The sequence below is a fragment of the Phodopus roborovskii genome, unplaced genomic scaffold, assembly GCF_943737965.1.
Source record: "Phodopus roborovskii unplaced genomic scaffold, PHOROB, whole genome shotgun sequence".
Taxonomy (NCBI): domain Eukaryota; kingdom Metazoa; phylum Chordata; class Mammalia; order Rodentia; family Cricetidae; genus Phodopus; species Phodopus roborovskii.
Window position 1 is genome coordinate 13,241,365 of NW_026126636.1, and position 72,089 is coordinate 13,313,453.

The following is a 72,089-nucleotide window of genomic DNA, read 5'->3' on the forward strand; positions in this document are numbered from 1 at the left end:
AGAAGGAGGGAGGGAGGGCTGGAGGGAGGGAGGGAGGGAGGAAGAGGGAACTGGGATTGACATGTAAAATAATAAATTAAATTTTAAAAAAATGCTTTGACTCCAAAATTTAAGTTGAAGGACAAGTTACTGGGGAAAAGGATTTCTATTTTTGTTTCCACAGAAAATGAAAAGATGTGGATTCCTTCCAGACTAATGTGGTTTGATCATGCCAGACCACCTGAAACAGAGTACAAGCTGATCCTACATTCAAAACAGCTGGACAAAACAGCCCTACAGACTACAGCCAGGATATTTGAATCTTCTTCGAATCCCCCCAAGACAGCGCCCCTTACCAGCAGGAAGTAGTTTGGAAAGAACGACGCCCAAATTCCCAAATATTGTGTATAAATGTTTGTTTTCATTTAATTGGACTTTGTTATATAAATTAAATAAAATAAAAAAAGAAAGTTTTCATCTAGTCTCAGGCATATATATTATACCATTCAGTTTAATAGTTTTACAACCCTCTTGATTATATGAATGAGTGGGACCCTGATGCTTGTGCCTTTTCTTGGGATCTTTTCTTTTCTTTGGTTGGTTTGTTTTGTCTGATCTTGATGGATTTTTTATCTCTATATTTTATCTTATTTTATGTTGTTATGTCTTCAAAGCCAATTCTTTCCTAATGACATATAGGAAGTCAATCAGCATGGGAGGGGAGGTGGAGAGGAATTCTGAGGAATAGAAGGAAGAGAAGATGTAAGTAGACAATACTGTATAAGAAAAACAGTCTTTTCTCAGTAAAGGAGGAAAAGAAAGAACCTTTACTATCATCTAACAATACAATCAAGTGGTATCTCTCTATGTGTCCTGTCCATCAGGATGATGTACAATATTTGGTGCTGGTTATACTTGAGCCATACCTAAATATCTGATAAATTGTGATGCAATTTTACTATATGCTAAAATCAGTTTATTTTAATGAACTCAAAAATAAAAGCCTTTAAGAGATATAATGAAATAATCATTCAAAAGAACACTTGCCCAGGTCCAAAATGAGTTTATTTCAGTTTTGATCTATAAAATTAAGGAAGCCATACTGAAACCATGGAGCTTTGCTGATAGTTTACACTGTTACTACTTATTACATTTTTATACCCTTATCCACCACAGGATGAAAAAATGGCAGAGTTCAAAATTAAAAATAATAATAATAATAATAATCTTCATAACTTCTCCCATAACTCATTAATTCTCTTTTCTGCCATTGCCTAACATTATCATTCTTCATCTCCTTTCTAAATATTAAACTAAAGTTATGCTCACCTAGTTACACATGCAGATTCATACCTTATAGGATCTGCACATAGAAGAGAACATGTGAATTTTTTGAGATGGTAAGACCTGAATTAATATTATGCATTCTAATTCCATCCATTTTCCTACTCATTTTGTGATTTCATCTATCACTATAATTTAATAATATTCAATTTTATATATAAACACATATTTGACAATGTATTTATTTATGTATGGATATAAATGTGGGCTCCGTTTTCCTGCTACAGTAACTGGAGAAGCCATAAACATGGGTGGGAACAAATCCCTATGGATATAAATGGGGTTTTCTAGGTATATTCCCATGATATAAAAGTTGGGTGTCATAGTAGTTCTACTTTTAGTTCTTCAAGGAACCTCAAAACTCAATTTCTTAATGTATGAAATATCTTCCAAACTTTTCTGATGAAGTCCACATTACACTGTTATTACACTGTTGCCAAACCAGATAACAACACAACAATGAAAAGGAAATTTATAGACTAATCATCCCGATGAACATAGATGCAAAATTTCTCAAAACAATATTGGCAAACAAAAACCAAGATAACATTGAAACCATCATTCATCCCCAATCAATATCTGTATGAGGCAGAAGATGTTGATCATAGTTTTTCACAAAGTGTCCTGGGAAGATGCTCTCTTCTGTGATATTATTGAAGACTGTTATTACAAGCTTCAGAAAAAAACACCTCATTATCTCTATCACAGCTGCAAGTTGCATATATAGGAAGTTATAGCTGTAGAAGTTCCCTGGTACTGCTGAAGATTATAACAGTTGTAAAGAGACAAGGGCCTCCTGATAAACAACTTCATGGATAGCCACTGTATCGGATTTCTTTGAAGTTAGACTTTAGGATCCATAACATTTCTGTGAAATAACAATGCACTCGGGAGGCCCTAGCAGATTGAAAGCCAGAAGAAGGTTGGCTTAGTACCATTTTTCTATCTCTTTTGAACATCGGCCAGACAAAGGGAAGCCTAGAAAGTGTAAATTGAAGAGTGAAATCATCCTCATACAGTGAGCTAATGGGGGCAAAATAAAACCAGCTCACAAAATTCTGAGTAATGTCATTTGCATTAATAGTTTGAAGACAAGGTACTTTATCCTTATCTTTTTGTACTGAATTGTGAGGGAGATGGTTGAGCAAACAATTGATACTCAAAAAATTATATAATTTACTTAGGAATACATGAGTTTACATTCCTCATCCAGAGAAAATCAAGTCTTGGTACCATGGAGTAATGATTCATAAGGAGAAAGGGTGCAAAACAAGGAAAACACAGAGAAGTGAGGTTAGTGATGTTCACAAGCCACCAACTGTGATTATACAAAAGAGCCATGCAGCCTTGTAAGATGGAGGAGAGAGTATAAAAAGCCAGAAAGGTACACACCAGGACCAGGATGTGACGCGTAGCTTTGGACTCAGGGAAGTTTCTCCTGGAACCATGAGTGCTACGGATGTGTTGAACCCTCTTCTTGTGTCTGTACAGAAAGACAATCATGCAGCCACTGGACCAGGCCACAAGCAAAGAAAACAGTATTTCAGGGCACACCACCAGAGCTGCATAGAGTGAGGCACTGATTTCATTCCACCTTAGAGTGGAGCAGTGTCCAAAATCTTGTTTTCTTGTCACATTATTACTATACCTTCTGAGAATTGGGTACAGAAAGAAAATTAAGTTTATCAAGATGTACAAGACCCAGAGGAGGCCGATGGAGCAGCCAATGTACTTAGAAGCTTTGGCTTTTGGGTCCTTACAACAGAATTCCTTGTGACTGATGATGATGGTCTGCAACACACTCAAAAGGCAGGTGGCACCAATAGACATACTGCGGCCAACTCTTTCAATGTACAAAAGTAATCTGCATTCAAAATCATTTAAAAACTGCTTCAACCCAAAAGCTGCCATTGTGTGGGGCACTCCTCTAGAGAGTACAATCAAGGTGTTGGCTGATATTAGATGGATGTGAATCAAATATATAGTCTTTAATTTGCATTCTCCATAATAGACCAAATAGTAGTAAAACAGAGAAAAATTTCCCAGAAGTCCAGTTGTAGTTTGTGAGAGGAAAGTTATTTTGATGGTCAGATTCCAGGAATGCATTCTTTTATTGAGCATGGTTTTCTTTAGCTAAGGGAAAAAACATTTCTCTGGTCAAAATGAGTGAAAAGTATTAATCATTCAAAATCTACAGAGAGGCTAAATCAGAATGTTCCTTAGAAATCAGAACTGCCATCTCATATTTGACTACATAACAAGAATTTCTCAAAGTTAATGACATAATAAATTATTTCTTATAATGTGTTCAACTGTAAGATGTCTAAGGCCTCATCATGTATATGTGGGTGGGTATTATGCCTTCAAAAACATAGAATAACTATCATTGTGGGCAATTTTATTTGCTCTGTTAGAAGTGATTGCAATAAGAGGCACTACCAGTCTATAGTCTATAGTCTAAGTCTATAGTCTAAGACTGAGAATATACAGCTATTTTCTAGTAATGGTATAAAACAAGACAATTCTAATGATTTGTACAAAACCCCAAAATGCCAAGTTGTAATGCATATTTCATGTAAAATTAAAAGCTGATTAAAGAAAAGTATATGAGATATTTTTATAGTGTAAATAACAAAATTTTTAAGAACAAATAATTTATTCAAATGATGGTTCAAGTAACAACTTGTATCTTATGTTAAGAGCTAAATTCTTATGCAAAGTCAGGTTAGGATTGTTCGAGCACTGGGGACATTCAGAGGAATGATATCACACAGAATCCACAGCAGAACAATAATAGGATAAATAAGTCAGCAGCAATTATAAGGAAAATGTTAATACCTGAAGAATGATGGCTAATGCAGAAATGTTCAGTATCCATGCTTGGGATAATTAGGGACCACTTAGAATTCCAGAGTGGAAATGGTAGAAAAAAGACAGTGGGTCAGATAGCCCATCAGAGGAGAGGAAGGAGATTCTTGGGGCACAATATTCTATTCCTTCAGGAAAATGTGCTGAAGCCTTCTTAAGTAGGGGGAGATCCCATTGAAGAAATATGCAGACGCGATTGTGAATTAGTACCAGGATGAACCAAGAGCCTCAGGAAGGGTGCCATTGCTACACTCACTATTTCAGCAAGTAGAGACGGTCATCTGGCATAATTATATTAGATTATGAAAAATATAAGACAATCTGGTGACGTTAGGAATGACCAGATAATAGCAATTTTTTTCTTATTTGTGAACTGGCAAAACATACTGCAGAAAATTAAAAGTATACTATTATGTGAAATAATACAAACCAAGAAGAACTAAGAGTATACCTTGTGTGTCAATGTTGTTTCTTAGTTTATAATATTTAATAGGTAAGATTATGTGGAAGATACTGTGTGTCAATTCCACAAAACAAGAATGGGACCCATAAGACACAAAAGAGAATTATAAAGAACTTCTATGAGAACATATTTTTAGCAAATGCTAATTTGCAATGAGCCCCTGGTTTCTGGTCAACCATCATCACTGGATACTCACTGGAAATCCTCTGGGATATTCTGTGGCAGGGCCACATTGCTTGGGAGATCCTTGAAGTATTTTTCTACAGAACTAGTCCCTCTGCAAGCTCAAGCATGGTGTCCTAGGTGTGGTTGATGTTGGGGTGCATCAACCCAAGTACTAACTTTGTGTCTGGGTGGTAGCTAGTTATGCTGGGAGACTGAAAGAACCTACATCATTTGATGTGGAGTCAACACCCATATACCTCTGCCCTCAAGACTGGTTTACACTAGTGTGTTCTGAGGTACTGAGCCATTCTTTAGAAGTGCAGGCATCAATTGTGACACAGTTTAAGGTAGATACTCTTCAACATGGGAAAAATGAAAACCCAACATCCCTGGAAGATTTTAAAAGTTCTACCTACCTGGGATTGTTAGCTTGCTGAAAGACTAGGAAAAATTCTAGGAAATTCATGACAGTTCATGTACTCTGCAACATCCATGAGGCTACTTAAATACCCTTCCACAATAATGAGAGTGATGTTTACCTTACATCCCTCCTAGAGCCTTCATCTAGTAGCTTATAGAAGCAAAAGCAGACACCCACAGCTAAGCACTGAGCTGAACTACTGGAATCCAGTTGTGGAGAGGGAGGAGTGATGAACAAAGGAGTCAAGACCAGGCTGGATAAACCCACAGAAACAGCCTACCTGGACAAGATTGATAGCTGGGAAACCAGCCTAAGACTGACCTCTGGAATGTGTGTGTCAGGAGGCCTGGGAAATCTATGCAGCCTTTGGTAATGGACCAGTATTTGTCCCTAGTAAACAAATGGATTTGGGGAGTCCATTCCACATAGAGGCATACTCCCTTTGCCTAGAAACACGGTGGGAAGATGGGGGATAATAGTTCCTGCTCCAAATGATAGGACACACTTTGAAGATCCCACATGGAAGACCTCACTCTCCCTGGGGAACAGAGAGATAATGGGATAGAGATTTAGTGGAGGGCAGGGGAGGAGTGGAGGGAGAGGGACCTGGAATTGACATGTAAAAAATGCTTGATTCTAATTTAAAGCAAAAAGAAAAAATTTACATGCTGAATTTATGGCAATTGATAAAAAAAAACTATCAAATGTTATTACATGTATTTTGTTATTGGCTGATTCGTCTTCTTAGTATTTCCATTTTAATAAACTTCTACTAATTTTCTATCAGTGTATTCTATGAGAACTTGTACTCCCACCTGAGAAGGACATGCTGGACATGGGGGAGTGCTCAAGTATGATTTCTGATATGCAGAGCCATGGATTCTATTCAGGAAATGTGGATGCCTGTCTTTGTTTTTATTTCCTTTGATTACATTTTTTACTATTAGAATTGTGAACTGAACATGTATCTATCGGTTGTCAGGCAATTGCTGCAGATGTAAGTTAGATAAAGATCCCTCTCGTGGTTTTTATAATCACTAAGAATGTTATATTCTGGACTGCCCAAGAGAATACCTCATAGAGGGAGTGCAGATAAATTTTCTTAGACTTGAAACTGAGAGTGAAGAAAACATTCACAGAAACAAGAAATAGCTCTTTGTAGCCATGAAACTAGCAAAATTTATACTCTATAGCAAGAAGCTAATCTGATATGTTTATACTAATAAAATTGTCATTTATATTTAATCATAAAAAATCCACAGTGAATACAGCAAGGACTGGAACATCAAAAAAGTTACAGAAACACAGCCACCTCAGTCTGTGCTTACAAAAACATGATGGATGGTGTCCAACATACTACACCCTTTATGCACATTGTTTTCCTCGCTTGATTTTGTTCACATTTTGGGTATCCCATTGTATGCTTGTGCTTTAAAATGTTTTCATTTCATGGGAATAGAGAGATGTCTCCGTGCTAAGGAAAAATGAAATGTGCTGCTGCCTCTGCTGCTGCAGTGAATCCCAGATTGGTTCCCAGCATTCACAGGGTGCCTTACCTGTGCCTGTAATTTCAATACAGGGGTTTCTGTCATTTTCCACTGGCCTTCAGAGGTATTGTCTTCTCCCAGTGTTCATATTTACATGAAGTTAAAACATACACTAACACAAAGTAAAGAAAAATATGTAACAAGTAAGTTGTTACTTTTACATAAAGGATTATCTCCTAAATCAACGTCAAATAACAATATGTATGCAATACGTATGATGGCATTGATCTCACTATGGTCTGAGCTGACAGAAAACTGTTCCCTCTCCCAGTTTTGTTTCAGAAGCACAGGATAGACCTGATAATTATGATGTCACCAAAATATGAATTGTCATTTTGGTGATGAAGGTTACAGTAGGTATGCAGAGGAATTATAAACACTATTAATTTGTACAACATATAAAATGAAACATTAATCTGTGATTAACGACTAATAGCATGAGGTGAACATTAAGTTCCAAAAACATTTCTTTCAAAACTCAGCATTTATTGACTCTTATTCATTATTATTTTATAAAACTGGGCGTCACTATGTAGCGATAACTATGTCAAAACTCACGATGTAGATCATGATGACCTCAAATTTGCAGGCATCTGCCTTCTTTGCAGAAAAAAAATGCTGTGATTAAAGTAATTTTACTACACATCTGGCTTGTTTGCTAATTCTTATATTAATGAGTGTATTATAATGAAATGTATAATGCATTTACACAAAGAAGAGGTATGTAAGATGATAAAGTGCAATGAGAAGAATGTAAAAAAAAACCTTTTAACATTGTCCAGTGTGAGCATTAAATATTGCCCAGTGTTAGTATTATCCATGCTAAGAGTTAATAAATATTTAGCTAAGAGGTATAACCCTGGCAGACTATCACCAGGCTCTGTCTTCCAATATCAATAATGGTAAACAGTGAGTGAAGGCAGCTATCAGGGTCTGATTAATATTAGAGTATGACTAAATCATTAGATCCTGGCTGCCATTGCCTGATACTCATACCCTTCCCAAGTTCAAGATGGAGAGGCTTCAAAACAGTCATTCTACCAAATGCTATTCACTATAGATTCAGTTACTGCTTCTGTAAGCAAAACATAAATGTAATATCACATATGAATGCTTTTTATTCCACAACCATAGTCACAACCTGATGTGCACCTTATATTTTCATTCTACTGTTTATTACTAAGACATGAAACCATAGTACAAAAAAAAACACAAATAATAATCCTGAAAATATAGTCTAAACATCATGGAAGCTGAGGTGAACATTGACTTATTAACAACACTCTTCAACACATTCAAAATTGAACTGAATTATTACTCTCTTACCAACAGTTACAATCAGAGTGGTACATACATTACAATAAGAAACAAGAATGGATACAAGGTTACAAAATCTTTGATCTTTCTAGCTGATCTTTTAGCTACGCAATTTATTCTTGTGCATTTTATCTGAACCATAGATCTGTTTCTATCCCAGATCCCATTACCAGACAAGAACACTTACCCAGGGCCCTCTTCTTTCCTAACTCTACCATTCAGACTGAAATATGCAGTACTCACATAGCTTCATATCTCTGAAGGTTGGTGCCCTCAGTGTGCAGATCCAAACGCATTAATAAGCATCACTGTGGGAGAGTTAGAACAAGGGTGATGTAGAGGTCTGTGACTCTGTGACCTCACCTCCCTCCAGATCTGCAATTTTCATTTCACCTTCAGTGAGAAGGACATTTCTAGTTGTTAATTAGCAAAGACATTTTAGAGCTCCCTGTGCATTTATCCAAAGGGATAAGGTGTTATGAAGTCACTGAGTTTCCATGATCCCTGAATGATGACTGGGTCTCCTGTACACGGTGGTACAAACTCTGAGGTCAGATTCATGTGAAAGAGAGTTAAGTCCCTCTGCCGCTTTGTACTCCACACTTCACTGACTTCTCCCAGGACAATCCACCATAGCTAATTTTTAGTTTTTTAACATTTATTACTTAAAATATTTGAGTGTTTTATACATGCATATGTGTTTTAATCAAGTCTAGAAATGATCGTCTTCCAGTTTCTTTCTTATTGACCCACTCCATATGATGTGTTCATAAAATAACCTAAATTTTTGTTTCATTTTACATTCCCACCACATTTCTTTCTCCTACCCATCCTCCCAACACCATTCACCTCTTCCTACCCTCCTTACCAGAGCCCTAGCTTAGTTCCAGTCCACTACTCTTCAATACTAATGGCTCCCATTGTAGAGTCAACATAGTCTGGCACATAGGGAGCCTGATTACTGTGACCTCATTGTATGGACACCTTGACAATTCGAGAAGATATGATCTCACAATTGTCGTCCTGTTTCCCTGGTTCTTATAGTGTTTTCTATCTCTCTTCTAATAAGATCTATACGCCTTAGATGACATTTCGGTATATACTTGTATCAGACCACACTGATAATTGAGTATAGAATTTAGTTACATTGAATTTCTATGTAATGGTTTGTATGTGTTGCTGGCCACAGTTGTTTGATGAAGGGTAAGGTCTATATTCTGTGGGAATATGGATAGATATTTACATTCTAATGATACTGAGCATTCTAGTTTAGTAAGGTGAGAGCAGAAGATTGTCCTCTAAAATTTGTGACAATGTGTTTAACATTTGTAAAAGACTCACTATGTCCCTGGTTAACACCAGTGCAGGAACAGCTCCATGGGTTCCAACATTGTGCATCTTTCTAGTTGTCAGGCATTAAACCTCAGTTTCCATGCTTTGCTATACTTGCTAATATTAAACATTGGAATTCAGAGTTCCATGATTTAAATTGCCTTCCCTCTTTTTATTCTTTTTTGTTCTATTCTGTTCTTTCATTTTATTATTTCTATAAGCAAACACATACTGAACTTCCATCTCTAATCATGGTAATAACAAAAGATGGATGTAAACATTAAAATTGATACCAACTCTTTTCAATGATATAATTACCAAAAGAGAAAAGTAAACATTGATGTAAGGCTCTTAGGAGAGTACATCGTGTGTGTGTGTGTGTGTGTGTGTGTGTGTGTGTGTGTGTGTGTGTGTACATGTGTATATTTTATTCAGCTGTGGAGAAAAAATATTAAATGACAAAATTCCAGAAAAATGGATTTAGCTTGGAAAACTAGCATTTGTTTTCAATCATAAGTTCATCCTGCCCTATGACTGGTAGATATGGTTAGTAAATAAAGAAATTGTACAGCCAGCTATAAATGCTCCATACCTCTGCTTCTTTGGTATATTGAGAGGATATATTATCTATCCAGTTACTATGGTCCTCTGGATTTTACAACATTTCCATTCTTAGATCCTTTTTGTTCTGAGGCTTACTTGTAAGGCATGTGAAGAACATGTATGAAATTTTGCTAGGCACATGAGAATCAGATATTCTATGAATTTTGACCAGTTGTGGACTGCTGCAATAGTCTCTTCCTTCTCGGTTCTATGCTGATGCTGGCTCAGTTCTACTCTTACCTGTGGGTATCTGAATATGTATATAGAATAGAGTAGTAAATTATGTTTGTTTGGGAAGATAGAAATAGTTTCTCTTCTTGGTTAATGGTGTTTTCAGCCATTAGCCTTATATACAGAAGCAGGTACGGAATGTTTCCTCTTGAGCCAGCCTTAAATTGATTCATGAAATTTTAAGAACATGATTTTCACAAAAGTCCTAAACAGTGATAATGGCAGTTGGTGTTACAACATGGACAGGAAATCTGACAAGTCTCCACTTCTGGATGGAAAGGTACTAGTAATAAATGAACTGAGATAAAGGAAAATAACTCTTCTCTAAGGATTGGTTATCTTATACCATGTGGTCAGGTCTAAATATTTGTACATATTGTTGACAATAGTGAATTTAGAAGAGTATAAATGTGTATCTAATTTTCATTATTTTAAAATAAACACATTTAATATTCATAATTATAAATGTAATTAAAAGAAACTATGATATTGAAAGACAGTTGAGGGACAAGGGAGGAGTTATCCTCGCTTGAGAATGAGCATAGTTTGGCATCCCTCTGAAGTTAGGTCTTCTTTCTTATAGCACAAAATAATGAGACTCATCATACATGATCAATAAGAAAGACAGGCTCAGACAATATTACACCATCTAGAAACCCCCTGTGCATGTTGATAGCTATTACTGTGCTTATATTGGTGCATGGGTGGGACCTAGTTTAGACTAAATATTATTATTGTCATGAGCTCCCAGAGAAATGATGAGTACTTTGAAATATTTATTGATATCTAGGACAAGAAAAGTTCAGACATTCAAAGGACCAATGTGAAAGCATTCTCTGTATCCACCGTCATTCTACTACTGTTTCAGAAACCCAAGACACCTCATCATACCACACTAGTCTCTATTACATCTCTTTTCCACACTGGAAAATCTGAGTAACTCTGTGTTTTCATTAGTTTACATTCCTTAGCTGTTACTTCCCTAGACTGCAGTGCATTGTCATTGACCTGTGTCTTCCATCCTCTTCTGTGCATCCTCCAGATCCAAATATCTTATAATGAACACTATGTCTTTTGTATTTGAATCAAATTTATTCACTCCTCAAGTTTTAGCCATTTTCAGCTCCTCTATGACACTAATACATATTCCTGACTTCTAGAGTCTATGTCATTTTGTGGAACAAGTTTATCCAACTGAAATATGTACTTGTCTAGTATTCCCTAGAATTCTTCAGACTTTTGCTCATTTTTCTTCTCTTGTTGTGTATTTATCCTTCCCCCTTCTCCTTTTATTAATATGGCTCAAATAGTAAGTGCCTTGGAAAGACCCACAGAAGGCGTGGACCCTCACGCCCTGACTCAGGAAAGGCGCCCCCCCAAATCACTCACGAGAAGTGGTCTTGATGCAAAAGCATGAGTTCTTTTATATTCCAGTGCACTGGGTTCCACAGCCATACTCCACGTGGGGTAGAGGACTGGGAACCCTGGGTACAGGGTTTAGACAGCTTTTATAGGATTACAACAAAGCCTGTGCATCATAAACCAATCATCTCACAGCATCCAGTGCGGACTAATTAATTTGAACTATCCAAGCCTGCGCTTAGCCCAGGACGCCTGCTTTTGCTAGGGCTTCTGGGTAGTGTGACAAGGCTCGTTTCCTGTGTTCACTCACTCACAGGTACTGTCGTAAACAGCCCTGTCATAAACAATCAAGAATGTGACCTTTTGCCTACTCACTGCTGGGGTGCACGGTCTAGGTAGAGTTAGGCTAAATTTTTCCATCCTTACACTTTCCAAAGACATGAGATTTGCAAGTTATATCTCAACTATGGTAGCATTTAAAGAAATTATGCATACCTTTGAAGGTTAAAAATACCTGGAGGTGGTCAGTAAGTTTATGATTCCACTGAAGAATATACATGGATCCTAATCCCTGCCTGTAGTACTATGTTGCCTTTATAATTGCTAAGCAATTTTACTTGCATCTATAGTCACTTCATGGCATTTTTGATAAAAGAGTGCTGGACTTTGTTGAAAGAATTTGTGACATCAGACTTGGAAAATTGAATATTCCCATTGAATTAAACCCTGTGTAAGAGCCAGGGGCATGGATACCACCAGGAGAACAAGGATCTCTGAATCAACTGAACAAAGATTTTATGCAACCACAGAGACTGAAGCAACAAGCCTGGGGACTGCAAGGTTCTTCACCTCATCTCAGGCATATATATTACAGAGATCAGTTTAGTAGTTTTTGAGACTCTTGATTATATGAATGAGTGGGACCCTGATGCTTGTGCCTTTTCTTGGGATCTTTTCTTTTCTTTGGTTGGTTTGTTTTGTCTGATCTTGATGGGATTTTTATCTCTATATTTTATCTTATGCAATGTTGTTATGACTTAGAAGCCAGTTCTTTCCTAATGACAGAAAGGAAGTCAATCAGCATGGAAAGGGAGGTGGAGAGGAATTCTGAGGACTAAGTAAAGAGAAGATGTAATCATGGAATATTATACAAGAAAAGAATCTTTTCTTAATGGAAGAAAGAAAAGAAATAAACTTTAATGGCATCTATCAATATAATCAAATGATATCTCTCTATGTGTCCATCAGGATGGACTATATTTGGGGCTGGCTAAGTTGAGTCATACACACTTCTCTGAATAAATTGTGATGCCATTTCAATTTATGCTAAAATCATTTTATTTTAATGAACACAAAAACAAAAGACTTAAAGAGATATAATGAAATAATCACTCAGAATAACACTTGCCCGGGTCCAAAATCAGTTTATTTCAATTTAGATCTATATAATTCAGAGATCTACGCTGAAGCCATGTTGCTTTGCTCATGCTTTTACACTGCCACTACCAATTACATTTTTATGCCCTTGTCAACCACAGGATAAAAACATGGCAGAGTATAGAAAAAAATAATTAATTAGATATGTTCTCCCATAACTCATGGATTCTTTTATCAGCCATTGCCTAACATTAACTTTCTTCATCTCCTGTCTAAATCTTAAACTAAATTTATACTCACCTATTTGCACATGAAGATTCACACCTTATAGGAAAGGATCTGATTATGGAAGATGTGATTATATTGAGATTGTAAGACATGCCTTAATATTATTCATTTTAATTTAATTCCATCCATTTTCCTGCTCGTTTTGTGATGTCATCTGTCACTATAGTTTGATAATATTCCATTTTATATTAAACACAAAATTGAATATGGATTTATCTATTTATGGATATAAATGTAGGCTAATTTTTCATGCTACAGTAAGTAGAGTAGCCAAAAACATGGATGGGCATAAATCCCTATCAAAATAAATGGAGATTTCTAGGTATATTCCCATGAGTATAACAGTTGGATCACATAGTAGTTCTATTTTTAGTTTTTCAAGGAACCTCAAAGCTCATCCCATTATGAATGTAACAAATGTCTTCCAAACTTTTCTGATGAAGTCCACATTACACTGTTGCCAAACCAGAAAACAACACAAGAATAAAAAGGAAATTCACAGACTAATCTCCCTGATGAACATGGATATACAGTTTCTAAATAAATATTGGCAAACAAAAATCAAATAACATTGAAACCATCATTCATTTCCAATCCATTTGTATATGAGGTATAGATACTGATAATAGTTTTTCATGTAGTGTCCTGGGAAGATGCTCTGTTCTGAGATGTTATTGAAGACTGTTACTACAAACTTCCAAGCAAACTAATCTGATTGTCTCTGTTGGATCTGCAAGTTGCATATGTAGGATGTATTAGCTGTAGAAGTTCCCTGGTACTGCTGAAAATTAGAACAGTTGTAAAGAGACAAGGGCCTCCTGACCCACGACTTCATAGACATCCACTGAATCTGTTTTCTTTGAAGTTAGATCCACAAACTGTCTCTGAAATAACAATGCAAAAAGGATGCCCTGGCAGAAGGAAATCTGAAAGAAGGTTGGCTTGAAAACATTTGGTTATCTCTTTTATGCTTCAGCTGCATAAAGGGAATCCATGAAAGTGTAAGTTGAAGAGTGAAATCATCCCCATACAGTGGAATAAGCTAATGTGGGCAGCTAATAAAAAAAGCTGACAAAATTCTGAGTCATGTCATTTGCATTAATAGTTAGAGACACCATGTCTATAACTTTTGTACTGAATTGTGAAGGAGATGGTTGAGTAAACCAATACATTTACTTAAGGAAAAGAGAGTTTACATTCCTCATCCAGTAAAAACTGCATCTTGGAACCATAGAGCAAGGATTCATAAGGACAAAGGGTCCAAAACAAGAAAAACACAAGGAAGTGAGGTTAGTGATGTTCACAAGCCACCAACTATGATTATGCAAAAGAGCCAAGCAGCCTTGTAGAATGGAGGAGAGAGTATAAAAAGCCAGAAAGGTACACACCAGGATGAGGATGCTATGGGTGGCTTTGGACTCAGGGAAGTTTCTCCTGAAACCACAAGTGCTACGGATGTGTTGAACCCTCTTCTTGTGTCTGTAAAGAACGACAATCATGTAGCCACTAGACCAGGCCATGAGCAAAGAAAATAATATTTCAGGGCACACCACCAATACTGCATAGAGTGAGTCAAAGATTTCATTCCGCCCTTGAGTGGAGCAGTATCCATTATCTCGTATTCTTGTCACATTATTACTATACCATTTGAAAATTGGGTGCACAAGGAAAATGAAATGTAACAAAATGTGCACGACCCAGAGGAGGCCAATGGAGCAGCCAATGTACTTAGAAGCTTTGGCTTTTGGATCCTTACAACAGAATTCCTTGTGACTGATGATGATGGTCTGCAAGACACTCAAAAGGCAGATGGTGCCAATGGACATACTGCGGCCAACTCTTTCAATGTACAAAAGTAATCTGCATCCAAATTCATTTAAAAATTGCTTCAAACCAAAAGCTGCCATTGTGTGGGGCACTCCTCTAGAGAGTACAATCAAGGTGTTGGCTGATATTAGGTGGATGTGAATCAAATATATAGTTTTTAATTTGCATTCTCTATAATAGGCTAGATAGTAGTAAAACAGAGAGAAATTTCCCACAATTCCAGTTGTAGTTAATGAGAATAAAATTATTGTGTTGGTCAGATTCCAGAAATATATTCTGTTACTTAGCATGGTTTTCTTTAGATAAGGGAAAAGGGTATTTCTTTGGTCAAAATGAGTGAAAAGTATTAATAAGTCAAGATCTACAGATAGGCTGAATCAGAATGTTACTTATAGCTCAGAACTACCATGTCAGACCTAACTACATAACAAGAATTTCTCAAAGTTAATGACATCATAAAGTATTACTTATAGCGCATTCAACTATAAGATGGCTAAGACCTCATCATGCACATGTGAATGGGTATTATGCCTTCATCAACATATGATATATAGTATTGTGGGCAATTTTATTTGGCCTGTTAGAGGCAATTAGAAGAAGGGGCACTACCAACAAGCATAGTCTAAGACTGTGAGAATACAGCTATTTTCTAGCAATTTCAATGACTTTTACAAAATCCAAAAAATACCACTTCTTAATGTATATTTCATGTAAAATTGAAAGTTGATTAAGGAAAAGTATATGAGGTCATTCAAGATACTTTTATAGTTGTATATAAGAAAATGTTTATTAAGAGCATAAAATGCATTCAAATGATGGTTCAAATAACAATTTGTATCTTATGCTAAGAGTTAAGCTCTTATGCAAAGTTGCACCACATAGACACATACATAGACATATGAGCACTCAGGTTAGGACTGTTCGAGCATTCAGAGGAATGATATCACACAGAATACTCAGCAGAACAATAATAGGAAAAATAAGTCAGCAGCAATGGCAAGGAAAATGTTACCATCTGAAGAATGATGGCTAATGCAGAAATGTTCAGTATCTCTGTTGACATTATGCTTTGGATAATTAGGGACCACTCAGAATTCCAGAGTGGAAACGGTAGAAAAAAGGCAGTGGGTCAGATAGCCCATCAGAGGAGAGGAAGAAGACTCTCAGGGCACAATATTCTATTCCTTCAGGAGAATGTGTCTGAAGCCTTCTTAAGTAGGGGGAGATCCCATTGAAGAAATATGCAGTACCAGGATGAACCAAGAGCCTCAGGAAGGGTGCCATTTTTCCACTTCACAATTCTGCCATGTAGAGACAATCATCTGGCATAATTATCTTGGATTATGAAAAATATAAGACAATCTGGTGATGTTAGGAATGACCAGACAATAGCAATTTTTTATTATTCGTGAACTGGCAAGACACCCAAGTAAATGGCTACAGCAGAAAATTAAAAATATTCTCTTATGTGAAGTAACACAAACTGAGAAGAACCAAGAATGTACTTTGTGTGTCGATGTTGTTTCTTGGCTCATAATTTTTGATTTGTAAGATTACGTGGAAGTTAGTGTGTGCCAAGGCCACAAACCCAGAATGGGAGCCATAAGACACATAAGAGGATTAAAAAGAGCCTCTATGAGAACTTTTCTTTTAAGCAAATGTTCATTGCAATGAGTCACTGGTCTGGTTAAAGGCTTCTGGATTCTGGTAAAACAACATCACTGAATACTCACTTTAATTGCTCTGTGATATGCTGTGGCAGGCCCACATGGCTGGGAGATCCTCTGATTATTTTTTTCCCACAGGACTAGTCCCTTTGCAAGGTCAAGCATGGGGTCCTAGATGTGGAAAATGTTGTGGTTCATCAAACCAAATACTGGCTTTGCGTCTGGGCGGTAGCTGTTTATTCTGGGGACTGGAAGAACCCACATCAGTTGAGTTGGAGACAACATCCTTATATCTCTGCCTCAAGGTTAGTTTACACTAGTGTGTGCTGAGGTGTTCAGCATTCTTTTAGAAGTACGGAGGTCAGTTGTGACACAGTTTAAAACAGACACTATTCAACAGAGGGAAAAGGAAAACCCAACATCCTGGGAAGCTTTTAAAAATTCTATTAACCTAGGATCTTTAACTTGCTGAGAATCTAAAAAAAAAAATTCTAGGAAATTAATGATGATTCACCTACCCTGCCACATCTGGGAGGAAGGAAAAAAATACAATTATTGACAAATGCTTCATTTTAAGAGCAGTTGACAATGAATAGGGGGTATCAATTCTACTTGCTTGACAACTGAATATTTGTGTATCTACCTGGGTCTGTTGTTGTGAAATAAGAAGCAATGTTAAACAAAAGAAACAGGGATGAGAGTCAACTACAATGTGAGACCTCTTCTATGCTTAGGTGTGTGAGGTCATTGAGTAAAATCTACTTATGTACATTTGTCTTTATAATTATAGCATCCTGCACAGGAAGAGTGTAAGGACAAGGTTATACCCATTGATATCCTTTATCTTCACATGAAAATATTCTCTTTTCAAAATTGTGTAAAGATTTAAATGAATAATGAGAAATATAATTTTATGAGTTAAATATAGTTTTTACATGTGGAAAATGTTGATGACAATATATGAGTCACTGCTATATTCTCAGTTTGTCACCTTCTTCAATAGTTAAAACTGCATGATCTAGACAATACCATTATTTCCACTGTCAAGGACTGAACTAAAAATTACAAGAGCATGGGACACTTTAAATACAAAAACTGCTTAGAAACACAGTTTAGATCATTGGGATCTCCTGGCATGACAGCTGCAGGCAAGTAAACTTGATCCCAGTGAATAGAGTAGTACACAGTCTGCTGACATCTCTGTATTAGTCAAGCAGCTGCTCAAGAAAGAGATGAGAACAGAGCCCTGTCTCAGGCCGGGCTTCCACTTGCCCTCTTTGGGATCACCTGTTCTGGTAGCTGCAAGCAGGTAAACTCGCTCCCAGTGGATCGACCCACCACAACCCATCCCAACCCTCTGACAGAGGGAGTCTCTCAGACCTGTCTACATTCATCATGATACCCATCATAGTATTGGACCTGCTTGTAGCCAGAAGAAGAGAGACTTGGACCTGTACCCACCAGGAGAGGAAGAGACCCTACATGCACCCACTGGAAGAAGGAATAAGAGACAATAATAAAAGAACACATTTAAGTGCTCCCTTTCGCAGCACATATACTAAAATTAGAAATATACAGAGATTAGCATGTCCCCTGCACAAGGAGGACATGCAAATTCATGAAGCATTACATATATTTCCATCCTTCTGCTGCATACAAGAAACACATCTAAGCTTCAAACACAGATAGTACATCAGGGTAAAGGGTTGGGAAAAGATCTGCCAATCAAATGGACCCAAGAAGCAAGCAGGTATGGCTATCCTAATATCTAACAAAATAGACTTCAAACTAAAATTAAACAAAAGAGATGAAGATGGTCATTTCGTATTCATCACAGAAGAAATCCATCAGCACAAAGTCTCAATTCTGAATGCCTATGCCCCAAACACAAAGGCACACATATTCATAAAAGAAATGCTAATAAAACTCAAAGTTCACTTAAAACCTCACACATTTATAGTGGGAGACTTCACCACTAGACAGGACCACCAGTCAGAAACTTAACAAAGAAACAAAAGAACTAACAGAAGTTATGTCTCAATAGGGCTTAACAAACATCTATAGGACATTCCATCCAAACACAAAAGAATATAACTTCTTTTCAACTCCACATGGAACCTTCTATAAAATCAACCACATACTAGGTGGCATAACAAACCTCAACAGATACCAAAAAAAAAAAAAATGGAATATTCCCCTGTATCTTATCAGACCACCATGCTTTAAAGTTGGAATTAGACAACAACACAAATCCCAGAAAACCTACAAACTCATGGAAACTGAACAATGTGCAATTGCACCATTCCTGGGTCAAAGAAGAAATAAAAAAAGAAATTAAGGACTTCCTAAAATTCAAAGAGAATGAGGACACAACATATCCGAATTTATGAGACACCTTGAAAGCAGTGCTATGAGGGAAGTTCATTGCACTAAGTGTCCATATGAAGAAAATAGAGGATAGTCACATTAGAGTATTAACAGCACAACTGAAAGCCTTAGAACAAAAAGGAGCAAACTCACCCCGGAGGAGTAGATGCCAGGAAATAATCAACTTGAGGGCTGAAATCAATAAAGTAGAAACCAGGAAAACAATACAAAAAAAATCAATGCAACAAAGAGTTGGTTTTTTCAAGAAAATCAACAAGATAGACAAAGCTTTATCCAAACTAACCAAAAAGCAGAGAGAGAATATGCAAATTAACAAAATCAGAAAACAATAAACACAGAGGAAATCCAGACAATTTTCAGATAATACTTTGAAACCCTGTACTCCACAAAATTTGAAAATTCAAAGAAAATGTACAAATTTCAGGATAACTATCACTTACCAAAATTAAATCAAGAACACACAAACAACTTAAATAGACCTATAACTCTAATGAAATAAAAGCAATCATAGAAAGCCTTACAACCACAAACAGCCCAGGGCCAGATGGATTTGGTGCAGAATTCCATCAGAAATTCAAGGAAGAGCTAATACCAATACTCTTCAAATGTTCCACAAACAACACAAAATATCTTGGGGTAACACTTACAAAACAAGTGAAAGACCTATATAATAAGAACTTTGTATCTGTAAAGAAAGAAATTAAAGAAGATTCCAGAAAATGTAAAGATCCCCCATGCTCTTGGATAGGTAGGATAAACATAGTAAAAATGGCAATCTTGCCAAAAGCAATCTACAGATTCAATGTAATCTCCATTAAAATCCCACCACAATTCTTCACTGACCTTAAAAGGATAATGATTAACTTTATACGGAAAAAGAAATGACCCAGGATAGCCCAAACAACACTGCACAATAAAAGAACTTCAGGAGGTATCACCATCCCTGACTTTAAGCTCTACTACAGAGCTATAGTCCTGAAAACAGCCTGGTATTGGCACAAAAATAGACAAGTAGACCAATGGAATCAAATTGAAAATCTTGATATTAACCCACACACCTAGGAACACTTGGTTTTTGACAAAACAGCTAAAAGTATACAATGAGGGGAGGAAAGCATCTTCAACAGATGGTGCTGGCACAACTGTATGATGGTGAGTAGAAGACTGCAGATAGACTCATGTCTATTGCCAAGCACAAAACTCAAATCCAAATGGATCAAAACCTGAACATAAATCCAGCTGAAGAACCTCTTAGAAGAGAAAGTGGGAAGTATGCTTGAACAAATTGGTATAGGAGACTGCTTCCTGAACATAACTCCAGTAGCACAGACTCTGACATTGACAATTAATAAATGGGACCTCCTCAAGCTGAGAAGCTTCTGTAAGGCAAAGAACACAGTAGACAAGACCAAATGGCAGCACACAGACTGGGAAAAGATTTTCACCAATCCTACATCTGACAAAGGACTGATACAAAGAACTCAAGAAACTAGTCACCAAAACAACAAATAACCCTATTAAAAACGAGCAAAGGATCACCAGCCTATAATTCACACCACCAGAGGAACTAGGATACAAGGTAGATTCTAAGAGATTCATATAAAGTCCCTCACAGAAGGAGGAAGGGACAGATTTTCCAGAGCACATGGGGAGTGAGGGGGCAGCGAGGGGAGAGGGAACTAGGAACAAAAGAAGGGGAGGAGAGGAAAGCACGTGGGACTAGGAAGATTGAGTCAGGAGAGGAATAGAAGACAGAAAAGAGAGAGGGAGAAGAAGAAGGAGGAGAGAGAGAGGGGAGAGAGAGAGAGAGAGAGAGAGAGAGAGAGAGAGAGAGAGAGAGAGAGAGAGAGAATGCAAAAGAGGGAGTCTTTTTGGATTGAAGAGAACAGTGAACCTAAAGAAATGTCCAGATACCTACAAGACTGACTCCAACTAACAATTTGGACAACAGTGGAAAGGCTACCATAAATGTCCTTCCCTGATAATGAGACCAACGACTAACTTATCCACCATCATGGAGCTCTTATCTAGTACTTGTTGGAAGCAGAAGCAAACACCCATAACTAAACACTGAGCCGAACTAGAATCCAGATGCAGAGAGAGAGAGGACAAGACCAGGCTGCAGAAACACATAGAGACAGCTGACCTGAAAAAGGAGTAGCTAACGGGCCCCCAGACTGATAGCTGGGAATCCAGCATGGGACTGACTCAGACCCCGTGAATATGGGTCTCATCTAGAAGGACTGAGCAGGCTAAGGGACCTCAGACAGTGGAAATATGAAGTATTCCTGATGCACAAAAGGACCTTGCGGACACATCCCCCATGGAAGGATACCCAGTTAACCTAGAGACAGGAGTGAAGTCCTAGTCCCTACCTCAAATGACTTGATAGATTTAGATGACCCCTCCTGGACAGCATCACTCTACATGTGGAGTTGGGGGGGGGTTGGATGGGAGGGTGGTCAGGATACATGTGAGGGGGGAGAGATAAAGAGGGACGGAGGAAGGGAGAGGAAACAGGGATGATAAAAAGAACATAAAAATATGTAACAAAAAAGTTTTCACTTTTACATAATGTATTATCTCCTAAGTCAATATCAAATCACAGTACTTCTGAGGGGATTGGTCTCTGTGTGCTCCGACCTCATATGTGCATCTTATATTTTCACTCTACTGTTCACTAAGATGTGAAACCATAGTACAAAATGTCCAATAGTAATCCTGAAGATATAGTCTACACATTACATAAGCTAAGGTGAATTATCATATTGATTGGTTCCCAACAGTCTTCAACCCATTCAAAATTGGGCTGAATTATCCCTCTCTTACCAACAGTCACAATCAGCGGGGGACATATATTACAATAAGAAACAACAATGGATACAAGGTTAGGAAATCTTTGAACTTTCTAGCTCATCTTTCAGCTATGCAATTTATTCTTGTGCATTTTATCTAATCCATGGATCTGTTTCTATCCCTGAGCCCATTACCAGATCTGAACCCTTATGCAGACCTCTATTCCTTCCTAAATCTACCATTCAGGCTGAAATACACAGTACTCACATAGCTTCATATCTCTGAAGGTTGGTGCCCTCAGTGTGCAGAGCCAAATGCATTAATAAGCATCACTGTGGGAGAGTTAGAACAAGGGTGATGTAGAGGTCTGTGACTCTGTGACCTTACCTCCCTCCAGATCTGCAATTTTCATTTCACCTTCAGTGAGAATGACAGCGCTAGCTGTGGGAGACTAGATAATAAATGAAACATTTCTAGTTGTTAATTAGCAAAGACATTTTAGAGCTCCTTGTGCATTTATCCAAAGGGATAAGGTGTTATGAAGTCACTGAGTTTCCATGATCCCTGAATGATGACTGGGTCTCCTAGCATGGGTACACACTCTGAGGTCAGATTCATGTGAAAGAGAGTTAAGTCCCTTTCTGACTTCTCCCAGGACAATCCACCATAGTTAATTTTTAGTTTTTTTTAACATTTATTACTTAAAATATTTGAGTGTTTTATACATGCATAAGTGTTTTAATCAAATCTAGAATTAATTATCTTCTTCTAATGTCTTTCTTATTGACCCACTCTATGATGTGTTCATAAAATAACCTAAATTTTAATATTCTTTTCATTTTTATTTTTTGTTTCATTTTACATTCCCACCACATTTCTCTCTCCCACCCTCCCTCCCAACACCACTTACCTCTAGCCCAGGCCCTGTTCACTCACCCTCATTGCTAATGGCTCCCATGTGGAGTCAATATAATCTGACAGAATAGATTGGGCCAGGACCAGGCCTGCCTTCATTAGTTGTCTTATTGCTCTAGGTAAAAAATTCAGTACTATGTTGAATAGATAAGGAGAGAGTGGGAAGCCTTGTCCTGATCCAGATTTTAATGAAATCACTTTGAATTTCTCCAAATTTTATTTGAAGTGGTGGTTGGCTTGCTGTACACTGGTTTTATCATGTTTATGTATGTTCCTTGCGTACTTGATCTGTCAAAGTCCTTTACTATGAAGGGGTACTAGGTTTTATTGAAGGCTTTTTCAGCATCTATTGAGATGGTAATGGGGTTTTTTTCATTCAATTTGTTTATATGGTAGATTACATTGTGCAATTTCTGTACATTGAACCAACCCTACATCTCTGGGATGAAGCCATCTTGATCATGGTGGGGATGATAATTTTGGTAACTGCTTGGATTCAATTTGCCAGTATTTGATCGAATATTTTTGTTGGCTTTTTTATTAAATATTTTTCTTATTTTACATATTAATCCCAGTTCCCTCTCCCTTCCATCCTCCAATGTCCCACACAAAACTCCCATCCCATCCCTCCTTCACTCCCTAGGGAGGGTAAGGCATTTCATAAATTATCATCAAAGTCTGTCAAGTCATTTGGGGTAGGGCCATGGCCCTCCCCGGTGAGAACCCATCATGGGAAATGGGCTTCAAAGTCCATTCCTGCACTAGGGATACATCGTGGATCCATTGTCAGAGGTACCACAGACTTCCCAGGCCTCCAAACTAAGATCCATGCTTAGTTGCTGAAACATATTCATTGCTGCTGTAACCATAAGAGATAGAAAATGGGAAAAAAACTAAATGTCCTTCAAAAAACAAAAACAATGGGCAGAGAAATGAACCTTTGCACAGTAGAATAATACTCACCTATTGAAACAATGAGATCATGAAATTTGAAGACAAATAAAACTAGAAAAAAATCATCTTTAGTGAGGTAACCCAGGCCTGCAAAAATAAATAATGTATTCACATATACCTATTCATGATATTTTAAATAATCGATAACAAAGACATAATACGCAGACTCAGAGATGTATGGCAAAGAGGAATAAATTGGGGAAGACCCGTATTTATTCCTGGGATTAGGAAAGGGAATAGATTTTATGGGTGTATTGAAGCCAGGAGGAATTGAGGGACAACAGTAGGAGGATTAGATGGGAAGGGGGAGCAGAGTTGTGTTTGAGGGAGGGAATGAGTGGACAGAGCTGGAAATTAAGGACATTTGATGGACAGAATGGAGAGCTCTTTAAGTGGAAACTTCCTATTATATATTAATGTGATGCTAATGAAGTTCCAAAATAAGGAGGTAGAAAGAACCTCAACTGAACAACACATTTCTGCAATCAAAGCTCGCACTACTGAGCCTCTTATTGAGTTATTGGCCAAAAGTGACCCATAGTGTCTCAGTTTGTTTTTGTTTTCAGTAACAAAATACCATGAGCAAAAAGAAAGTTTGGGATAAAAGGGATAATTTGGCTTACACTTCCACATCATAGTGCATCAATGGAAAATGTCAGAACAGCACCTCAAACAGGGCTGGAACCTGGAGGCAGGAGATGGCATAGAGGCCAAGGAGGAGAGCTGCTTACTGGCTTGCTTTTCATGGGGATGATTTCTTAGAGACCCTAGGGCCATCAGCTCATGGATAGCACCATTCCAGTGTTTTGAGCATCCCCACATCAATAACTATTAAAGGAAATTCCTTAGAGCTGATACCATGTAGGCGCTTTCTCAGCTGAGCTCCTTCTTATCTTACAGCTATATTTTGGGTCAAGTATACACACACACACACACACACACACACACAGAGAGAGAGAGAGAGAGAGAGAGAGAGAGAGAGAGAGAGAGAGAGAGAGAGAGATCCTTGAACACACAGTTTTAAGTGAGATGTCTCCATCAAAACTCTTCCTTAATACCACAGATGAGTATACAGAAGGGAGAGAATATGTGGACAGAGGAGGGCATGGGGAAGGGGACAGTACCTCTCAACTGTTCAAAAGTCATATCCAGTCACAGAAACCGAAGCAGCAACCACAAGATAGCTGTGAGGGAGATGGGTGTTTCCTGCCTTTCAGTCAGAATTTGGAGACTCCGACACCCTCCAACTTTTCATGGAAGAGATGTCAGGATAAAGCATGGTGACGTCCCCGGTGCCAGTGGCTGCTACCCGCACTACTTCCTACAAGGGCGCCAGCCTCATCTCCAAGTATGTGAAGCTTTATGTCGGAGGAGCCCTCTCCTACACCACCATGCAGAAAGCTCACCAAGCAGGACACCATGATGAAGGCCGTGTTCAGTGGGCTCATGGAAGTTCTTACCGAGAGCAAAGGCTGGATCCTCATTGACTGCTGTGAGACTCATTTCGGAACGATACTCTACCTTTGATACGGGCTGTGCCCTTGCCTGAGAGACTCAGGGAGACGGAAGAGCAGCTAGCACAGGTCAAGTACTACTACCTGGTGAAGGGACTGCTATAAGAGTGCCAGGTGGCAGCTGGACAAAGCAGCCTTGCAGACTACAGCCAGGATTTCTGCATCTTCTTAGAATCCCCCATGACAGCGCCCCTTACCAGCAGGAAGTGTTTGGAAAGAACGACGCCCAAATTCCCAAATATTGTCTATAAATGTTTGTTTTCATTTAAATGGACTTGGTTATAAAAATAAATAAATAAATAAAAAGAAATCAAATCAACAGAAAAAAAAAAAAAAAAAAAGAATGCCAGGTGGCCCTACAAAACAAAGATACTTACTAACCCTTCTGCAAGATTCCTGTCATCACCTCCTCCGAGGAAGAACAGGGTCTTAGTGACCTCAAATAATCTGTCCTTGAAATTGCTCTACAATAGAAGAAACAACAAATACTCCTACACCGGCAATTCTGACAACAATATGTTGAAGAGCATCAAGCTCTTTGATAAACGTTCCCTGTGCTTTAACGGGAAGGTCCTATTCATAAAGGACGTCATCGGGGATGAAATCTGCTGCAAAAAAAAAAAAAAAAAAAAATCAGAAGTCTGTTGCACATCCATGGTCTATGCCAAGGAGAAGAAGCAGACCAAGGTTGAGTTCCCCGAAGCCCACATTTATGAGGAGACCCTGAACATTTTCCTGTATAAGGCCCAGGACAGCCGAGGACCTGACAGTGCATTCCTGGAGGCCCCAGGTGGGGAGACTAAAAGCTCCCATCACCTGGTTGAGGATGAGCAGCAGAAATGGGAGAAGATTGAACGAGTAGGTAGGATCCACATCAATTGCCCAGATGAACGGGCCCACCTCCACCAGTGAGCAGGCCAGTCAAAGCTGCCCTCCATCCTCTTTCTGCCCCTGCCCCCTCAAACCCTGTGCAGGCTTCGGGGCACGTCCCCCTTTCCCTGGAGTCTGGAGACTTTATAATAAGTCAAATGATTATTGTGATATGTCTTGACAAGGTGGATGTCTTCTGTGTTAACCCAGGTATGCACCCCTTCTGAACAAGATAGCCTAAGGGCTCTGCTTCTCCTGAGAACCCACAGCCGGACTTAGAAAAGTGTGAGTTTGGCGTGCATGCAAGAGTCTTTGTTGCAGTGTTTATTTTAATGGGGGTTGACTACCTATTAGGGCTTCTTAAGTGACACTCCTTCAAGGGCTCTTTGACAGTTCTGAGAGGATTTGTGGGCAGCAACCAGCCAACCAAGATGCCCGGGAGCAGCCTGGCCCCTGTGTGTTCTGACCAGGCTGGGAGTCTGTTCCGTACACGGCTTTGTGACTAGTCCTGATTGGCCAATAGTTTCAGCCTGTAGTAGAGGACAGGGGTCTTCGTGCGCTGCCAGCAAGGAGCAGACCACTTCCTGGCAGTGGGCTCTGCTGTCATCCGTGTCGTTCTCGTCGTCGCTGGGCTTGTTGACACGCCCCATCCCAGGTCACCTAAACACTTGCAGCTACTGCTCCAGACTGCTGGCTTAAGGGTCTGCTCCCTGTGAGGCCTCCTCTCCTTAAGTAGGCGCCATGCCCTTGCTTAGGAACTGTGTGGACCCAGATATGGATATCGCTAGGAGCTTGCAGACTGTCTCGGGGCATTTGCCTGCTATCTCCTATAGCTCCTGTCAGTTTTTATTTCTCTGCAGAATACAGTGGATGTGCAGATACTCTTGATGCCTGTTTGTGTTCGAGAACATGTGTTACTGCTGGTAAGGACGTGTGACTGAGGAGCACGGGTGTGTGAGGAGGACATGCCAGCTACCCCTAGTCCTCTCCATGCCTGTGAAGATGCGTCTTGACGGACATGGGTGGTTGTGAGTACACTAGTTACAAGGTAAGGCGAGTACTACTTTTTAGACCAAAGGTACGAAGTGGGTAATCTCTGACATGTGTCTAATGTTTCCATTTTGTGACAGTTTTTACAGCTCACTTTGTGCATAGCAGTCATATACCTTTATCTTGTATCTGGCAGCAAAACCAACAATAAATAAACAATCCCTACTGGGTGGAGGAACCGTGTACTAGGTAGACGCTTTTTTACACAGAGGTGTGGTGAAACTTTTGTTTTTCGAGCCAAGAAAGGGAGCTTACAAATAATATTTCATATGTTTTTTTCTTATTCTATATATCAATCCCAGTTCCCTCTTCCTCCCTCCCTTGTGAGTTTTTATAGTTTCAAAAGTCAGCCCTGTCCTGTGGGTTCAGCTTTTTTAGGGAGTAAAAGTGGATGTTGAGTCCTGATGTTTTCTCTAGGAATGGAGAAGCCGTTGTGTACACTGTTTAAATGCCGGTGTGCATAATGAGTTAGTGGCCCAATTGACTCACCGTAGCCCCTGAACCTTATGGTGACTCTTTTGGCAGCCTTCTTTCTCGAACCTTGTGCCTACAGCTTTGCACCTCAGCTCCCAGTGATGGGAACATGCCTTGCAAACATTCCATGGTGCCTGATACCACCAGCAGCCTTGAAAACTAGGAAAACTAGGTCTGTTGTTCCAAAGCTCTGCTTCTAGATTTCCTGGGCTAGCATGAAGGGCAGTAGGCAGAATTTCTAGATCAGAGCTATCCAGTGAATCACTGGTATTGGGTCTGCTATAAGGAGTGGCGTTTTTTCGCACACTAATGGCTCACAATTAAAATGAATTGGAATAGTTTTTTTCCATGGCAACCAAATTCAGTGTTTGTGGTGACTGGGGTCCACACCCCCCAGCAGGTCCTGGCACAGCCTCCCGTTGCCTTCCTATGGAAGAAGAGCTGCTTGATTTTTCTAAGCCATGGTCCCATTTAGATGCAACCTCCATACCTGTTGCTCACTGCTGGTACTCAGCCTTCCCCCAGGGTGCATGCCATCTAGAGGGCTCCACCCAAAGTCATTGGTCACCTTAGCATATCACTAACCTGCAGTCTGCGCTGTGTAAACAATGCTGGGAGTTTAGACATGATCACTATTGTAAAATTGTCTGTGGATACATGTAAAATAAGACTTCAACTGGGCTGAGAGAGAGAGAGAGAGAGAGAGAGAGAGAGAGAGAGAGATCACAGGGCAGGTCTGCTTCAAGCCCTCTATATTTATAGGATAACTTTTAGATCAGCACTTTAATGGGATTCTGGGATGCAAAAACACTTGAGTTCTAATTCTGGTGCCTTCTCTTGAGGGTCCATTGTTTTTCTGCTATTGTGTCTTCTACGGTTTTGATATGATGGTTTTGTTTTATCTTATTATGTTTTATTTTGTTATGTTTTGCTGTTATCAGTCAGTGGTCTGCTCTTTGGGACTGGATATAGATGGGAGAGAAGGTGAATGTATCCAAAAGAAGTAACATGAGAGCAAAACTCAGGTATGAGGGGGAATAAAATCTGTGTTTAATAACAGGGAAAAGAAGAAAAATACCATTTAACATAATTGAAGATTACCTTATCAGCATTTGTTTTTAATTGATTTTGGTACGAGGTGAAATACAGGAGTCACAATTTTTGTACCACATGGCAAGAGGAGATAATTATCATTACAGACTTTGTTGAAACTGTTGCGGTTTGCTTAAGAACAGCAAAGCAGTGTTTTCATATGGGACAACTAAAATTAAATTACCTAGGAATCACCACTGAAGATTTTCTTCTGTTCCTGGTGCAAACAAGAGCAGCTGTCATCAGATATGAGCACCAGAAACACAAGTTTATGGTCAGCCATGGTTTTAGTTTGCCTCAGTTTGAGTGCAGTATCCGAAAAGTGTCTGTGTAGCAGTAGCCCATCAGCAAAGACTCCTTTATAGGATAAAAACACAAGAAAGTCAGCCTTATTGGCAGCAATTTCCTGGTTTCCTTGAACATTATCTTGCAAAGACAAAACTACAGTATGAAAGTGGAAGACTACAATGAGCCAAAACAACATGATCAGATCATGTGGGCCGCTAATAACATCCCGTTAACAAAACTACCATCCTCACTTTGGATAGTCTTAGGAACACAAGATCCTAAATCTTTAACTTTGTTTAACGATTTCTTATAATGATAGTTGAATAAACCTTGGAAGGCAAAAAATAATTATATTTTGCATAGTTATAATCAAGTTAGAAAAAAAAATGTTTTCTTAACCATACAAGGTTTCCCATAGAAGGGGAAAGACACCTGACCAAATTTGGAGCATGGGGGAGGGGGAGCTAGGTACTAGAAAGAGGAGGGAGGAGTGGGGAGGAGAACATGAGGGATCAGGAAGATCAACTTGCAAGAAGAATAGAGAAGGAAAGCAAGAAAATGTATACCTTAATATAGGGAGCCATTATAGATTTAAAGAGAAATCTGGCACTAGGGAAATGTCAAAATATCCTAAAGGATGACTCCAACCAAGAATAGAAGCAAGGGTGGAGAGGCTACCTTAAATGCCCTTCCCCTATAATAAGATTGATGACTACCTGAAATGCCATCCAAGAGCCTTTGTCCAGTAGCTGCTGGAAGAGGAAGCAGAGATTCATAGCCAAGCACTGAGCCAAACTCTTGGAATCCAATTGTAGAGAGGGAAGAGAGTCATGAGCAAAGGGGTAAACACAATGCTGGAGAAACCCCCCAAAACAGCTGTCCTTAGCAAGTAGAAGTTATTGGACTGCAGTATGACAGCTGGAGAACGAGCATAGCAATGAACCAGACACCCAGAAAGTGGATGTCAGTTGGGAGACCTGGGCTACTATGGGGCATCTGCCAGTGGAACCACAATTTATCCATAGTATGTGTACTATAGGAGCCCATACTTTCAGACTAGATACAAAGTGGAGGGCCTAAGTCCTGCCCCAAATGATCTGTCAGACTTTAATAATCCCTCATGGGAAGCCTCACCCTCGCTGGAGAGTGGATAGGGTGTGGGATGTGGGGTTGGTGGGGTGCATGAAAAGATGGTAAGGAACGGGAACTAGGATTGGTATATAAAATAAGATTGTTTTAATTCAAATAAAAATTTTATTTTTAAAATTACTCATACTTTGCATAGTTATAATTAAATCAGGAAAAAGAAAACTTTTCTTAACCATACAAAATTAAATATGGACAAAACTGAGTGATGTCTTATAAGAACAAAGGGTCCAAAACAGGGAAAACAAAGAGAAGTGAAGCGAGAGATGTACACGAGCCACCAATTGTTGTTATACAGAAAGGCAATGCATCCTCGCAAGACGGTAGAGAGAGTATAGAAAGCCAGAAAGGTGGACACCAGCCCCAGGATGTTCTGGGTGGCTCTGGACTCAGGGGAGGGTCTACTGGAACCATGAGAGCTACGGATGTGTTGAACATTCCGCTTGTGTTTGTACAGGATGGCGATCATGAAGGCGCTGAACCAGGTAATGAGCACAGCCAAAAAGAATTCAGGGCACAATACCAACGCTGTATAGAGTGAGTCTATGATTTCATCCCTTCCTAAAGTAGAGCAATATCCAAAATCTCGACTTCTTGTCATGTTTTTGCCATTCATTTTGATAAATGTGTACACCAACATTATGAAACGTATCAACATGGGGAAGACCCAGAGTAGGGAAAGAGAGCCAGGAATGTACTTTGTAGCTTTGACTTTATGATCCATGAAACATGACTTCCTGGAACTGATTGTCATTGCCTGGAAGACACTCAAAAGACAGGTGGCACCAATGGACACATTTCGAGCAAATCCTTGAATGTACAATAGGAACAAACATCCAAAATCATTCAAGAAATGCTTGAATCCCCAAATTGCCATGGTTTGGGGCACTCCTGAAGAGAGAATGACCAAAGCATTGGCTGCCATTAGGTGCATGAGAATCAAATCTGTGGGCTTTAATGTGATTTCTCTACAGCAAACAAATAGATAGTACAGCAAAACAGAGAAATTTCCAAGAATTCCAGTTGTAGTTTGTGTTAAGATAATTATTCTGATTGCCAGATTCCAGATATTCATTCTGTGTTTCAACACAATTTTCTTAAGAACATGGTCATACTATCTCTCAGATCAAATGAATAATGGCAAATGATGGTAGCCAGGGGTGAAGGAATTGTGTCATTAATACATAGAGCTACAGAGTTGCTGGAGCTGAGGGTCCTTTAATCTCAGTAGTTCAAAGCCAGCCTTGAACACATGAAAATACTTCAACCCCCAAACTTTGTTAGTAGTAACTATTTTCCATGTTGGTTACCATGCAGTTTCTCCATACTTCAGAATGCAAGTGTTGATGAAAGGACAGACTTCGCATTTCCTAGGAAATGCAACACTCGGGATGATGGGATACTGGATCCATCTTCAGTTTAACCTGACATTAACCCTCTGTTAACCTTTTTTCTATCCACTCTGTGAAAAATCACTTGGGAAAGCACCAAACACTCTTCTAGATGGCAGGGGTGGAATTTCCCTAGCTAACTACAGCTTTTTGGAGTTTGTAAACTTGCTTCGTTGCCTTTCCCCCCTGCCAATTGCTAAACAGACTTTTTATTTTCTGGATTCTTTACCCTTACTTGCTCCATATAAAGTACATCCCAGGGTGCTCTGTGAGAAGTGTTTCTCTTCATAGGCAGTCAGCAATGCTGTTCAATATAACTCTAAATATGGGCTTAGGTCATCCTCTGTGGTCTTTATGTCTTTATCCCAGTACAATCTTAGATAAGAGAGAAATATTAAAAGCACAAATATTTTAGAATGGTGATTTAAGTGACACATTATGTCATATTGAGTTATGAGCTAGCACTTATGAAAAATCACACACACACACACACACACACACACACACACATGAGCACACTCATGTTAGGACTGTTAGAGAAAGGGGAACAACTGATGTGGGGAAATGTCAAAATGCAGAATATAATAAGAAAAGCAAAATATGGTAGGAGAAATAGCAAGAAGGATAGTATCTGATGAGTGATAGCAACTGCAGAAATGTTCAGCGTTTCTATTGAAACTCTATCTGAGATAATCAGGCACCACTCAGAAATCTAGTGTGGGAATAACAGGAAAGATGGCACTAGGTATAACAGCCCATCAGTATGGTGAAGATGAAGAAATCTCTTAGGACACCACACTCTATTCTCATGAGAGTTGTCTGCGAACACTTCTTAAATTGTATCATATTCCCTTGCAGATTCACACAACATAGCTTTTGAATCAGCACATAGCTGAAGAAAGATAATCTAGAGAGATCACTGTTGCCCCTCACACTCATCAGGGACAGTCAGCTGTCAATCAAGTGCTGGGGTAGAATTGGTAATAAATGAGGATCTTAACATGTTCATACAGAGTGTAGAAATGAACTGAGACCTTTGGAACTACCAATTATAGGTTCCCCCTTCCCCTTTCCTGTAACACATCCTAGGAAATGGCTGCAGCAGTAATAGAAAAGACTCTATGACTTGATATAATACATGCCCAGCAAGAAAGATACCACTGGTCCAAGTGTGACATCATAGCTTCTAATCATTAGAAAAGTTGCTTATGTGGGAGTGAGTGTGAGTAGTGCCCAGGAGACTTAGAAGGGGCCAATAAGAATAACACAGAGGGATTAGGAGGATAAGACGATATATAAGTTTGAAAGTGAAAGAAGGAATGTGTTCATGTGATAGTATAAACTGGGATGAGGGAAGAGACGTGTGGGAAGCAGAGGAGTTGAACCTAACAAAATAGTAAGTATGAAAATGCCCTAAGAAAACTGGCTAAATTGTAAGCTAAAGACATAAAAAGCAACCCCCCCAAAAAAATAAAAATCAATACAAAGTAAAGAAAGACAATGTTTATAATATCAAATTAGTATATGCCTATAGAAAAACTAGAAATTCTGTGGCCTTCAAATATCTGTGAATGCAACTACAAAGGTTGGAAAAAGGGTCACATCTGCTTAAATGGGGCTAACATAACCATACACACCAACAGTCAAACTTTAAAAGTTTTTTTCCAACATTCTGTTCTGTACTCAACTATTCTGAGACGAAGCATTGGTATAATTACAATTAAATTATCATTATAGAAGGTAAGTATTTTTATAAGCTGGAGTTACATCTCTTTAATTTTTGAAATAAATATAATTTCATCCTTGTGTAGTTTTCTCCCCACAAAAACCCTCCTTCACAAATTCATGGCTTCATGCCTCTTTCTTTTATTATTGCTATGTGTATATGCATACACATCTATGTTTTCATGCTGTTACATATGCAAATGCACAGATATATATGTATTTACGTGTAAAATCTGATCAGTCTCTGTAATAGTATTTGTATATCCATGATTGCATCATTCACAGTTTGGTGCTGGCTGATCAATAAGGGCCTATTTTCTTCTACTCAAAACAATCCTTCATTACTTGTAACTTTAACTACTAACAGAAAATGCTTTCCAACAAAAAAGAAGCTGATCACTGGGGGTGGGGGGGGGAAATACTCATTTAATAAAAAGGTAGGAAACAGAGCGGCATGAGTGATCAAATGTAAAAAGCAACTGATTGTGTTGCGCCAAGTCAAAACTGTGCACGCACAATGCAATTCCTGCACTAGAGGATCCAGGAACACTGTGGGAGAGGAGGCAGAAATATTTTAAGAATTAGAGTAAGTTGTGTCTATAGAGAGACTGGATTTCCTAAAATGCTGGGAAAGCTTTACCCACGAAGTCTCAACATCACTGTTTAAACAAATTTGAATATTAACACCAACAGACATGCTTAAATGGAAGAGGGAAATCCCAGAAGGCCCCAGTAACCCCCACTTTTAAGAATAACCACACAAATGAGCCTTGTTTTATATTATCCGTTAACAATCATGAAAACATTCACCTGCAATTTACACAGATATACCCAATAACAGGCTATTATAAATTAACTAGTGGGCACAAAATATAACTCTAAATGACAAGTGAAGCCCTGGGAGATTCCATATCATCTAAGCTATGAGGCCAGTGTATAACTGTTGTGGCCAGGATGGTCGGAAATTGCAGAGAATCCCATTTTCCAGGGGCCATGCAGCCACCATAAGCAATTTGTGTATCAAAGGCTGTAGAGGATGAAGGAACTATGTGGAGATTTTGGTGTGTTGGAGGAACACGCCATGTCTCATAGCAGGCAGGTACATGAGAATTAGCAACATTGATACCAGACAAACATCAGAACAATGTGGACCGTAATCATGAGTAGGTGACTAAGCAACATCAAAACACGACATAAAACCCAACCTCAGTGACACAAGGGCTACAAACACCTTGAATAAAAATATTGAGAAACTTCTCAGGATGTCATGAGAAGCATGCAGCTGTGCAGCTGAGGTTGAGATAAAGCATTCAACCAAAGACATATGAGGATATTGTTTGCCTTTAGTACATAAAAATGGGTGTTGGTTACAGGAGGAGGCAAAGGAAGAAGCATACTCCAGAGGTCTCTGGAGGCTGAGTTACTATGGAGAGGATGGAGGAATCAACCAAAAGTGATGAATGAGGTTGTCTCTACTCCAGCACATGTGAGCCATGGGGATTAAGAAGTTTATGATACTGAGATTTCCTAGAGATTGAAACAAACAAAAACCTTTAGAAATTGATGGCTGAAAAAACACAAAGATTGCGAGACATACAAAATATTGAGAAGAATCATGTTTGGACAAAAGAAAATATGACAATGAGTGTAAGCAAAAGCAGATAAATAAAAAAACACCCTAGAGTCAAAAGACAGAGTTAGACAAAGTATTCTGAGACTTCAACAACATACCAAATACTACCACTAAAAGCAATGGACCCTGAGGATCTAGGTCACAGACATTTTACAAGTCAGCATAGTGTTGTCACTTCTCAAAATCTGAGTCCTCTCCTGTAGAATTACACAACAAGTTGTAAGTAAAAAAAAAATATGCCTTGAATATGGTCTTCCTGTTGCAAATATTACTAAATGATACAAAATCATCCCACACTGGTTGTTTTCCTTCTATCTGGCCTTCTGAGGAGTTGCTCTAGTGTTTTCCTACCTATAAATAATTTTGCAAATATTTTGAAATATTGCACATAGCAGTGGTTGGGAAGACAATAATGCATTCCAAAATTCATATGTACAAAGAAAGCTTAAAATGTACAGACACACACAAGGAAAATATGCTATAATCTCTTAAATGTTAACAAAATGTCTGCTCCCTGCAAAAACAAAACATAGAGTCAGATTTTGTTAAATTAGTAAAAAGAAATTGTTGAGAATCTAACTATATTGTTTTGTTGTATCTATTGAATTCCAAGATGTGCTCTATGACTAAAAATACTCAAGATATTGGGTTATTATCTTTGTTTCATTAGTTCAAAAATTACATGCTGAACAAATAGGATAAAATAACAAAAGGTACAGAGAAAAAATGAAAGAGAATGTATGCACACAGAGAATGATTTCCTTAAGTTTTATTTCATGAATGAAGCAGGTGTAAGTACATTAAGCTTATATAATCACAATTTGAGACCATAATCCAAAAAAATACCATTAGATAGTTGGGAACACTGAAGCTCACTGAGGTATGAATTCACAGAAAGGATCTCAGAACGTTATCACAAACATGTTCTTTATGGTTTTGCTGCCCCATCTGTCAATCATAAAGTAGAAAATATGACAACTAGAATGCACCCTTGCAAACAATTAACATGGGAAAACACAATGGTTTTGGAAATGTGGTTTTCCAATTGTTTCTTTGTGTTTTGTTTTGTTTTGTTTTGAGAGATAGACTCTCAATATATTTCTGACATGTGCTATGTAGGCCATGCTAATATCAACATCACAGGGATCCTCCTGCCTGAATCACCGGATTGTTGGGACTAAAGACATACATCAGAACAACAAGCTCACTGGATACTATTTGAAGTACTATATACATATCATTTTCCTAGATGTAGGTTATGATATCAATCAGCATATCCACTGCCTAACATGGAGCAAGTAAAAACCAAATATCTATGTAAGTTGTTTATTAATTCTACTTACTTGGAGCTGTACTTACTGAGAGGCCAGACACATTCCCAAGAAGATGATTCCTGTGATCCTATCCTGGCACATCTGTGAGGATGGAAAGAATTACTTACAATTATTGACAAGATACTTCATCCTAAAAACTGCCCAATCCAGAAATGATTGCTTGCCTTCACAGCCATAGAATTCTGGACACAAAGGTACAGTTTGAGCATGTCCACTGAAATTCAATCTCTTTGTTTTGTTTTACCTTATTAAGAGTTACATGTATAATGGCAAATATAATGGTACAATATTTATATATATTGTATGTCTATCAGTCTGTATCACTCCAAATGTATAGCCTTTGATGTCTGATAATGCCCCATGTTGTGTATCAACACAGACATAAAGTCCATGACCAGTGTTGAGATCATATGATCAGGCTCCTTGCTTAATAGTGAATCTCACTGTCATTTGTTCAGATTCTTCAATCATACCTGCTCAACTTCTATGATCTTTTGGTTCCTTATTTTCCCTGACATATTAGAAATAAATAACAGTAACTCTCTAGTAACTCATAAAAGCCAGTCAGTCAGGGTATTATTTATCTTTAATGACACATATGTGCACCCTTGTTCTCAAAGAGAGGGCTTAAGCTGCATTCCTCAAGGTATCTGCTTCCAAAAGTCTCACGCTGATCATATCAGATGCATATTTCAGTTACCATATTATTCTTATTATGAGAGACTCCTTCCTTTTTTGTTCTGAAGAATCCCTTTGTAAGCAGTTAGTTCAGATAGAGTTACGTCTAATTTTCTTAGTATCCTCTACTGAGCTATGTTAAAAGAAAACTGTTCATACAACCTCTTCATACTCATTCATAGACCTTTCCATTTCCATGGATTAGAGCTTAGACTTCATATATGTTTCCAAATTTGTCATCTATGTATTTTATCTGTTATCTCTACCTTTTGCATCCTGAGCATCATAAGAAATGGTTGGTGTCAATTTTTAGTAAGATGTGTATAAATAAGCAACAATGGTAAAAATTAATGAGTCCCTGATCATTTATTAGTTCCACTTTCAAGACCAGCTCAAATGAACACATGGGGTAAGTGCCTCTTTAAATCCAAAAGCTGTTTGTTTCAGAGTGCTTACTGAAAAGACTTGAAGACAACTGGTCAGCCCAGTCACCTCAGTCTGTGCTCACAAGGACATGAGACATGCTTTCAACATACTCCAGTCAGATATGCAGTTTCTGTTCCCCACTTGACATTGTGTACACTTCATTGGTGTTATGTTGCATGTTCTCGGTTGTATTAAGTCTTCATTTGTGGAGACTAGTCTCTGTGGTAAAGCTCACCTGCTGGTATAGCTGAGTATCTTTTCTTCCCCACAAACCCATATGGTACCTCAAAACTGTAAGTCTAGAAGAAGGTTCACACACCTTCTTCTGCCCTTTGCAGATGATACATGCTCATACCGTACATATATACATGTAAGCAAAACATCCATAAACATGAAAACTAAACAAGATAATGGAATATTTCCAAGTATAAGATTTCATTTGACATAAAGTGTTATTACAACAAAAAAATTACAAGTGCAAAGAAGGATTTGATATTTTAGTAGACTGTGGTGTTCTAAGCATGTTCTGATGTGACTTAATGCTGTCCCATCACACACTTTCATTTCACAAGCATATGATGGACCAGATGTTTGTGATTCTCCCAGAAATATTCATTGTTATCATTGAGGTGTGAGTCTAGAATAGTAAGTACAAATGAATTACTAACACTATGACTATGTACAAAATGAAACATGAAATATATGTACATGAGGAAAAAATCAAGTTCTTAAATATTTTACTTATAAATTTGTATATACTTATAGCATACTATATTGATCATTGATAATAATAATATGTATACTGCGCTCAAATAGAAGAGATGCAGGAGATACACCTAAAAAGAAATGTGAAAATAAACACTATCCAAACTGAAATAGAGGACAAAATGGCTATACCATTATGGTGAAGGGTACAGATCTGAACCTCTATGCACAAGGCCCTGCATTCCACTTGCACCAATGATAAATAGTGTGAAGGCATGCAATCAAGCTATATTTAAAATTAAATTTGAGTAAACTAGAGTATATAACTCAAGACACATTCGGACCAGGATTTCATTCCCTGATAATCATACTGGAAATCGTTTTTCAGTGATATTTTCCCAATTTTAAAGGGTAAGTTTCAATGGTCATTATACCAGGATTCACACAATGCAGTAACAGTTACTGCTTCTTTAGCTCATAAAGCTGTTACATAAAAATATATTACCCTAACTGAGATTCACATTGTACACCTTCCCATGTTTGTTTGCTTCATATATTCCCATTCTAATTATTATTACGACTGAGAGACCACAATAATTAACCTATAATAATCATACCTGCAAAGTTAATCAAATTTACACATCATGTGAGGTAATATGAGTTATCAAATTGACTTCTTACCATAGTCCTTCCCATCTTCACATATGGACTGCATTAACATAGTGGGGCAGTCAAGCTTATATTACAAAAAAGTACCAAAAAGACCCCCACAAATTTAAGAAAACGTCTCCCTTCCTCTGTCACCTCTTAACTATGTAATCCTTCTTGTTCTCTCTGCTCCACAGATCTATTTCTACCCCCCAGATACCCATTTTCACACATGAGCACTTGCAAAATCCTCTTCATAGCAGACTCTGAAGCAAGTTCTTCAAAAGAACGCACTCACCTGGATTCTTTCCTCTGAAGTGTGGTGGGTTCAGTGTACAGATTCTGACCTCATAATAACAATCAGTGAGGGAGAGGAAGACAGTTCAAGCCTGAGATAAAGAGTTGAGACTCTGTGACCTCACCTCCCTTCAGAGTGACCTTTTTCATGTCACCCGCCCTGGCGCTGACAGTGTGCCTTTGGGAGGCAAAATCATTCATGGACGTTTTCCTGTTGCTAATTAAAAGGAGACTTGAGAGTTTCTCATGTATATCTCCAATGGAACAAGGTGTCTTGAAGAGGATTTAAATTGTCATAATCCCTGTAGTGCATTTGGGTCTGCAGTGGAACGTGCTAGGAACTTTTAGATCAGATTCAGGAATAATTTGCAAAACTCTCTCTGACTCATTGGATTTAGCCTTATATGACTTCTCGCACACAAATAACCTCAGTTATTTTCAAATGATTTAGAAAATTTAATAGTGAAAGTCTCAGTATTTCTTTCATGCATATGATTTTTAGTCAAGTATACCTTGTATCTTCTCCCTGTCAATTCATTTTCCCACGTGACTACTTCTCCAAATTTCATGTCTTTTTAAAACCTAAAACAGGGGCATCTATAGAAGCATAGTTACCATCTTAAAATACAAATCCTTAAAGAAATCTGACACATTCCCTCCCAGAAGTCATCTGTGATCAAAAACCTTGACTAGCCTCGTGATTTGAAAGTTTTGCACATACAGACATAAAAAAAATTTTTTTACAGACTCCCATTGCCAGGCCTCTGCTAAAGAGTCCTCAGCTGGAGAGTGCCAGGCCCCAGCTAGATCCACCTGTCTGCACCTAAACATCCTGATCCTGAGTCCCAGGCTTCAGGATCTTTGATCCCCATCGCCAGGCCTCTACTAGAGAAGAATCTGTGACCAATTCGGGTGGAATCCCCCCACACACCCTTCCCTGGGAACTCCCTGGATTGGCTTTGGATTTTGCTCCCCCTGTGTCCTGTCCCCAGATAGAGAGTTCCTGGTGCTCTGATACACACCCACCCACCCCCAGCCCCCGCCAAGAGCCTGCCCTCCCCCCTATCCTGTGCCCTATCCTGCCCACTGTCACACCGCTCTGGTTGAGCACTGGGACAGACGCTGGAGCCAACAATCCTGCCTCCTTCAGGAAACTTCCTGGAGCTGTTCTGAACACACTAGACCTGCCTATCCACTTGGCACCCAGAATCCCCACTTGCCTGGTCTCTGACCCTCACCATAGGTCCTCTACTGGAATTCCTGGTACCTCGCAGAGATCCGCCTATCCCCTCAGGGAAATCCTGAGTCTTTATGGGCTGGATCCTTGACCTTCATCACCAGGCATCTGCTAAAGAGGCCTCAGCTGGAGAGTGCCAGGCCCTGGCTAGATCCACCTATCAGCCCACAGAACATCCTGAGTCCCAGCCTGTGGGATCTTTGACATGCATCGCCAGTCCTCTGCTGGAGCCTGATCTTTGACCCAGGTTGCCAGGACCCTGCCTGAGGAGAGACTTTCTAGAGAGCTTGAACCACCCAGAGTTACAGACATCGAAATTCCCCACCTGGGGAGTACCATAGAGAGAGAGAGACCCCACCTGCACCTACTTGAAGAAGCAATGGGAAGATGGCAATACAAGAAAACACCTAACAACAGAAAGAAAATCATAACACCAGAATCTAGGGATGCAAGACTAGACCTGAACACCCCAAAGCAGATGAAGCAGAAGAGAACGATTTAAAAGATATCATCATAAAAATGATAGGGGCCCTCAAATCAAAGTGAGAAGATCTCTTAAAGAAATGGAAGAAAAAACAAAAAGTTAGAAAAAATGAACAAATATCCTAAGAAAGTACAGAAAGCTAAAAAGAAAAATTAAACATGTGAAGGAAATGGTTCAAGATTTGAAAACTGAAATAGAGACAATAAAGAAAACACAAACTGAAGAAATGATGGAAATAGAAAGGCTGGGCAAATGATCAAGAACTACAGACACAAGCATAATCAACAGAATTCAAGAAGTAGAAGAAAGAATCTCAGGTGCGGAAGATAAACTAGAGGAAATAGATTCATCGACCAAAAAATCATAAACCCAATAACTCCTTAACAAAAAACATCCAGGAAATGTGGGACACCAAGAAAAGGCCAAACCTAAGAATAATAGACATAGAGGAAGGTAAAGAAGCCCAGCTCAAAGGTGCCGAAAACATATTCAACAAAATCATTGAGGAAAACTTTCCCAATCTGAAGAAGGACATGCCCATGAAAGTACAAGAAGCATACTGAACACAAAATATACTGGACCAAAGAAAAAAGACCCATAGACATATAATAATCAAAACACAACATACAGAATAAAGAAAGAATATTAAGAGCAGCGAAGGAAAAGGGACAGGCAACATATAAAGGCAGACCTATAAAAATTAAACCTGACTTCTTCATGGAAACCCTCAAGGCCAGAAGGTCCCGGATAGATATTAAGCAAGAACTAAGACTCCATGGATGCCAGCCCAGGTTATTATAACTCAGCAAAACACTCAATCACTATAGATGGAGAAAACAAGATATGTAATGACAAAGCCAGATTTTCACAATACATATCTACAAATATAGCCCTAAAGAAAGTTCTGGAAGGAAAACTCCAACGCAAGGAAGTTAAATGTGCTCACAAAGATATAGGCAATAAATAATCCCACTTCACCATAACCCAAGGATAAAACAGAACAAATATGTTCATAATACTACCGCCAACAACAAATCTAAAACAAACAAGAATTACCAATCAATTGTCCTTACTCTCCCTCAACATTAATGGTATTAACTCACCTATAAAAATACACAGGTAACAGAATGGATATGAGCACAGAACCCATCCTTCTGCTGCATACCATAAACACGTCTTAGCTTCAAAGGCAGACATTACCTCAGGGTAAAGGGTTGGGAAAAGATCTGCCAATCAAATGGACCCAAGAAGCAAGCAGATGTGGGGTTTTATTTCTAACAAGTTAAACTCCAAAGCAAAACCAATCAAAAGAGATGAAGGCAGTCATTTCGTATTCATCACAGGAGAAATCCATCAGCACAAAGTCTCAATTCTGAACATCTATGCCCCAAATACAAAGGCACTCACATTCGTAAAAGAAATGCTACTAAAACTCAAAGCTCACATAAAACCTCACACACTTATAGTAGGAGACTTCAACACACCACTCTCACCACTAGACAGGACCACCAGTCAGAAACTTAACAAAGAAACAAAAGAACTAACAGAAGTTATGTTTCAACTGGGTTTCACAGACATCTATAGGACATTCCATCCAAACACAAAAGAATATAACTTCTTCTCTGCTCCACATGGAACCTTCTATAAAATCAACCACATACTAGGTGACATAGCAAGCCTCAAAAGATACAAAAAAAAATGGAATATTCCACTGTATCTTATCAGACCACCATGCTATAAAGTTGGAATTAGACAACAACACAAATCCCAGAAAACCTACAAACTCATGGAAACTGAACACTGCGCAATTACACCATTACTGGGTCAAAGAAGAAATAAAAAAAGAAATTAAGGACTTCCTAAAATTCAAAGAGAATGAGGACACAACATACCCGAATTTATGGGACACCTTGAAAGCAGTGCTATGAGGGAAGTTCATTGCACTAAGTGCCCATATGAAGAAAATAGAGAATAGTCACATTACAGAATTAACAGCACAACTGAAAGCCTTAGAACAAAAAGGAGCAAACTCACCCCAGAGGAGTAGGTGCCAGAAAATAATCAATTTGAGGACTGAAATCAATAATGTAGAAACCAGGAAAACAATACAAAAAAAAATCAATGCAACAAAGTTGTTTTTTCAAGAAAATCAACAAGATAGACAAACCTTTATCCAAACTAACCAAAAAGCCGAGAGAAAACATGCAAATTAACAAAATCAGAAACGAAAAGGGAAACATAACAATGGACACAAAGGAAATCCAGACAATTGTCAGGTCATACTTTGAAAAGCTGTACTCCACAAAATTTGAAAATTCAAAGGAAATGGACAAATTTCTGGATAACTATCACCAAAATTGAATCAAGAACAAATAAGCAACTTAATAGACATATAACCCCTAATGAAATAGAGACAGTCATCAAAAGCCTTCCAACCAAAAAAAGTCCAGGGCCAGATGGTTTCAGTGCAGAATTTACCATAAATTCAAAGAAGAGCTAATACCAATACTCCTCAAATTGTTCCAATAGAAACAGAAGGTTAATTGCCAATCTCTTTCTACGAGGCCACAATAACCTTGGTACCCAAGCCATACAAAGACACAACTAAGAAAGAAAACTACAGACCAATATCCCTCATGAACACTGATGCAAAAATACTCAATAAAATACTGGCAAACCAAATCCAAGAATACATCAGGGAAATCATCCACTAGGACCAAGTAGGCTTCATCCCTGGGTTACAGGTATGGTTTAACATCTGAAAATCTATCAACACGATCCACTATATAAACAACCTGGAAAAGAAAAACCACATTATTATCTCCCTGGATGCTGAAAAGCCTTGAACAAAATTCAACACCCTTTCGTGATAAAGGTCTTGGAGAGATCCAGAATAACTGGAACATACCTAAACATAATAAAAAGCAATAAACAGTAAACCAACAGCCAACAACAAACTGAATGGAGAGGAGCTTAAGGCGATTCCTCTAAAATCAGGAACAAGACAAGGTTGCCCTCTCTCTCCATATCTCTTCAATATTGTACTTGAAGTTCTAGCTAAATAAATTAGACAACAAAAGGAGATCAAGGGGATACAAATTGAAAAGGAAGTAGTCAAACTTTCACTATTTGTAGATAATATGATAGTTTACATAAGTGAGTCAAAAACCTCTACCTGCAGCTGATAAACACCATCAGCAAACTAGCAGGATACAAGATAAACTCAAAAGAATCAGTAGCCCTACTTTATTTATTCAGACTGCAAATGGGCTGAGAAAGAAATCAGAGAAACATCACCTTTTACCCTTTACAATAGCCATAAACAACATAAAGTATCTTGGGATAACGCTTACTAAACAAGTGAAAGACCTATATAAGAACTTTGTAACTTTAAAGAAAGAAATTAAAGAAGATACCAGAAAATGGAAAGATCTCCCATGCTCTTGGATAGGTAGGATAAACATAGTATAATCTACAGATTCAATGCAATCCCCATTAAAATCCCACCACAATTCTTCACTGACCTTGAAAAGATAATAATCAACTTTATATGGAAAAGCAAAAGACTCAGGATAGCCAAAACAATCCTGTACAGGAGGCATCACCAACCCTGACTTTAAGCTCTACTACAGAGCTATAGTTCTGAAAACAGCCTGGTATTGGCACAAAAATAGACAATTAGACCAATGGAATCGAATTGAAAATCCTGATATTAACCCACACACCTATGAACACCTGATTTTTGACAAAACAGCTAAAATTATACAATGGGGGGGGGAAGCATCTTCAAAAAATGGTGCTAGCACAACTGGATAATGGTGCGTAGAAGACTGCAGATCCACCCATGTCTATCGCCATGCACAAAACTCAAGTCCAAATGGATCAAAGACCTCAACATAAATCTAGCCACATTGAACCTCTTAGAAGAGAAAGTGGGAGCAACCCTTGAACAAAATGGTACAGGAGTCCACTTCCTGAACATAACTGCAGTAGCACAGACACTGAGATCAACAATTAATAAATGGGACCTCCTCAAACTGAGAAGCTTCTGTAAGGCATAGGACACAGTTGACAAGACCAAACAGCAGCCCACAGACTGGGATAAGATCTTCACCAATCCTACATCCGACAAAGGGCTGATCTCTAAAATATACAAAGAACTCAAGAAACTAGTCACCAAAACACCAAATAACCCTATTTAAAAATTGGGTACAGAACTGAAGAGAGAATTCTCAATAGAGGAAATCAAAAAGGCTGAAAGAGCTCAACATCCTTAGCTATCAGGGAAATGCAAATCAAAACAACTTTGAGATACCATCTTACTCCTGTCAGAATGGCTAAAATTAGAAACTCCAATGAAAATTTATGCTGGAGAGGATGTGGAAAAATGGGAACACTCCGTCACTGCTGGTGGGAATCTAAACTTGTAAAGCCATTTTAGAGATCAATATGGCAGTTCCTCAGGAAAATGGGAATTAGTCTACCACAGGACCCAGCAATCCTATCTTATGCGTATACCCAAATGATCCACATCCATGCAACAAAGACATGTGTTCAACTATGTTCATAGCAGCATTATTTGTAATAGCAAGAACCTGGAGGCAACCTAGATGCCCCTCAACTGAAGAATGGATAAAGAAACTGTGGCACATCTACACAATGGAATACCAGCTCTGTGGGAAAAACAAAACAAAACAAAACAAAGAAAACAATGGAATCTTGAAATTCACAGGCAAGTGGATGGAACTTGAAGAAATCATCCTGAATGAGGTAACTGTGTCACAAAAAGAGGAACATGGTATGTACTCACTCAGATATGGATTTTAGACCTAGAGCAAAGGATCACCAACCTATAATTCACTCCACCAGAGAAACTAGGACACAAGGAGGATTCTAAGAGATTCATATAAGGTCCCTCACAGAAGGGGAAAGGGACAAGTCCCCCAGAGCATATTGTGGGGGGAACAGTGAGTGGAGAGAGCTCTAGGAGAAAAAGAAGGAGAGGAAAAGAAAGCATGTAGGACTAGGAAGATTGAGTCAGGAGAGGAATAGATGAGAGAAAAGAGAGAGAGAGAGAGAGAGAACATAAAAGAGGGAGACAGTATAGGATTGAAGAGAAACTAGACCTAGAGAAATGTCCAGAGACCTACAAGACTGACCCCAACTAACAATTTGAGCAACAGTGGAAAGGCTACCATAAATGCCCTTTCCTTATAATGAGATCGTCAACTAATTTATCCACCGTCATGGAGCCCTCATCTAGTAGCTGATGGAAACAGAAGCAAACACCCACAACTAAACACTAAGCCGAATTGTAATCCAGATGCAAAGAGGGAGGACAAGACCAGGCTGCAGAAACTCATAGAGACAGCTGACCTGAACAAGGAGTAGCTATGTTGTTTGTGACTATTGTAAAGGGTGATGTTTCTCTGATTTTTTTTCTCAGCCCCTTTTGTCGTCTGTATATAGCTGGGAATTTAGCATAGGACTGTCCCAGACCCCCTGAACATGATGAGTCTTAGTTAGAAGGACTGAGCAGTCTAAGGGTTCTCAGACAGTGGAACCAGGATGCATTCCTGATGCAAAAAGGACTTTAGGGGCACATCCCCCATGTAGGGATACTCCCTTAGTGACAGGAGAGAAGTCCTAGTCCGTACTCCAAGTGACTTGACAGATTTAGATACCCCTAATGGAGGCCATCACCCTTCATATGGAGTGGGGGGGGCGGATGGGAGGGGAAGGTGGTCGGGGGGCATGAGAGGGTGAGAGAGAGGAAAAGACGAGGGAGGGAGTGAGGAAGAGAGGGAGGGAGGGAGGGAGGGACGGACGGACAGATGGAGAGGGAACTGGAATAGATCTTAAAATAAAAATAAAAAAATAAATTAATATATAAAAAAGAAAAAGGATATAAAGGTGAACTTAACTGAAAGGAATTTACATGTATGAAATAATCAAAGAGACATTAAGTAGCAAATGTTCTTCATCTTTAAAAAATAAAAAGAACTAAGTTGATATGTTGGAAGAAATCACAGCAGCTTAGATTCATTGATACATAGAGACGTTTGAAAATTGGCATTAATTTGATTTCAAAATTACTATCATCTTTCACAGGAGACCAGGTCTGGTTTTAGAGAACATAAAACTTAACATCTCTCCCAAACCCCTTATTTCACCAGAGATACTTGTGAGAAACTCCTCGGTGTCTTTTTAATTAGTTACTGGAAAGTTTCATAGATGACTTTTGTCTTTCAGAGCCAGTGCTGTCATTGCCACTGCAGAGTAATATGAAAATTATCATTCTAAAGGGAGATGAGGCAATGGAGTCCCAGACCTTTATCTCGGGCTTGAGCTCCTCCCTCCCTCGCAGTGCTGGTTATTATGAAGTCGGGACATGTATATGAGATATCAGAGCTTACCACACTGTCGAGGCAAGAAGCCAGGTGAGTACTCTGTATTTCTGTGTGTGCTGCAGAGCCAAAAAGAACAGAGGTCCACGTAAGTACTCATATCTGGCGATGGGAATCTGGAGTAGAAGCAGATCCGTGGAACAGACAGAAAAGGCACAATAATTATTACATAGCTAAGAGGTGAGTGTTCCTAAACTTGGCCCAGTCTCTTTGGGTTATTACTGTAATATAAGTCACTCATGGAGGATGACAGCAGGTAACACAGTCTAATACATCCTATCTGTGCAGGTGCTGAAGGATTATGGTAAAAAGTCAATGTGATAATTCACCTTACCTTAAAGACTAACTTTGTAGGTATTATTATTATGTGTGAACTTTTCTGGTTTCGTGCCACAGTAAACATTAGAATGCAAACATAAGAAGCATAAATAGATGGGAAGGTGATAGATGTGAGTCTGATTCTGGAGTAAAATATATTCTTATGGGACAGTACATTTATGAGTTTTAGAGACTACTGTGTCTTTCTCTAAATGACTTCCCTTTTGTACTTGGGAAACGAACACGGAAGGGAAGTTAAAGTGTGACTATCAGGCAATGATAGTGCGAATGTGTCTTGAGTTATCTCCCCTGGCTTAGTCATACTCTAACGTTAAGCATAATTTGATGCCATGACTTCCCTCACTGTTTATCATGCTTGCTAATCGAACATAAGGCAGCCTTATGTATTCCAGGTCAGGGTTCCACCAATCATCTCTCAGTTCTCACTCAATTCTTCATTTCAGTTTGGACAATCTTTACGTTTTCACATTTTACAAATTCCCTTTTTATGTAACTCACAGGACTATCCTCTATTTGAGTGCATTATGAACTTTATTATAATATTTCCTTCAGTATAATATGTATTAAATATCCACAGAATTTTACATAAACGGTTTTATTGACTTTATCTTTTTCTCAGGCTCTTTCAATACACATTAGTATTTCATGTTGCACTTTGTATAGGATAATGTTGTTAGTAATTCATCTGTAGTTACCACTCTAGCCTTTATCCCTTAATGATAACAATGAATATTTCTGGAGGAATTACAAGCATCTGCTACATCTTGTACTTATGAAGTGAGACAGGAGATGGGAAGTTTCTGTCCTCTAAGGTCACACTTATTTTAGTAAATAAGTGCATTTTAGTGAAATATTGAACACTGAATTTTAGTAAAATATGGAAAGCCTTATTTGCATTTGTCATTTGTCTGTGAAACAAGCTTTTAGGTCAAAATGAAAACTTACTTTTGAAAATAGTTATTTATTATCTGTTTTGATTTTATGTTAAAGAAAGTTTTTGCCTGCATTCACATATGTGTACTATGCGAATTCAGTGCATAAAAATGACAGAAAGGATTTGTAAATGCCTTAGACCTGCCGTATCAGGCCATTGTGAGCCGCCATGTGCATGCTCAGAAACAAACCTTGGTCATCTGCAACAGCAGCAAGTGCACTTTATCACCGAGCCATATCTCTATTTCCTTCAAATGAAAACTTCCTGTAGTCAAAAGCATACAGTAAAATACCAATAAACTGAAGAAAATATCAAGAGAGTAATGAAAACCACATATAAGAATTTTGTATGTTTCAGAATATCCATCACGACTTTGTGAGCACAAACTTGGATTACTTTGTTTGTGTTATACCAGCCATGTTCAGGTCCTTTCAGTATCCTCTCTGATACATACAGCTTTTAGTTTTAAATTCATAAGTACCTATTGTGTTACTAAGGGCAGGTCTTGACAGCATAAATAAAGCTACTGTCCACATCAGACTGTTATAAAATCAAGCTGTTGGGCAGACAGGGTAGCAGTAATACATAAATTGTTACTGCTGTTGACCATCCATATACATAGTTAGTAATAAATATCACAACTGCCATTTCTTATAACCATTCAGGGTGAAAGAGCAGAGAATACAGGCAAAGCAGTAGAAAACAGCCATGAAGTCTGACCCGTAATTCAGAGAAAGGGAAAGACCTAAGATAAGTCTGGAGATGGGATCTTTATCATTGTCCAGTACAGGATACCATGACAGTTAGGGAGCAGCTTGTGTCTGAACTGCCCACATGAGGGAATCTTTAGAACAAACTAGGAAGTTGTCTCTCATAACATGACTCATGAGGACACTGAACATGGGACTGATGTGGTCCTTGTGAGAACTTTGGAAGTAGAGAAATTGGGGAATGAATGCAACCTCCCGCCTCTCCTTAAGAGGAAATGTGTACATTAAGTCAATAGAAGATAAACAAGTCCCCAGTTGACTGGTTCTTCTGAGTCAATAGGAGCATGTTATTTCTGGCAGACTGAAGTATCAAAGAAGATGGTAGGTATGATTGAAGGGACTGGGCACACGAGAAGCAGCAATTGTTGCCTGGTTAAAAGGGTAGCATAGTTGAGAAAGGGATCAAAGCAGTGGAGCCTCAGCACTGGTATTGTCTTTATGTCTGTGTTTATCTACTTGATGAGGCATCGTCAGGTAAGAAATGCTGTAGGATTTTTGTAATACAGACCAGTATGCATACAATAAAGTAAACCCTTTAAAAAATATATTTGTCCTTACACATCTAACTCATAAGAAAGGAAAACAAAGTGGATATTGACCACTGAGTATATTGGATGTCAGTGGATGTGGCCACAGTGTGCCTTTGCCTGCAGAATCCTTTATCTGTGAAGAAAACACCCATTTCCAGAAGGGGCAGGGTGGCCTCACAGACCTGCACTCAGCAGCTGTCTCACAATGTGGTGGATGGTAGTTACTGTTTCTTTTAATTTACATCGAGTCTTACCTCTCTACATTAAATTCAGGTGGATACCCAAACACTCAATACTCTAGCACATGGTACACATACTTCTTAGTTATTTTCATTTAAAGATTGTCCATGTCGACTGACATTATCACCTGGGGAATGTGCCTTGCCTCTCAGTAATTCTAGCTGGGTAGAACTTTAAAAAGGCTTCCAGGGATGCTGTGTTTTCACTTGCCCCCTGATGGATGATGCTGCATATCCTAAATAATGTCTAAAGTTTTGCCATTTATGACAAAGAAAACTTTACAAAGTTCCCAAGAAACCTGTTGTTGTGGTGCATGCCTGTAGCTCCAGCATTGAGAAGGCAGAGGAAGGAGGATCTCAGTGAGCTCAGCATCAGCATGGCCTACATAGCAAGTTCAAGGACTAGACTGAGGGACCATGTCTCAAAGAGAAAGTCAAAACAAAACAAATAAAAAAAAGTTTCTAAGGACATTGGGTGTTCACCCATTCTTTCTTTGAAAGTTTATATCCTAAACAATGTCATATTTCCCGTGTAGATGTTTATCAGATGGAGCAGCATAAATATAAATAATGAGCATATTTGTGATACTGTTTTGATAACCTTTTAGTAAACTCACACCTCACGAATATTAGATGGTGATTGTTGGGATCATGGTTTCAAACTACAATTTCGTGAGTTTCATTTAGACATCAGCTCCTCCATTCATTAAAAAAAAATAGCTCAAACTGTCTCCTCTGTCTGTTTCCCAATTTCTATTTTCCTTCCTTCCTTCCTTCCTCCCATCATTTCTTATTTGCTCAGGACATGTACTTTTTTTATAGTAGTCAAACAGAAATGATAGCTGTCCTTCTCTGGGTTTTTATTGGTGAAGCACAACTTGAAACAAAGTAGATATAGCAAAACCTACTGTTCCCATTAACTAATTAAGCAAAAACGGACTTCTGTTGCATATTTTAAGGGAAGAGAATGGTTGGTAATATTTAAGGGGTTAGACCAAATTTTCCTTGTGTGAGTTTTATAAAGAAAATCCCACTCTGACAATTATTGTACAGTTTGAGGTTTTTCTTCATACATATAGCTTTTGAAATGAATTCTTGTCTTCCTAAGCACTGGTACATGGAATTATCCTTCCCAAAATTGTCTAAAACTGTTATAGTTCAGAAAACACTTGACAGTAACTCCAGAAAAGGCTATCAGAAGGGAAACAACAAATGTGGAGTGCATTTTGTATCTTTCAGTCATATTTGCTAGAGAAAGACCATTTTTTCAAGGCAGAATTTTAGAATCAATAGTCGTTGTGGAATCTGTCACGAGGGAACTCTGATTTTTAGATGTGACAAGTGGCATTATGCTGGTTTGAAAAGTGGCTATGATCCAGACCCTCGGGTGGTGTTTGAGATGTCCTGCAAATCTTAGAACATCATGTTCTCGCTGTCTTTTGACTTGGTCTGTGTTCACTTGATTGCTTTTCCTTTGTCTGAGACTGACTTTTCTTACTCTGTGGGTTCCTTGTGACTTAATTTGCAAGAGTTTTTGGCTTTTTGTTTTGTTTCAATTTCTGGGCTAATTGAGTTTCAGCATGATGCTTTTCCCTGCGCATTGTAGGTCAGTAATGCTAGAGTAGAGACGTTATCACTCCTTCCATCACATCTTTGTTTCCTCCATTGTTGGCTCCATTTCTCCAACTTCTCCAAAGTCCAGAGAAATCTGGAATGTGCTTTCTTTTTTTTTTTTAATTCATGTAACAGCCCACCCACCCCCTCCAGTTTATTTGTCTATTTATTATTCCAAAAAAACCTACTAGATCCTCAGTTGTTCACTCCTGAATGCCTTATCCTATACTCCATTGCCCGCTTCTCCTGATTTCCTGGTCAGTTACTCAGTATTTTTGTCTAAGGTCTTTGTAACACTTCTGACACTGAGTTTGGGCTTTTAGATCTTCCTCTTCCCACTGCTCAGCCACCCACCGATGATACTTGTCCACATAGTTATGCTGAATGTTTGATGTCAAATGAATCTCAGCCTCTTCTTCCTGCAGGCTATCGGCCATGGTGTGGTGGTTCTTCAGCACAGCAAACTCTCCACATACTTCTTCCCCACTGTGCAATCACCAATGCTCATATCTGTCTTTGTTGCTATGTGGTCTCTTGTTCATGGTGACCTTGCACCAGCACCAGCAGCAGTCACCCATTTGCCCCGTGGCTGAGATGACATGGAATCTCTCAAGGCCAGAACTGGTATGTAGAATTCTGCTTTGTGTGTATCTATTAATTGATGATGGACTGTCATTGGGCATGTCTGGATAGTCTGAAGGTCAATACTCCCTTGATTATTACTGGATGGTGTGAAAAGTAAACTCATTTGTATGGTTATTCTTTTTTGTGTGCTTTCTTATTTATTTATTTAATTAACTAATTAAAAAATCTTATTTTACATATCAATCCCAGTTCTCTCTTCCTCCCATCCTTCCATTCCCCCTCCCAACTCCTCCTTACCCCCACATCCACTCTCCAGGGAGGGAGAAGCTTTCTAGGGGGATCATTGAAGTCTGCCACATCATTTGGGATATGGTTATCCTTAAAAGTAGGATTATTGAGGTCTAATGGGATTTTCACCTTCCATGTTACCCTGCCCATTGGCATGATTGTTCAGATTTTTATAGGCTGCCACATTGAAACTTCATGGCTGTAGCTTCCCCAACATTTTTAGGAAATGCATTCTTACAGCAGAAATGTATTCCTCCGGCAATCTTTCAGCCTCCTCTACTGTAATTTTCCACACATCTTGAGTGTAGAAATTGCATTGTGGGTGAACAACTGTGGTTTTCTACAACACAGTAAGGTGTTTTCTGCATTTTGATCAGGTGTGATTTCTCCTTCCTATGCCTTTTGATTTGCCTTGCTTTCTAATAGCCTACTTTTTTGCATTGAAAAGATTTTTCTTCAGGGGTTAGAGCTAAAAACAATGGCAGAATTGTGGTGAGTAGGAAAAAGTAGGCCCAGTTGTTTATCCAGCATAAAGTGGTGAACACTGTAATCAAGTATCTACAAGTAGCATACAGACTGAAGAGATTTTTAAATATAAATACATAGAAGCCAAGAATTTGAGAATAAACATTTGCATGGATTCTTGGAAATGGTTGGGGGAGGGAGAAAGACAGGCTATGCATTTATAATTTTATTTCAAAAATTAAAGAGATGAAGTACAGATTATTAAAAGGTACCTTCTATAACACAAATTGCAATTATACGTTTTTCTCAGAATAGTTAATTATTGAATAGAATTTTGTAGAGTTACGTTTCATCCACTTAAGTAGTTGCAGCCCTTCTAAAAATTCACAGACAGTTGCAGAGCATGGGATTCTTGGTTATTTTATGAGCATGGTCAAACTTCATGTTTTCAACAGTTTTTTCCTTCACTTTATATTGATTTTTCTTTTGTTTTATTTGTTTAGTGTTCTTTTATAGTTTATTGGCTTACAAAGCAGCAAGTTCCCTAAAGTCATTTTCATACTTACTGTTTTGATTTGCCCAACTCCTCCCCTGCTCCCACATTTCTTCCCTTGTCCAAGTTTATACTATCCCATGTGCATTATTCCTTCCTTCACTTTCAAAACTCATATATTGCTTTACCATCCCCACCCTACTGTGAGACGTTCTTATGGGTCCCTTTCAAGTCTCCTGGTCTCTACCCACACTTACTCCCACATAAACACACATTTCTAAAATTTAACAGCTATGAAATCACACTTGAGACATTGCTCTCTCTTGCTTTCTCTCCCCCCCCCTCTCTCTCTCTCTGTGTGTGTGTGTATGTGTGTGTGTGTGTGTGTGTGTGTGTGTGTGTGTTGCATCTATTAACAGGGTAGTTTCTACATTCAGCTGTAGCAAATCCCTAGTATGTTCTACAGTGCCAGTGCATAGGAACATAGAGATTGCATTTGATAGTTCCTAAGGTCTCAGCTTATCTCCCACACTATTTAAATGATTTCAGATCCCAGGATTCACTCCCAGTTCTGCCCTAGATCTTGATTGTCCAACCGACTGTCCCTACATGTTTGATGAACATGAGGGGCAACACTAACATCCCTAGGGCTGAAAGTGCATGGTGCTGATTCAAAGCTGCTACTGCCTGCTCCTGCAAGTGGATCTCACCCAATCTGAGAATGTTTTGCAGATACTTTCTCTTACAAGAATGGAGTGTTGTGTCCAGAGAGTTTCCTCCAACTTCATTACATTGATGAGCTTTCTAACCTACTGAGTTCTTTCCTATCATTTCCACTCTATACTTCTGACTGGTGCGTGCTTATCCCAGACAGTTTCAATAGATACAGTGAACATTTTTCAAGTAACTATCACTCATCAGATTTTGTTCTTATCTTTGAAACTTCTATGATCATATTTGCCTAATTTTATTTTGTTGTACATGATGTGAGAGTTCATCAGACCAGATGTCTCCTTCTCTCCAACAGTCCTGCACTGGGTGTACACACACACATGTATTTGTGTCTATGAGGTGTGACTTTTCAAAAGAGCCTGATTATAACTTAATATGACATAGGGTATCATTTGAACCATCATTGTAATATATTTTATGCTTTTAACAAATTTTTCTTATCTAAGACTGTTGAGGGATAAAGAACCGAAGATCACTGAGCCTGAACAAAATTTATATTCAGAGTCTGTGTTTAGAAGGCTTGGTGGCTGCCTTTGGAGAAACACTTCTCACAGAGCAGCTTGAAATATATTTTACATGGCGCTTATAAAGGCAAAAATTCAGAAAATCAACATCATGGATGGCAATTGACAGGGGAAAGGAAAGCAAGCAAGCATTTTTTTCATATAGAAAATTAATTACTGTTATCAGGGGCACTTTAACCCATACTGTCTAGAATAGAGTTAGGCACTTTCCCAGGAGAGTTTTCAAGGAGTGGTTTCAAAAGGGAGAATCAGTGTTTGGTTAAATCAAAAATGGCTTCAGCTGAGAAAAGACACGGGAACCTTTGGCCTGTCACAATACTGTCGAAATATTCTGAATGGTAAACATTTCTCATTACTGTCTCTTTATTTTAGGTGAGATGTACAGGTCACCTTGACCAGCCTTAATAGACGGGGAAGTGTTTGGTCTTAGTGTAACTTGATAGGCTGTGTTTTCTAGATATTCATGGGAGACCTGCCCTTTCCTAAAGAGCAATGGAGCAGGGGTAGATGGGGTGAGAACAGAGGGACATGAGTGGAAGGGACTGTCAGGAGAGAGAGGAGAAACTCCAGTCTGGATATAAAATCAACTAGCAAATGTATTTTTTAAAGAATTACTTTATATTAAAAAAGCAACTGAAGTGTTCTAGTGAGTATACAGGTAACACAAATTGGACTTGGTATTTTTTCTCTTTATTTTTTCTTTCTTTAAGGGAGGTCAAAAGAATCAGGGATGGACACAGGAAGACAGGGAAGTGAAAATTAGTGTGCATTATATGAAACCTCTAAATAATCAAGAAAATATGATGTTGGAAAAATGAATCGCTTTATGTAAGCATTGTGGTTGTTTTTGAGGTTGATTTCTTTTACAACATGAGTAGCAAATATCAGTACATTCTGAAAGTCTTACATTATGTTTGTTTATACTGCCTGCCACTCTTCCTTGTTTCTCACAGGTCAACAGTTTGTTATCCCAAGTGCTTCATTTCTAGGAAACTTCACGGCTCCATTTCCATCAGTGTGTGCATTCTGAGGTTTTGAGAAATCACACAGTAACACACATGGAAAGTAACTACTCCTTTCAAAATTGTTGGGATGTGGTCTTTCTATGTGGTCAAGGCTGTTCTTGAAATCCTGAGTATAAATGACCCTCTGTTCAGCCTCTCTGTAGCTCCATGGATTAATGGTGTCTTCCTTCTCCCCAGGATACAGTCATTTGTCATTATTCATTAGACCTGAGTGGTACTGTGGCTGAATTCTAAAAGAATTTGTGCTGAATCACAGAATGGACCTCTGGAGTCTGGCGATTAGAATAACTTTCTTATCACAAATTACCATTGGAATTATGGGAAATTTCTTTCTAATTTTCTACTATCTAATCCTTTACTACAGAGAAAGCACATTAAAACCCACAGATCTGATCCTTTTGAACCTAATGGCAGCCAATGCCTTGATCATTCTCTCAGCAGGGGTACCCCAAACCATGGCAGTATGGGGAATGAAGAAGTTCTTGAATAATTTTGGATGCAAGATCCTACTGTACATTCAAGGATTTAGCCGAAGTCTGTCCATTTGTACAACCTGCCTCTTGAGCGTCTTCCAGGTCATGACCATCAGTCCCAGGAAATCCTGTTGGAAATACCATAAAGTAAAAACTGCTAAGTATATCAGCTGCTCTATTTCCCTGCTCTGGGTCTTGTATATGTTGATAAATTTCATTTTCTTTATGTACCCATTTACCAAAATTAATAGCAAAAATGAGACAAGAAAACGAGACTTTGGATACTGCTCTATTGTAGGGCATGATGAAATCAGCGAATCCCTCTATGCAACATTGGCAATGTGCCCTGAATTCTTCTTTTCTCTGCTCATTGCCTGGTCCAGTGCCTCCATGGTTGTCATTCTGCACAAACACAAGCAGAGGGTTCAATACATCTGTAGTTCTCATAGTTCCAGTAGAGACTTCCCTGAGTCCAGGGCCACTCAAAACATTCTTGTCCTGGTGTCTACCTTTCTGGCTTTTTATACTCTTTCTACCATCTTGCGAAGCTGCATTGCTTTTTTGTATAATCAAAATGTGTGGCTGGTGAACATCACCCACCTCACTTCTCTGTGTTTTCCCTCTTTTGGACCCTTTGTTCTTAAGAGTCACTACTCCATTGTGTCAAGATTGAGTTTGGCCTGGATAAGAAAAAAATTATCTCCTTATTTTATTATAAGTATGTAAAACATAAGCATTTTACAATATCAAATTGCATACTCAATTAGCACCCAAAGAAATCAATACAGAAAGTTTAGGGATGTAGCGCCTTGCTTTTCTATGACTAACCAAAGTGAGTAAGGGAGCGTAGTCAGCTGGTTAAATTAGTAACCTATATAGCTGTTCATACTGTGTTTGGCCCATTGTACTCTCTAACTTTCAGATAGTAGCATTTTTTCCTTTGCCCAGATGATGTGCAAAGAAGCTATTGACGAAGTTGCAAGTAGAGCTGCTTTTCTTGTGGCTTTCATCCTGTCGGGTAATTTTGGCTGCTGCTGCAAAGACACCTTATGGATACTGCACTCTAACTGTAAGGCAAACAGAAACCATGGCTGGCTATAAATTTGTGCTTCAGATGGCCCTTGTCCCATGACAGCTGTTCTAGCCCAAAATTGGTTCAGAAGTCATCTTCAGTGATAATTTGTTGTTCCAGGAAAAAAAATACTGTTTGGCTGTTCTGAACCTTGTAGCAACAGTCCTCAACAATGTCTGGGAAGGCAGGGAGCTCTACTAGCCATGTTAGACTGTAATTGTGATTCATGTCTTTCACCTCATACCCAAATCAATTAAAAATGAATGATGTTTTTGAGATGGTCTTGAATTTTGTTTGCTAGTATTTTTCACATTTTATTAAACATAGATTGTTTTTCTCACACTACATAATCTGAAAAGAGTTTCTATCGTGGTTAAATGAGGATCAGGATAAACAAATAGGCCGAATAGATGTTTATTCAGGGAGAAATAACTTACAACCTAGACAGATGAATACCAGGAAATTCAACCCGATGCTCTCCTGTCCGAGTCACGCCAGCAAGAGAGCTTTTTCCCTGCTCTCTCTCCGACCTCCCTTCACAAGTCACTTCTGCCCATGGCTCCACCCCACAATGGGCGTGGTCAGTGCCACAGAAGGACTATCTCACTACAAGTTTCCACTCCCTTTATCCTTCCAGGGCCTCCACACGTCCCCTGCCATCCAGACCAACTCCCTTTCTGTCTCTCCTTTCAAAGGAACAACTTTCTGAGATACAACTACAAAAACACAATATAAAATATATTAAGATAAAACAAAACCATCATATCAAAACTGGACAACATTAGCCAGCTGAAGTAAAGGGCCTCAAGAGAAGGAACAAGGAGAAACCCACTCCCTCCCACATTCAGGAGTCCCATAAAAGTACCTAACTAAATGTTTTCATATATGTGTTGAACACTTGGAGCAGACCCATGTAGGGCACATGATTGCTGCTCTAGGCTCTATGAGTTCATATGAGCTTTACTCAGTTGACATGGCCTCTTTCTGCTAGCTCCTAGCTCCTTTTCTGTTTGGTTCCCTGAGCTATGAGGGGAGATATTTAATGGAGACGTCTCATTGGAGCTGTGTGTCCCAAGTTTGTTCTCTGTGTCCAACGTCTAGCTGTCAGTTTCTGTATTTGCTCCCATCTTCTGAAGGAGGAAGGAAGGAAGCCTCTCTAAGGTTGACTGCATAATCCACTGATCTATGAGGAGGGCAGAATATCATTAGGAGTCATTTATTCGTATTTTAGATCAATAGTATTTGGTTTTACCCTTGGGTTTCTAGACTTCTTTTTTATTATCCAAGCAGTGCAAGGTATATGACCAAACTCAAGTAGTAACACTTCTGCAAATCAAATGCTGGTTACTTTTCCAAGATCGGTTCCACCATTGCCTTACTATGTTGCAGGCAGATAGATCAAAGGTTTTGTGGTTAGGTTGATATTGACTTTTCTCTTTTGGTATCTTGCAGAATGCTTTTTTCCATCATAGACACTAGAATATGGGGGTGAAGGTTTTACATATGCTCCACCTGTACCTCACTGAACATGGGTGCAGTGAGTTGCATGTGTTGTATTCAACAATGGAGCCTTGCTGAGTTTATGGAGAGAAACCTATTTCCTTAGCAACAGCCTGGGTTGTTTGTGTGTTTTCATGGTACTTTTTTGGTTAACATCTCAATTGGATGGAACCAGTCCCAGTACTGGAAGCTTTTTTTATGGACATGAGATGATTAGTTGGGGTTCCTTCTCCCTCATTAGTTGAAGAGTTCCTTAGGATCACATTCACATATTATGGGAAGTTGCCACGAACTAGTTTCTATACTGCGTGTAAAATGCTCTTAAATTCACCCACTACTGGTCCTATGCCAGAGCTCCAAGCCCCTGCCAGAGATCCACCTATCCCCTGGGGACCATCCTGAGTCCCTGCCTGCCGGATCTTTGGCCCCCATCACCAATACCCTACCTGAAGAGAGATCTCCTAGAGAGCTTGGACCACCCAGAGCTACAGACACTGAACTTCTGACCCACCTAAACCCACTGGGGGAGTAGCAGAGAGAGAGAGAGAGAGAGAGAGACTCTACCTGCACCCACTGGAAGAAGCAATAAGAAGCTGGCAATACAAGAAAACACCTAACAATAGAAAGACAAGAATGACACCACCAGAATCTAGGACTCTACACCAACTAGACCTGAACACCCCAAAGAAGATGAAGCAGAAGAGAACAACTTAAAAAATAACTTCATAAAAATGATAGAAGCACTCAGAGACAATATGAGAAAATCCCTTTAAAATGGATTAATAATAAGAAAAACAAAATCATGTCATAGTTCCTATGTATATGTTCATGAGAAGAAGCAGCAAAATCAGCAGAAAAGAACATATTTGTGACACTGTTCTGATGAACTTTCAGTGAATTTATAGCTACATCACCAACAGTGTTTACAAATACTGAATGATGTTGGCTTGTATATTAGTCTTTAACTGTGAGTCCATGAGTTTTACCACAGACACTAAGAGCCATCCCTCAACTACCTTAAACCAAGCTCCATTTTTTTTTGTTTCTTATTTTACAATTTCAAATAAGAAAAAACTCATAACCATACATCTCATGGAAATTCACAAGGGAAACATCACTTGGAACCCAATAGATGAAACAATACAGTAGATTTCAAGGGCCTACTGGTATGCTGGCATGCAAAACTCTATATTGTGTCTATATAAATTAATAGATCAAGGAATGTTATTAGGAATGTGTGTGTGGTCTTCAGGTTGAAGCTCCCAACACTGTTACTGGGTTGTAAACTCAACTTTTTTTGATGATAAAAAGAAATTTATTTGGTTTATTATCCTAGAAGCTGAGATTATTGGCATTTTTGTTTTGTATTTGTTCCATATGAACAGATATGACCAGGTTTCCAGAATGTAGTGACATTCAAGGAAATTGTCAGGCTATGAGGTTTTTGTTTTATACAGAATTATACACAAATTTGATATTTTAACTATTTTTCTTTACTTTTTGTCATTATAATTATGTCTTTTGGTTAAATGTGACATATTCCTCTTAAGCTTTTTTTCAATTTAGTATTTTGATTGCAACTTTCCCATTTTTCTGCACAAAATCCAGGTTATATGTTCCCTGCCCATTTCTTCTATACTATAATCATGTATTGTGTGTTAATGGCCTTTCTCACGGAGGCTCTTTTTAATACTCTTATGTGCTCCAGTCTAGATTTTTGTGATTGACATACACTAACTACCACATAATAACACATTATAAAAATTATAAGTTAGAAACAACACTGAGATACAATGTACACTATTTATACTTCTTGGCCAATATTATCTCACTTCATATAATATTTCCTATTTTCTGCGGTAGCCATTCTCTGAGGTGTGATCCAGTGCCACTGCATGGATAAGGGGAAACTAATACCATGTATTAGTTCTAAGGTCTCAATTAATCTATCCACTTTGTTTTAACTTCTTCAGATTTAAAGATACTCTGGCAATTCTGCCCTAGTCCTTGATAGTCCAATTGATTGTACCTGTATGGGTGATTTATAGGGGGAACAATGATGCCCTTCCTGAAGCTTATAGGTTCAGAGAGGTATTGATCAACAGCTGCTTCTGCCAAATTCTTCAAGGGGTTCTTATACTATTTAAGAGGGGTGCAGACATACTCTTCTGCACAAATACAGCACTGTGTCATAAGAGTCTCCTCCCACTGCAATGGTGGGCTATCTAAACCATTCACTGACTACTTTCCTACTATTTCCACTCTAGACTTCTGGGGGTGCCTGAATGTTGCAGACATGGTTTCTATAGAAACAAGGAACATTTCTCCATTAGCTATCACTCTTCAATAGTGACCTTCTCATTGCCATTGCAGCTGATTTATTTTGTCAATTATTGTTCTGTTGATAATTCTATGGGATTTCATCCCACTGGATTTTGTTAATGGTCTAACAGTCCTAAAATGGGTGTGCACATATATGTGTGGGCATTATGTGGTATGACTTTTCATAAGAGCAAGCTCTTACATTAGTAAGATATATTTGTCACTTGAACTATCATTTGCATACATATAAGGCTGCATAGGTCTTTTGTATAATCACAATTAGTGACTAGTGAACACCACCAGCTTCACATCTCTGTGTTTTCCCTATTTTGGACCCTTTGTTCTTATGAATCATTACTGCAGAGTACCTAGACTCAGTTTTGGCAGGATACGGAATATAAATCACTTATTCTTATTTTAAGTATGAAAATGATATGTTTTTAAGGAGGTAGTTCCTTACCATTTAACTATTAACCAAAAGGATGTGTCTGGGCATTTTGTCAGCTGTTTTAATTAAATGCCTACCGGAGCTTATCTCATTGTATGTGGAATATATTACTCTTCAACTTACAGCTCCTAGGCTTCTCTTTGTCTGGCTGATATACAAAGAATCTAGCAAAAAAAAGATCTCAATAAAGCTGTCCTTCTCTGGATTTCATTCTACCAGGGCATCCTGAGTGTTTAGTTATTTTACAGAGAGCTTGTGGGTCCTAAAGTCTAACGGCAAGGAAAACTGAAACCATAGCTGGCAATTAAGCCTGCACAACACCAGAAAAGTTCTTCAGTCATAAATTCCTAAATGTCCTGATTTGAGCTACACTAGAGATAATGAGTGAAAGACCTATATAGCAATAACTTTGTGTCTTTAAAGAAAGAAATGGAAGACACCAGAAAATGGAAATATCTCCCATGCTTTTTGATAGGTAGGATAAATATAGTAAAAATGGCAATCTTGCCAAAAGCAATCTACATATTCAATGCAATCCCCATTAAAATCCCAGCATAATTCTTCACTGACTTTGAAAGGATAATAATCAACTTTATATGGAAAACAAAAGTCCCAGGATAGCCAAAACAACCCTGTACAATAAAGGAACTTCAGGAGGCATTGCCATCCCCGACTCTAAGCTATACTACAGAGCTATAGTTCTAAAAACAGCCTGGTATTGGCACAAAAATAGACAGGTAGACCAATGAAATCCAATAGGAAATCCTGACATTAACCCACACACCTACTAACACCTGATTTTTGACAAAACAGCTAAAAGTAAACAATGGGAGGAGGAAAGCATCTTCAACTAATGGTGCTGGCACAACTGGATGATGGTGTGTAGAAGACTGCAGATAGATCCATTTTTATTGCCATGCACAAACCTTATGTCTAAATGGATCAAAGACTTAAACATAAATCCAACCACACTAAACCTCTTGGAAGAGAAAGTGGGAGGTATCCTTGAATAAATTGGTACAGGAGACTGCTTCCTGAACATAACTCTAATTGCACAGACACTCAGATTGACAATTAATAAATGGGACACCCTAAAACTGAGAAGCTTCTGTAAGGCAAAGGACACAGCTGACAAGACCAAATGGCAGACTAGGAAAAGTTCTTCACCAACCCTCCATCTGACAGAGGGCTGATCTCCAAAGAACTCAAGAAACTAGTCACCAAAACACCAAACAACCCTATTAAAAAGTGAAGTACAGAACTGTAGAAAGAATTCTCAATAGAGGAAATCAAAAAGGCTAAGAGACACTTATGATAGTATCCTTAGCTACCAGGAAAATGCAAACCAAAATAATTCTGATACCATCTTATTCCTGCCAGGATGGCTAAAATTAGAAACACCAATGACAACTTATGATGGAGAGGATGTGGAGAAAGGGGAACATTCTTCCAGTGCTGGTGGGAGTGCAAAATTGTACAGCCATTTTGGAGATCAGTATGGTCATTCCTGAGGAAAATGGGAATCAGTCTATCACAAGACCCAGCAATCCCCCTCTTAGGCATATACCCAAATGATCCACAACCATACAACAAAGACTATGTTCATAGCAGCATTATTCATAGTAGCAAGATCCTGGAAGCAACCTAGATGCCCCTCCACTGAAGGATGGATAAGAAGATGTGGCATATTTACACAATGAAATACTAGTCTGTTAAAAAAAAAATGGAATCTTGAAATTTGCAGGCAAATGGAAGGAACTTGAAGACACCATACTGAATGAGGTAACCCCGTCACAAAAAGAGGACTATGGTATGTACTCACTCATATATGGATTTTAGACATAGAGCAAAGGATCACCAGCCTATAATTTACACTGCCACAAAACTAATATACAAGGAGGAACCTAAGAGATTCATATAAGGTCCCTCACAGAAGTGGAAGGAACAAGATTTCCTGAGCATATTCTGGAGGGGGGCAGTGAGTGGAGAGGGAGCTAGGAGAAAGAGAAGGGAGGAGAGGAAAGTATATGGAAATAGGAAGATTGGGTCAGGGGAAGAATAGACAAGAGAAAAAAGAGAAAGGGACAGACACCATAAAAGAGGGAGCCAATATAGGTTTGAAGAGAAAACTGACATTAGAGAAATGTTCAGAGACCTACAAGGATGAGCCCAACTAACAATCTGAGCAATAGTGGAGAGGCTACCTTAAATGCTCTTTCATGATAATGAGATTGATGACTAACACCATCATAGAGCTTCATCTAGTCGCTGATGGAAATAGAAGCATACACCCACAGGTAAACACTGAGCCAAACTGGCATCAAGATGCAGAGACGAAGGACAAGACCAGGCTACAGGAACCCACAGAGAAAGCTGACCTGAACAAGAAAAAGAGCTCATGGACCCCCCCCAGACTGATAGCTGGGAATCCAGCATTGTACCAACTCAGACTCCCTGAACATGTGTTCAGTTGGAAGGCCTGGGTAGTCTAAGGGACCTCTGACAGTGGAACCAGGATGTATCCCTGGTTCACGAAAGGACTTTGGGAGCACATTTCCCATGGAGGGATACTCCCTTAACCTAGAGGCAGAAGGGATGGCCTAGTCCCTACTCCAAATGACTTGACAGATTCTGTTGATCCCTCCTGGAAAGCATCACCCTCCCTGTGGAGTGTGTGGGGGGAATGGGATGGGAGGGTGGTCAGGGGGCATGGGAGAGTAGAAGGGAGAGAAGAAGGGAGGGAGGCAGAGGGAACAGGAACTGATATGTAAAATAAGAAAAACAAATAAAGATAATAAAGAATGGGCATGTGTAATATTCATAGATCCTAATATTTGTTTGTAGGTTGGTAGTATGTAGCTTTTATTATTGCATTTCTTGTCACTTCATGGAATTTATGATGAAGGAATGCTTGATATTGTTAAAAGCATTTCTGACATCAGGGCTGGAAAATGAGGTGTTTCCATCAAATCAATACCCTTAGTGCTCAGACAAGCCCAGGGGGAGAGGAGGCAGAAAGTATGTGTCAGAGGGCATAGATACCACCAAGAGAACTACGACCTCTAAACCAATTGAGCAAAGATTCTAGCAACCCACAGAGACTGAAGCAACAAGCAAGGGGACTGAGAGGTTCTTCATCTAGTCTCAAATATATATGTGTGTGTGTGTGTGTGTGTGTGTGTGTGTGTGTGTGTGTGTGTGTGTGTGTGATAGCATTCAGTATTTTTATGAGGCTCTTGATTATATAAATCAGTGTGTCTATGATGCATATGCCTTCCCTTGGGATCTTTTCTTTGGTTGGTTTGTTTTGTCTGACCTTTAAGGCATTTTTATCTCTACATTTTATCTTGTTGGTTAAGGTTGTTATGTCTTAGAAGCCTGCTCTTTCCTAATGACAGAAAATAAGTCAAACAGCATGGGCAGGGAGGTGGAGAGGAACTGGGAGGAGTAGAATGAGGAGAAGCTGTAATCAGGGTGTACTGTATAAGAAAAGAATCATTTCTCAGTGAAATGGGGGGAGGAAAGTATATTTACTGGCATCTAGCAATATAATCAGAAGATATCTTTCTGATGTACTACACTTGATGCTGGCTATAACTGAGCTATCCCTAATTCTCTGAATAAAATGTGATGACATTTTATGCCCTTATCCACCACAGGATGAAAAAATGGCAGAGTTGAAAATAGAAGAAATAATTATCTTGATATCTTCTTCCATAACTCGTGAATTCTTTTGCCTGCCATTGCCTAACATTAACTTTCTTCGTCTCCTTTCTCACCCTTAAACTAAAGTTATACTCACATACTTACATATGCAGATTCACACCTTGTAGGATGGGATCTGCACATGGAATAGAACATGGGATTTTTTTCTGAGTTTGTGAGAGCTGGCCTAATATTATTCATTATAAGTCCACCAAATTTCCTATTCATTTTGTGATTTCATCTATCACTATAGTTTGATAATATTCCATTTTCTATATAAACACAAATTTGATTATGGATTTACCTATATATGGATATAAATATGGGTTCCATTTAATTGCTATAGTAACTAGAGAAGCCATAAACATGGATGAGCACAAATCTCTATAGAAATAAAAGGAGTTTTCTGGGCATATTCCCATGAATGTAAAAGTTGGGTCACATAGTAGTTGTTTTTTTTTTTTTTTTTTTTTTTGAGAAACTTCAAAACTGATTTCCATAATGTTTGTATCAAATATCTTCCAAACTTTTTTGGTCAAGTTCACATTACACTGTTGCCAAACCAGATAACAACACAGCAATACTAATCTCCCTGATGAATTACATACTAATCTCCCTGATGAATAGAAATGCAAAATTTCTCAAAAATATTGTTAAACAAAAACAAGATAACTTTGAAACCATCGTTTATTTCCACTCAACTTTTGTGTGAGGTAAGAGATATTGATAATAGTTTTTCACTAAATGGCCTGGGAAGATGCTCTGAGAAGTTGCTGAAGACTGCTGCTCCAAGCTTCAGAGAAAACAAATCTGAGTGTTTCTACAGCAACTGAAAGTAGCATACATATGTGGGAAGTTATAACTGAAGAAGTTTCCTGGTATGGCTAAAGATCAGAACAGTTTAAATAGACAAGGTCCTCCTGAAGCACAATTTCATGGCCAGCCACTGTATCAGTTTTTCTGCACTTAGAATTTATGACCCATAAGCTTTCTGTGAAATGACCAAGCATTCAGGATACCCTGGCAGAATAAAAGCCAGAAAGATGACTTGATTAAAGTTTTTACTAGCTCTTTTGTACATCAGCAGGACAAAGGGAAACCTTGAAGCTGTAATTTGAAGAGTGAAATCATCCCAATACAGTGGGATAAGCTAATGTGGGCAGCAAATTCAACCAGATGACAAAACGCTGAGACATACAATTTTCCTTAATGACTAAAAGGCAAGACATCACCTCCTTAACTTCCTGTATTAACTTTGCGAGGGATATATAGTAAACAACTAGATATCACAAAAGTTATATCATTTATTTACTTAAGAATAAGTGAGCGTATATTCCTCATCCAGACAAAACTGAGTCTTGGAATTATGGAGTAATGATTCATAAGAATAAAGGGTCCAAAACAAGGAAAACACAGAGAAGTGATGTGAGTGATATTCACCACCAACCAACTGAGATTATACAAAAGAGCCACACAGCCTTGTAAGATAGCTGAGAGAGTATAAAAAGTCAGAAAGGTACACACCAGGACCAGGATGTTGTGGGTGGCTCTGGATTCAGGGGAGTTCTCGCTGGAATTGCAAGTGCTACGGATGTGTTGAACCCTCTTCTTGTGTCTGTATAGAATGACAATCATGGAGCCACTAGACCAGGCCATGACCAACGAAAAGAAGATTTCAGGGCACACCACCAGTGCTACATAGAGTGAGTCATTGGTTTCATCCCGCCTTGCAATGGAGCAGTGTCCAAAATCTTGTTTTGTTGTCATATTTTTACTATACATTTTGATAATTGGGTACACAAAGAAAATTAAATTTATCAAGATGTACAAGACCCAGAGGAGGGCAATGGAGCAGCCAATGTACTTAGCAGCTTTGACTTTTTGATCCTTACAAAATTCCTTGTGGCTGATGGTGATGGCCTGGAAGACACTCAATAGGCAAATGGTGCCAATGGACACACTGCGGCCAACTCTTACAATGTACAAAAGTAATCTGCATCCAAAGTCATTTAAAAGCTGCTTGAAGCCAAAAGCTGCCATTGTGTGAGGCACTCCTTTTGAGAGAATGATCAGGGTGTTGGCTGCCATTATGTGGAAGTGAATCAAATCTATAGTCTTTAATTTGCATTCTCCATAGCAGAACAGATAGTAGTAAAACAGAGAGAAATTTCCTAGAATTCCAGTTGTAGTTTGTGACAAGAAAATTATTTTGATGGTCAAATTCCAGAAATACATTCTGTTATTGACCATGATTTTCTTCAGATAATGGAGAAAGACATTTCTCTGGCCAAAACAAATCAAAGGTATCAATAATCTAAAACCTTCAGAGAGGTTGAATCACAATGTCTCTAGAGCTCAGAAGTACGATCTCAGACTAGACTACATAACAAGAGTTTCCCAAAGTTAAAAAACATAATCAATTACTACTTACAATGCATTTGACTGGATGATGGGTAAAGGCCTCAGCATGCATGTGTGAATAGGTGATATGCCTTCATGAACTTAGAATGTGTACCATTGTAGACAATTTTATTTGTTCTGTTAGAAGCAACTGGGATAAGAGGCAACACCAGAATGCATAGTCCAAGACTGTGAAAATATACATTTATTTTCTAGTCATGGTATATAAAAGAAGACAATTTCAATAACTTGTACAAAACTCAGAAATACCAATAATTAATGTATATCATATCTAAAATTAAAATGATTAAGTAAAACGGTATGATAACATTCAAGGTATATCTACAATTATATATAAGCAAATTTAATTAAGAGTGTAAAATGTATTGAAATGATGGTTTAAGTAACAACTTGTATATTCTGTTAAGATCTAGCTCTTATGCAAAGTCCCATCATATAGACACAGACATACACATGTGCACACTCAGGATAAGACAGAGCACGGGGGTCATTCATTGGGGTGATACCCCACAGAATCCCAGCAGGAGAATAATAGGGGAACAAAGCCAACAGAAATGGTAAGGAAAATGTCAATATCTGAAGAATGGTGGCCAATGCAGAAATGTTCAATATCTCTGTAGGAACTATGACTGAAACAATCAGGCACCACCTGGAATTCTAGAGTGTAAATGATAGAAGAGGCATTGAAGGGGACTCCAAGGAAAAAATACTCTATTTCTTCAGGAGAATGCTTCTGAAGATCCCATTGAAGAAGTAGGCAGAAGCACTTGTGAATTAGTACCAGGCTGAACCAAGAAGCCTCAGGAAGGGTGCCATCGCTTCACTCACTACTCAGCCACGTAGAGACAGTCAGTTTGCATAACTTTCTTTGAATATGAAGAATTTAAAACAAACTAGTGACATTAGGAACTACCAGATAATAGTAATTTCCCCTTATACATGTACTGGAATACAGAGAATAGCTACAGCAGAAAATTGAAATCATTCCATTCTGTGAAGTCATAAACCCTGAGAAGGATCAATTACTCACCTTCCGTGTCAGTGTTGTTTCTTGTCTTATACTTTTTTAAAATGTGAGGTTATGTGGGAGTTAGTATATGTCAAGCCCACAAAACTCGGAATGAAATCCATAAGAGGATCAAAAGCAGGCTCTATGGAAATTTCCTTAGCAAATGTTCATTGCAATGAGTCTAGTTAAAGCCTCTGGTTTTTTGTTTTGCTTTTTAGATACAGGTTTTCTCTGTACTGTTTGTGAGCCTGTCCTGGAACTAACTCTGCAGACCAGGCTGGACTTGAACTCACAGAGATCCACCTGAATTTGCCTTTTGATTGCTGGAATTAAAGGTGATTGCCACCAACACCTGCTAAGGCCTATGGTTTTTGGTAAACCATTATCACTGGATCCTCACTGGAACTCTGCTAGGATATTCTGTGGCAGGCCCACAAGGCTTAGAGGTCAGGTTCCACAGGACTGGTCTCTTCACAAGCCCAAACATATTGTCCTAGGTGTGGTAGATGTTAGGGTGCTCCAACCCAAGGAGTGGCTCTGAGCCTGAGTAGTACCTGGTTATTCTGGGATTCTGGATCCATCCACCTCAGGTGCGGTGAAGTCAACACCTGTAGGGCCCTGCCTTCAAGACTGGTTTACCCTCAAATATGTTGAGGGGTTAGCCTTTCTTTCAGATGGACAGGCATCAGTTGTGACACAGTTTAAGGTAGACATTGTTCAACAGGGGACAAATGAAAACCCAACATCCCTGGAATCTTTTAAAAGTTTTACCTACCTAGGATTGTTAACTTGCTGAGAGGCCAGGAGCATTTTTAGGAAATTCATGGCAGTGCACCTACCCAGAGACATCTGTGAGGAAGGAAAACATTGCTATTATTGATAAATGCTTCATTTGAAGAGCTGTTATATGACCTCTGAGACTCCTTGAATGACAAAGCAAGGAGGTATCTATTCCTCTTGCTTGATGATGAGTATGTGGGTATCCACCTGCATCTGTTGTCGTGAAGTAAGAAGCAATGATAATGACAAGAAACAGGGACAAGAACCAGCTACAGAGTGAGGCCTCTTCTATGCCTAGGTGTGCGAGGTCACTGAGCAAAACCTGTTAATGGACATTTGCCTTTACCTTTATAGGATTCTGCACAGGAAGGTAATCACAGTTACACCCATTGATGTCCTGTATCCTCGCATGAAAATATTCACTCCTCAAAATTCTGTTAGAGTTAAATGAATAATGGAAAATATCATTTCTGTGAGTTAAATATAGACGTACATGTGGAAATTAGCAATGAGACACTGCTATTTCTCAGCTTGTCACCTTCTTCAATAGGTATTCTAGACAGTACCATTATTTCCACTCCCAGGGGCCAAACTAAGAATCTTGAGTGCATGGGACTCTTTAAATACAAAAATTACTTAGAGTCACAATGAATAATGCAAGGACTTGAACATGGAAAATGTTACAGACACAGTCACCTCAGTCTGTGCTTACAAAACCATGATGGATGCCCCTCCAACACACTACATCCTTCTTTGCAATTTGTGTTCCTCACTTGATTTTTGTCCACATTTTTGGTATCCTGTTGTAAGTTCTGTGCTGGAAAGTTTTCATCTGGGGGAATAGAGAGGTGGCTGAGTGCTAAGGAAAAATTGTGCTGCTGCTTCTGCTGCTGCAGTGGATCCCAGATTGGTTCCCAGTACCCACAGGGTGCCTTACCTGTACCTGTAATTCCAATACCAGGGGTTTCTGTCATGCTCCACTGGCCTTCAGAGGCGTTGCCTTTTCCCAGTGCTCATATTTACATGAAGTTAAAACATACACTAACACAAAGTAAAGAAAAATATGTAACAAGTTAAGTTCTCACTTTTACATAAAGGGTTATCTCATAACTCAATGTCAAATTACAGTACTTCTGAGGCCATTTATCTCCGTTTGATCTGAGCTGACAGAAAATGGTACCATTTCCCAGTTTGGTTTCAGAAGCACAGGATAGACCTGATAATTATAATGCCACCAAAATACGAATTGTTGTCATTTTGGGGGTGAAGGGAACAGGAAGTATGCAGAGGAATTACTAGCACTAGTATTCTCTGCAAGTTACAAAATGAAACACTAATGATATGTGATTGATAACTAATAGTATAGCATTAAGTGATTAAGTAATTAGCATGTACATTAAGCTCTTAAAATGTTTCTCTTAAAATCCAGCATTTATTTGCTTCTCTCTCATATTACTTCACAAAACTTGGGGTCACTATGTAGCTCTGACTGTCTCAAGACTCACTATGTAGATGTGTTAGCCTCCTATTTACAGGTGTCTGCCTTCTTTGCCAGACAAGTGCTGCGATTAAAGATTTTTTATTACACATCTGACTTACATGCTAATTCCTATATTAATGAGTGTATTATAATGAAATGTATAATGCATTTACACAGAGAAGAGGCATCTAAGATTATAAAGGGCAATGAGAAGAATATAAAAAATAACTTTTAACATTGTCCAGTGTGAGTATTAAATATTGCCCAGTGTTAGTATTGTCCATGCTAAGTGTTAATCCATATTTAGGCAAGGAGTATAACCCAGGCAGACCATGCACAAGGCTCTGTCTCCCAATATCAATAATGGTAAACAGTGAGTGAAGGCAGCTATCAGGTTCTGATTAATATTACAGTATGATTAAACCAGGGGAAATAACTCCCCACATTTCATCTTGTCTGTCATTGCTGGATACTCATACCCTTCCCATGTTCAAGAGGGGGAGGCTTCAAATCAGTCATTGTACCAAATGTCATTCACTAGACATTCAGTTACTACCTCAGTAAACAAAACATAAGTGTATTATCACATATGAATACTATATACTTTATAACCATAGTCACATCCTGCTCTTCTCAGGGCTAGGTACACCTTATATTTTCATCCTACCGATTACTATGACATGAAACTATAGTGAAATAAACTCAGATAATAATACTGAAGATATAGTCTACACATAGTAAGCTCAGGTGAATTATTATATTAACTTATTACTACTACCCTCAACACATTCAGAATTGGGATGAATTATCCAGCTGTTACCTGCATTCACAAGCAGTTGGGAACATATACTACAATATGAAACAACAATGGATACAAGATTAGGAAAAAGTTGAACTTTCTAGGTCATCTTTTAGGTGTGTAATTTATCCTCCTGCATTTTGTCTAATCCATGGATGTGTTTCTACCCTGATCCCATTACCAGAAATGATGACTTACTCAGGCCTCTCTTCTATGCTAACTCTACTACTCAGACTGAAATACACAGTACTCACTTGGCTTCTTATCTCTGCGCAGGTTGTTGCATTGAATGTGCAGTT

The 72,089-nt window shown here is 38.7% G+C and overlaps 5 protein-coding genes, 1 non-coding gene and 1 pseudogene across 6 annotated transcripts; 3 read left to right on the plus strand and 4 right to left on the minus strand.

Moving 5' to 3' along the window:
• Positions 1 to 2,499: 2,499 nt before the first annotated feature.
• Positions 2,500 to 3,444, minus strand: LOC127238467 (vomeronasal type-1 receptor 4-like). Its single transcript, XM_051207085.1, has one exon. The coding sequence runs from the start codon at positions 3,442 to 3,444 to the stop codon at positions 2,500 to 2,502; it is 945 nt and encodes a 314-aa protein (XP_051063042.1).
• An 11,025-nt stretch (positions 3,445 to 14,469) lies between these two features.
• Positions 14,470 to 15,414, minus strand: LOC127238468 (vomeronasal type-1 receptor 4-like). The gene has a single exon (XM_051207086.1). It carries the CDS (start codon positions 15,412 to 15,414, stop codon positions 14,470 to 14,472), a length of 945 nt encoding a protein of 314 aa, XP_051063043.1.
• A 2,911-nt stretch (positions 15,415 to 18,325) lies between these two features.
• Positions 18,326 to 18,429, plus strand: LOC127239049 (U6 spliceosomal RNA). Its single transcript, XR_007835951.1, has one exon. It is a non-coding gene; the product is annotated as a U6 spliceosomal RNA (small nuclear RNA).
• Positions 18,430 to 25,097: 6,668 nt separating this feature from the next.
• Positions 25,098 to 26,270, plus strand: LOC127238994 (BTB/POZ domain-containing adapter for CUL3-mediated RhoA degradation protein 3-like; annotated as a pseudogene).
• Positions 26,271 to 30,423: 4,153 nt separating this feature from the next.
• LOC127238469 (vomeronasal type-1 receptor 4-like) lies at positions 30,424 to 31,362 on the minus strand. The gene has a single exon (XM_051207087.1). The coding sequence runs from the start codon at positions 31,351 to 31,353 to the stop codon at positions 30,424 to 30,426; it is 930 nt and encodes a 309-aa protein (XP_051063044.1). The 5' UTR covers positions 31,354 to 31,362.
• A 24,667-nt stretch (positions 31,363 to 56,029) lies between these two features.
• LOC127239003 (vomeronasal type-1 receptor 4) lies at positions 56,030 to 56,980 on the plus strand. The gene has a single exon (XM_051207798.1). The coding sequence runs from the start codon at positions 56,039 to 56,041 to the stop codon at positions 56,978 to 56,980; it is 942 nt and encodes a 313-aa protein (XP_051063755.1). The 5' UTR covers positions 56,030 to 56,038.
• Positions 56,981 to 66,609: 9,629 nt separating this feature from the next.
• LOC127238470 (vomeronasal type-1 receptor 4) lies at positions 66,610 to 67,551 on the minus strand. The gene has a single exon (XM_051207088.1). It carries the CDS (start codon positions 67,549 to 67,551, stop codon positions 66,610 to 66,612), a length of 942 nt encoding a protein of 313 aa, XP_051063045.1.
• Between the last annotated feature and the right edge of the window lie 4,538 nt (positions 67,552 to 72,089).

Bases quoted from the DNA above. Each gene is read 5' to 3' on its own strand.
- LOC127238467 (XM_051207085.1), bottom strand. From the start codon at position 3,444: ATGCTCAATAAAAGAATGCATTCCTGGAATCTGACCATCAAAATAACT.
- LOC127238468 (XM_051207086.1), bottom strand. From the start codon at position 15,414: ATGCTAAGTAACAGAATATATTTCTGGAATCTGACCAACACAATAATT.
- LOC127238469 (XM_051207087.1), bottom strand. From the start codon at position 31,353: ATGAATATCTGGAATCTGGCAATCAGAATAATTATCTTAACACAAACT.
- LOC127239003 (XM_051207798.1), top strand. From the start codon at position 56,039: ATGGACCTCTGGAGTCTGGCGATTAGAATAACTTTCTTATCACAAATT.
- LOC127238470 (XM_051207088.1), bottom strand. From the start codon at position 67,551: ATGGTCAATAACAGAATGTATTTCTGGAATTTGACCATCAAAATAATT.